The sequence below is a fragment of the Manihot esculenta genome, chromosome 17, assembly GCF_001659605.2.
Source record: "Manihot esculenta cultivar AM560-2 chromosome 17, M.esculenta_v8, whole genome shotgun sequence".
NCBI lineage: Eukaryota > Viridiplantae > Streptophyta > Magnoliopsida > Malpighiales > Euphorbiaceae > Manihot > Manihot esculenta.
In genome coordinates this window covers 28,527,554-28,596,681 of record NC_035177.2, presented here as the reverse complement: position 1 = coordinate 28,596,681, position 69,128 = coordinate 28,527,554, and the positions used below count along the sequence as shown (strand labels likewise).

Sequence of the window (69,128 nt, the reverse complement as noted above, 5' to 3'; positions counted from 1 at the left end):
CATCAAAGGAACCGCTGAAGAATCTTGTATGAAGCAGAAAGTGGTTTCTGAGGAGCATAAAAGACATACTCGTTAACTTCACCGAGGGAAGGCTGCAGCTTAACCAAGTTTGCCATTAGTTCCTTTGCTGCACTTGCATCAACGTTCTTCAAGAAACTTTAGGCAGTTAGATGTTAATCCAAGATTTGCGGCCACTAAAAGTTGGGTCAAAACATATAAAGTAATAATAATAATACCTCATAGTCATATCGAGTATAATAATGGCGGCCATAGGTAGCCCAATGATTGCGAACTATATCTTCAACAGTCACAAGCTTTCCTCCATTGAGATTTTCCTTATTTTTGTATGCCAGTATAGATAGCCAGGCCAGAACTGCCCAAATGCCATCTTTCTCACGTATATGGTCAGACCCTATTAACAAATATTATTACCATAATGAAGTTTTAGAATTTGCGGACAATTCCATGTATATAAAAGAAAATTTTACCATACAAGCATAAATTTAAAACACTAACCCGTTCCAAAACTTTCTTCCCCACAAACTGAACACAATCCTGCATCCATCAAATTGCCAAAAAACTTCCAGCCAGTGGGGACCTGGCGTAGAATGGTAAATAGCCAAATTACATACCTTGAGACTTGAAACTTTGAATGCTATCACCAACAGCGAGCAGAATAATCATAAAAGAATTTTTGAACCAAAATACCTCAAAGAATTTCAAATTCAGATGTTTGGCCACAACATCAAGGGCAGCCGATGTCGGCATACTCCTACAAGTAACAAAGAGAATATCACTCTAAAAGTTCAGAGGGAAACAATGGAGGGCCATTTTATCAGAAAGATGTTCAAAAACATGATGAAAATATTTACAACCTAATTAATTAGAACAGACAACCAGCAAAACAAATCATAACTTGACACAGTCCAATAAATTAAGATGCAAACATGAAGTATCCAGTAAATTTAAGTTGGTTACATATACTGCAGCAAGAACTTGCATAGCACCTGCCACAAGCATACAGAGACTCTCACAACCACAGAAGAAGATAATAATATGTAACTTATACTTGCAGAATATGACTTGCATTATATTGATATACAAGAAAAAAAGAGAACACAGGTGTCTCCAGATAGCTTTTTTTTTCTTCTATAATTGGATAACTAAAACAAGCCTCCCTGTGAAACATTGACCATTGACCTCTCTCTTGCACTAAGAGATGAGCACTCAACTGCTATGGTACTAGGCTACTAGCCAATGGCATCAAGTATTCCCCTTTACTCTCCAATCTCCATCCTGTCTTTTGATATTTTTCTGAAATGCAAGTAGCATGAAAAGGGCCTGATGCTCTGGAAAACTTAAGCCTAGGATTTCAATAACTAACTCTTGTAACAGGAGATAATCACTCATCCACTATTTCAGTAGCGAAATGGCAGTAACTACTCCCTTTACTCTCTATCCTGTTCTTTAATATTTCTGAAACGCAAGTTGCATGAAACAGGCCTTGTTGCTTAGAGAAATTTAAGCTTATCATGTCAATAACTAGATCCAGCTTCCAACGTAGACCAACCTTGGCTTTAATAACAGTAAGAAAACTAGTCTGCCTGAGAATATTATGCTATATATTCTTTTAACCTTACATAAAAGGTTAGCTATTAAAGGGAAAACCACAGGCTAAATCCATTAGGATTTACTGTTCCAACAAGGAGGACGACAAAAGCAGACAGCACAGGGACAAAAGAAGCTAAGCAGCACAATGCAGTACCTGGCAACCCCCTTTAGACCAGCAGAGAAATAAGGTATGGCTTCAACTGCATTGGCAGCAATGATTGCAACAGAATCCGATGGAGTTACAAAGAACCTAAAAAAATCAATATAAGTTACAAACACAAACGTTTATGAGCAATCAATTTTTCTAACATGAAAGCAAGAGGGTGCTACCTTTTACCAAGGATCATGTTACGATCTGCATCACCATCAGCAGCAGCACCAAATTCCGGGGGTTCAACTTGAGAATTTGATTTACTCAATCCCATGCGAGCAACCAACTCTTTTGCATAAGTGAGATTGGGATCTGGATGACCTCCTCCAAAGTCCTCCTACTTGCATCAGTCAAGCAGAAAGAAGAAAAATATATATATACTTGCAAATCAAAGGATATCTCATTAATCCTTAATAATACCAGCCAATTCAAAACTTATCAAGACCTTGGGAACACAGTTCAACAATGAGCTCTCTTGTGCACCGAGCTCCTCCACAAAAATACGTTTTGCATAAGCCCCAGCAACACCATGTAATGCATCATAACTTCAAAATAATAGCAAAAATAGTCATCATCAGAAGAATATAATAGAATATGACAGAAAAATTACACTTGGAAAGAGTTTCCTAGACGAGGCCACCAACATACCAGAATGTGAATTTTGGAGATGAAAGCAGCTTCCTTATAGACTCAAAATCAAAGATAGATCTGGGACATTGTTTAAGAAGTGGTCACTATTTGGAAAGAGCACAATGGAAATTTTGATTGCAAAATTTCAATAAGCTCAAATAATCCTTGAAGAGAACTATCAATTATACAGAATACAATTAAATTTCAGAATATCGCCTGATACTAAAGGGAATATTTAAGATACAGCAGGTCCACAGGATGAGTTTTAGACATCTTAACCTATTGGTGAAATGTTTCTTAACTAAACATAAATGCCAAACACCATATAAATTTTAGCAGCCTGCAGAAAACCTTTAGTTCCCTTCCAAAACAATTTTTTCATAAGAATCTCACTTGTCTTGCTCTTTTTAATTAGTAATTACCTTTTTATGTTCTAGGGGGAACATGGACAATAAAGGCTTCATTTGTACTCAAGAGTTTGAGTAAATAATACAGCAACAAGAGTACAATCCTTGTAAATACTTGCAGATATATCAAAGAAGATATGGTGGGCCTTGAACCTTGTTGAAGAGTAAAAGAACTGATGCGTTCTATTAATTCTATAAAAAAAGGGTTTTGAAGTTATAAAACATGCCTATGCATAATAGCAAATATCATAAAGTTATCGTGGGTGCAACTTAAAGTGTCTTCTTCTATTATAATGTATCAGAGATATGCCAATGCTGATAATCATCATGTTTAAATAATCTCATAAACAAATTAACTCAAGCAAAATTCTATACCATGACGAGAAACCACAACAAGCTCCTAAAGTCTACAAACCTTGCACCCACTATAGTAGAAGTTAGAAAAGAGGATGCCAGAATTGGAAACTATTATTAGTTCTATTTATCTTCCAAAAGCTATATTAGTTCTATTTCTTAACACCTCCAGTTAACTATACTAGCCCTCTCCAATTAAAAGAAAAGGGGAAGGGGAGAAGGCATGATGTTTGTGTGCATGCATGTGTGTGTTTGTGTGTGTGTGTGTGAGAGAGAGAGACAGAGAGAGACAGAGAGAGTGACTATCCTAACATAAATATATCTAGAGATAACATAGAGATTACACGGATGGCAAGCTTACTTCATCAATTTCACATAATCACTTGCTGAATCAAAGACCTCAACATCAAATTGTCCCTCAGGCCCGCCAAAATTAGTCACACCAATTGCTGCAATATCCACCTGGACAGAAACGTAAATAGAATTCTGAATACAAAAAGATGTATGGAACTGACAGTACAATGAAGGTACTAAAGAGCAAATGAAGGTAAAAAAATGAAAAAGGATGCAGGAACTACATCAGGCAGATCAGCAATTAGGTACTCTTTTATTGATGTTGTGTTCTCATAGATCTTATCTGTGATTCCCTCAGGAGCAGGTCCGCCATTTTCCATGTTATATTTAATACCAAAATCCTGCAATTAGATAGGAAAAAACATGAAAAAAAGGAAAGAGAGTATTATACAACCTCCCTACATAATAACTTATTATAATTGATAATGCTTTCAGAATTCAGATGACAAAATCTCTGCCTGCACTATTTTTAATATGGGAAACCAAATAATCATTGATACTGATGCAAATTGAATTTATAATCTTCCTCCATGGGGAAGAATTGTTTCCCCTTTCATATCAACATGAAACAAGAAAGTAAAAATGGAGCACCACTGTCCCAAAAAGTAAAAGAAAAATAAACAGTTACCATGTACCTCATGTGGACCACCTGGATTATGACTTGCTGTCAATATAAATGCTCCTGTTGCTTTTGATCCCTGACGTACAAGTATGAAATCACAGATCATGATATATATCAGTATAGTGATTGTATTTGAAGAATTGTGAGCTAGCTTGCAGATCCAAAACCACTTACATCTATTCCAACCCTTTCACGGATTACAGCTGACACAGCAGGAGTTGAAAGTAATCCATTCTGACCAACCCAAACACGCCTGACCCCATTTGCAGCTGCCATCTTAATAATAATCTGGCAATTCAATGAAACAAATTTGAAGGGCATAAGGTTATATCATTCTTCCAACAAAAAATGAATAAACACAGAGGGGGACATATTAGCAAGCTGCCACAAGCATTGAGGTCATATCAATCCAGCCTCGAACAAAACAATCAACTCACTATTAAGCATTTCGCAGAACATTAGAACACAGCAGAGGAACCATAGCAGTTGAATGTAGGCTCCAAAAAAAATTTACAGATTAAGAGATTGCAAGTTACTTATGGCCTTAGCTAACGAAAAAACATGAAATGAACAAAAAACAGCTTGGAGATAATGCTCAATCAATTAAAAAAAGCAAAAATGCTCATGTTACTTCAATCAACACATTATAAGCCTGCAAAATGCAATACGATTAATGTGCCATAACCCTATAAAAATAACTTATAAGCATGCTAATAAAAGTGCCCAAAAACCCACACAAAGCAGCTTAAAGTCCTTAAGAACCTTTGACTATTCCAGGAAACACAGCTAACAGAAGTAGCCTCAGGACCAGTAAATAAAATATTGACATTCTAAAAGACCATAACATCAGATAGAAATTCTGCATTAAAATCCTTTTATGCCATATGTAGTACCTGAATAGCGGTCTTTGAGTAATAGCGGCCATCACCAGAAACAACAAGTGTAGCGCCTGCTTATAATGAATGACGTCCATAAATAGTTAGTCTAACTGCTCATCACATACTAGGTCAAATAATACCAAAATAATTTGTCAACAAGGCCCACATAAAAATGGAACAGTTTAGATATTTCATGGAAGTCAAAAGCTGTGTGGCAATGGCACAGTACAAGGACAGAACAAGTACAATACTAACTTGAATTGAAGAAAGAATTGGAACACCATAATAAAGTACCAAACATTTACTTTAGCTCCTATTCCAATGCCAGTTACTTTTTCCACCTCACTAATTTTCAATATCCCAAATAGGCCCATCATTGTTTTTTTCTATGATAAGATATCATATGATGAAGTAATTAGATAAAATATCTTTAATTTAATTGAACTAAAAAAATTTACACTCTCTATTCTTTTACAATCATGAGCAAAATGCATATTCCCCCGGGGAAATGAGCCATGGACAAAATGCAACACATTTTCCAAATAAAGACTAAACTCATGCCAAGAGGATGAATCTCTTGCTGCTTAACCCATCGTGCCATTTCCAAGTGTATGCCCTCCCGGTCTATTATTCCAACCACAGAGGATCCAGGTGCACTAGCACAAATTTACACATAAACCATAGCACAAATGATAAAAATCTACCTCTTAATTTGAACCATAAAATGAGTAACAGAATCCTACCTCTAACTTTTTCTGCAGTCAGGGCATTGAATGTTGATTGAACAAAATTTTCCAAGTAATTAGGCTGAATAAAAACTTTCACCTGAAAAGGACCAGCCACCGTATTAAACAAGGTATGGCTATTTAAGCCAGATGCAGCAACCATAAGCAGAAATATTATGAGAAAAATAGATATTCATATTCTAGCATCCATTGTCTGACCTCACAGCGTGTAACTATAAGTGGCAAATTACATCTAAACATTTGGAGAAATGGATATGGTTTGGGTTGACAATTTCCAAATACTTCACCTCACTGCTGCACTCATCTTCAATATATACATTGAAGATTACGATGAAAATTGTAAAAATTTCAAAAACAAATAACAACAGTTTATTAAGAAGGATCTAAGTCTTAATAGTATTAAAATAATATTCAAAGTAATTATAAAGGATTGACAAGTTACATTTAAAATCTTATGGTGCAAATCACTTCCAGATTTAAATTAAATGATACAACAAAATCTCGCCTAGGAATCAACCAGAGAAATATAGAAAGATGCAATGCCACAGGAAAGCAAAACAAAAAGGTAATCATAAAATTCAGCTAATGGATTCATGCACAGATCAGATTCATGCACACTGATCTATTCTCCTCTCAGTAAAATGACAAAGAACTGGCTCAAACGCCATCAACCAAGCACAAAGAAAAAACAATCGAACAAAACGGATCCTATTGAGGACTGATATTAAGGATAATAATCAGTGATTGAATTAAAATAATTATTAAAAAGAAGAAGAAGAAGAAGGAAGAAAGAAACCTTCTTCCGAAGGCCAGAAGTTCCCGGTTTCTGGCCATCGAAAGGCGTAGTCTCCACACGAGAAACCTTGAACACCACCATGTCTTCAGTCCTTATTATCGGTCAGCTGGATACGTGTGCTGCAATGGTTAAAAGAAGCAAAAAGAGTGAGCTAGAAGTTGTACTGGAAGGAAGGGAATGGGATTTGATAATGAGGAGGATCGTTGAGTTCCAGGGTAGGGTGACTTAAAAGCCTCGCCCTCACGTATGGCTTGGACTTTGGAGCTATATGGTTCGTTGGCGGATCCACAGAGTGGGAACGTGAAGGAGAGCGCTTCCCACGGTTTTTCGGTTTTTTTCATTTTCGGCACGTCTTAGAGTCCCACGGTGATCTGTAGCTGTTGCCTGTAGGTCCAGCCCACGGTCTCTTACTCTCTCCACGCTTGAAATTTTGTTTCATTGCCAGGATTTGCTATTTGCCAACTGAAATTATTGTCTAAAGTTAAATTTTATTTATAAAATTTCTTTTTCTTTTTTTTGAAAATTGCTAAGCTTCCATTCCATTGCATGTGGACTGGCACCTCGATGTTGAAGTCAATAATCCTGAACGTATAAACAAAATCATTGGCATTATCGAGAGGGAAACTTTTTTCTTATTTTTAGTGGTGTTAACTTTTAAGACAGGATTATTCAAAAAAAAAAAAAGACAGGATTGGATGAAAGAAAATACAAAATTTTGATTATTACTAGCACTGAACTCTTTCAAATTTTAGCTTAAATTATTTCATAATTTTCGCGTTTGGCATAATTTTTTTTTTTTTAAATATAAGTAAAAAAAACTTTTTTATTTCAAATTAAAATTTTATAAAAAAGTAAATAAATTGAATTAAATTTTTATAAAAACTTTAATTCTAAATAAAGAAAAAATAATTTAAATTTATATGTGATAACATATAATAATAGTCCTCTCCAAGATAATAACATGTGTATCAAAATCCAATGGATATTTTATATGAATTATGTAGTGAATATAATCCCACCGACTTTCTAACTCTCAAGTTATGTAGTGAATATAGTCCCACCGACTTTCTAACTCTCAAGTTATTTCCTAAACTGAATTGAAGCTATTTCATGTGTGACTCATCTAGGGTGGAACCCATTTATTTTTCCTTTTTTTTTTCGTTTGTTTTTTCATAGATATTTGTGGAAAGGAAGATCGAAGATTCTCATATAAATTTTATCCATCCATTTAATGAATAGTAGGTGTAGAACCCATTTCTCATCGATATGAAATATGGCACGAAGAGCAAAGCCAAATGAACAAGGACAATGGTCAAAATCGATACATTCTGCGACAGTTGCACGAATGCGGGAAAATGACCGACTATCTTTCGTCCTCAAGGTTGCAGTCTCTTATGCTGCCCACTCTGCCACCGGTCCTCAAATAGTAGAATTTTCAAAATTAGTAAACACCCGCCCATTTTTTCAATTCTTGGCTCCAACTCCCACTCCTTAAGCCCACCAAATCACCGGGTTTACTAAATTATTCTAAAAAACAAACGAATTTAAGCATGCTATAAAAGAAGTAACATGCTGGGCATATACTGTTATTTCCACCAAAAATATCATTTATTAAAAACAAAAAAGCCTAATATTATGCCCACTTTCACAATTTTTTAACCAACCCACGTTCTGTTTTTATATAAAAAAAAAAAAGATGGATACCCATTTAAAAATTAAAATTGTGAAGGGAAGTGAGTGTGAGAGAGAAGTAACATGGAGATGAGATAAAGCAAAAGCAAAGAGTGGAAAAAAAGTGATCAGAATCAAGTCTCATTTTTTGTTTTTTCTTTTTTTTGTTGGTTCACCCTCTTTTGGATTATCAAGAGAGATAATTAAAAAGAGGGCTAAAAAGCCTACTCAGCCGCTGATCAAATTTACATGCAAATTACAGTTACACTAACCACCCCCAACCCAACATTACAACACTTTCCTCACCACATATTAAACTACCCACATAAAAATTAAGAAAAATTATAAAATAAGACAAAGCTAAGAGCTAAAAGCTAAAACATCAATTAGTAGAGAGAACTAACACACCTAAAAAATTATAAAGAATAATAACAAAAAAAAAAAACCTCTTTTCTCCCCTTCTCTTTCTCTCTCTTCATCTCTCCCTCTTCCCATCTCTTTTCCGTTTTCCTCAACCGGCGACTGGGGCCACAGCCGACTTCACCTTGGGCGGTCTGCCTCTCCCTCTTTTCACGCCTTTTGCCTGAGCTGCCGGAGCTGAAGTCGGGGCAACTTCCGTCTTAGCTTTCTTAGGTGGGCGTCCACGGGGCCTTCCGCTACCACTCGTGCTCTTCTTTGGTGGAGCTACTGGAGCAAACGGATCCTTTGGCTTGGGTGGACGACCACGTGGTCTAGGAGGGGCAATCACGGTTCCAGGTGGAACTGGTACTTTGGGCTTGGGTGGCCGGCCGCGTCCTCTCTTGGGTGGGGCATTTGGGTCCGGCTTCATGTAGTTGTTCTTGACCATAACGAGCTGACCACTTTGCTTCATCTTGTTGAGATGGTGCGCCAGCAGCGTAGTGTGGGCCGCCGGCAGATCAGGGTAAGTAGACTCAATTTGTTTCGAGATCGCTGACTTGTTGGAGCCGTCCTTGTCGTCCAAAGCCTCGATCGCCGCCATAATCATCTGAAAAACAAAGCAAATTGACATTTCATTAAACCCAGAGTAAAATTACCAGAATTAAGCCAGAAAACAGGAAGACATTGTTGTAGCATGTAAGCTAGTACCTCAGGGTACTGAGGAAGAATGGATGAAGACTGTGGCTGATGTAGAGCCTGTGGCTGTTCTTGAAGACCTGCAACTGTAGGGAGTGGCGGGTGAGCGGAATCTTCAGTGGTCGCCATGAAAGCTGAAAATTTTTTCGAGCGAAACTGATAATAGAAAGAGAAAGAGAGAGCGAAGAAGAAAGGAACTGTTTGGTATGGAGGGAGGGGTTGAGGTAAAGGAGAGGATTTAAAAGGGAGGGTTGGAGGATCGGATTGAAGAGCAGGCAAAAGGAGAAGAGGTTGAGAAGTTGAACATGGATCCAACGGTCAGGGGATCGTAATTTTGGGTGAGGATCCAACGGCTTATTATTGATACTAATTTAACCACACGGATTGTTGACGTGGCTAAGGACTTGCCTGGGTTTTTGAGATTTGTGAAATGTTAATTGACGGTACTGTCCCGGTTTTTGAATTCTCGCCTTATCATGAGCGTTCCTAAACATTTTGGATTTTGTTGCTTGTGAAACTCATAGCCCCTGAGTGTGTAAACGTTGCAAATTCTGATTGGGTAGGGAAAAGGTCAATCAAACTAGCTAATAGCAAGATAACACTAAATGGAGTCCATGTGAGATCAAGCCGATCTGATTTTTTGAGAATTTAGGACCGGGATCAGCATCCAAGTGCGGAAAGTGGGGCCCGCTAAAAACCGGGTTCTCTGGAGAGAAATGATTCTCTGTTTAAGCTGTACGTACTTCCTAGGTAGAGAGGGTCGAAGAGTTGGTCAGCTTGTCGCTACTCAGCATTTCTACGTGAATTTTGTTAATACATTTTGGCAAAAAAAATATATATATATATTAATACATTTTGTTATTAACGATAAAATAAGCACAAACAATAATTTAACATTTTAAAATCTACATTTTAATATTAAAAATTGATACAACTGTTTTAATTGTAAATGTTAAAATATATAATTTAAATTTTAAAAGTTCTAATGTAATTATTAATAATGAGAATGTTTGATTTTTTATTCAATTTATTTAAAATTTTATTAATTTTTAAACTAGTAAATCTCTGAATTTTAAAATAAAAAAAAACCAATATATATAAAAATGACGTTTTCTTATTGCTGAAAAGGCAAATAGCGATTTCAGAAGAGAAAAAAAAAAGGGAAATGACAAATAGCTCATCAGAAATTATTAGTAAAATTGGCAGTTGAAGTGAACAATAAGACAATGGAAATTCATGATTAAGTAATAGTATAAAATCTTTTCTAATGGTACATGATTTAGCTGAAAGGGGTGTATAGCTAAAAATATAAATTTAAAATGTGGTAGAGTAAAAACAAGCATACTGGAAAATAATGAAATGATTATGATTTTTCATAAATATCGTAAAAATTTTATTTCATATAAGTTACTTTCTCATTCCATAAAAATGATTTTTTTTATTCCTTTCAAATTATACATCATTGAGTATTTATTTATTAGTTTATTTAATATGTATTTAAAAAATAAAAGTTATTAATTTTAAAAATAATTTAGTAAAATTATTTATGCAATTTTTGGATGAATGGATGTAGGATTTATTGAAACAAATTAAAATAAAAATTATTACTTTTAATTATTAAATACATTTTCTTTATTCATGTGAAAAATAAAATAAACATATATAGAATGAAGAGAATATTTAATTTTAGTAAAGTAAAAAGAGAGAATGGTATATTAGAAATAAAGTAAATAAAGTTCATTACTTTAATTACATTAAATTATATTTTAAAAAATATTTAAAATAAAAAGACAATAATAAATGTTATATATTAAAAAAAGCTTTTATCTCAATTCCTCATAAGTCTTTTTTTTCGATGGAGGCCCACATGGATCAAGTAACAGCAGGTGGTCTAGGTCTCTTCCTTAATCTAAAATAAATAAATAGAAAGACTCTGAACTCCAGACTATTCCTCATAAGCAATTTTGAATTAACATTTACAAACTATAAAAATTTTAGACCTATAATGCAAAGAATATCCAAAATTTTCTATTCACTAATGGGACGTTTTCCGCGAGGATCTAATCTCAAACTGGTCTGAGTTGAGGTCGATGCTGTAGCTGTATTAGTGTTTAAGCTTGAATCAAAGGTTCGGGAATAAGAATCACTTGACGTTCTGGCAGAAGATGATGGCCGGCGAGATCCTCCATATCTGGAACTGATTACTCCAGGCCTGGTTGGTTCTTCTAGATTGCCAGGTTTCTTCGCCAACAATATGACTACGCGTCCCATATTCGGCCGTAACTGTGGATCACCTTGTGTACATAATAGCCCTATATGAATGCACATTTTTACTTGTTCATTGTCTGCTGATGATGTTAATGTTGGATCCATAACCTCCAGACTCTTGCCCTTTTTGTGCAGCTTATATGCCTGCAAGCTTAACCAAGCAAATGTCATTCGATACCTTAACTGCAGCAAAATTCGTCATGATCGTGTAAGAATTCATTCCAATCCTTTTCTTGCAAATATTGTATTCAAAAGAAACTGATATGATGACATACTTGGAATTCGGTGGTTAGTTTCTGTTGTTTAAGCCCGGAAATTTTATTCTCCCTCAATATAAGGACACAGCATAGTAAACAAATAACCGAGAAGGCTTCTAATTCAACAGAGGTAATCAAAGTCTTACCCAATCAAGTAAATTCTGAGCCTCAACTGATTGGTTAAATGTTGAATTTCGCTGACCACTGATAAGCTCCAGAAGCAAAACCCCAAAGCTAAATACATCTGCCTTCACTGATAAATGCCCTCGCATGACGTACTCTGGAGCCATATATGAACTGTTGACGATTAAAAGCACATCAGATCAGCCAGATAAGAACTTGGAGGATATTATATTAGTTTATCGAGTCCCTGGGAGAGGGAGGGGGAAATGGTAGTGTATCGAGTCCCGTTGTTGTAAAACTTACTTTGTACCCACTAGACGGGTATTGACATGTGTTTGGTCTTCAGGGAAGAGGCGAGCCATACCGAAATCAGCAATCTTAGGAACCCATTTATGGTCGAGTAAAATATTGCTAGCCTTAATGTCACGGTGGATGATGCAATTGTGCGAGTCCTCATGAAGGTAAAGCAATCCTCGTGCAACACCAGTTATTATATCATGCCTCTTCTTCCAATCAAGCAGCTCTCTTCTATTGGGTTCTGCAATAAAATCATCATTGTGAGACATAAATTTAGAATGCTATTAATAGTTAACAATAATAATAATAATAACAATAAAAAAAGATATAACAACATAAGTTAAGTCGGGAGCTTCAAGTTCCCAGAAAGTTAACAAATTAAACTTGTTTTGTTTACATTTTGTCTGAACTTCCGAAAAAGTCAAGGAAGTCACTTTCTTCAATTCCAAGGAAGTAACTTGAATATTTCTCAGGAAGTCGTGAGCTTGAACTAAATGAGACAGGTTGAAAACCAGAGGGTTAGGGAGCTTTCGAATCCCATCTTTCCTTCCACTTCCAGTTTCCACAATTTTGTTAGAATTGGTAAAAAGAGGTATACTTCAGATTTCATGGTACTTGGTTTCTTGGGCACACAAATTAAGAAAACGACATTTGGAGAAAGATTAGTCAAGACCTCACTGTCATGAGGTCTTAATTCAGCTAGCAAAGTGCTTTTTTGATACGGAAGGGGGCAAAATTTTTCAGGGACTGAACCAGAACATCAATCATGGAAGCAAACCACCTGTATTTTATTATAAAGTCAGAGATCATGACCCACAGAACTAAAATAAAAGAGAAGCTGGAAGCTACAACTAAATGCCGAAATATCTTGTATTAAACACAGTATCAATGTGCATATCACTAGTTAATAAAGTTTGGAGTATATACGTGTCAAAATTTTATGGCATAGGTCCTTCAGTACAAATGTTTGCCATTGCCTCATCAAAGGCAGCTTCGAGAAACATCATTAAATCTTTTCTTCACCACTTAAAAACTTATTAGCTTTGGATGTCAGAGTTTGAGGTTGAGTATACATTTGTATTACCAAATCAATTCTCCTTTATACGAATCATCTGCAACCGCCTCTAACTCAAACAATAATACGAGTTCAAGTGAACAACCCTGCTTATTGATATAACTTGTCTAGTCATCTACATCAAGCAAAACGGAATACAGTTCACACTCATGGATGTTCTCTTAAAAAGAGGTCGACATCAAAGAAAAAACTTATGCCATTTACATCCAGCCAGGTCCATCAACCAAATTGATAGAGAAATGAATGACTATATTTTGCCGTCCGTAAAATGCACTATATGTAAATAATGATATCCTAAATGTGATCAACCAATCAAAATAACAGAAACATTTCTGAAATTCTATAGCTCTTGAATACCAGACAAAAAAGCATTAAAGAATTCAACAATGATATATTGTGGAAAACTCAGATATTACATGATTATCATTAACATGAACCTATAAAACATTTGAAACCAGAAACTTAATGCAACTAACAGATGAACTTGTTCAATTTCCCAATTTGCAGGCAGACAAAACGAAAGATACCAATCGCCCAATTCCTCCAAAAGGTTCAAAGATTAGCAGAAATATAAACTAGTAGACAGCAACTGAAGAACTGAACAAGGAACTTATGCATGTTGGTGCTTCCATCACTTATTCCCCATTAACAAAACAAGTTATCAAAAAAATAAAACAACAGAAAAAGCCGATGATACTTACTGAAGAGAAACTTGTCAAGACTCTCATTAGCAATATATTCATAAACCAATAGCTTCTCTGTTCCGTGTGCGCAATATCCTAACAAAGATACAACATTCCGGTGCTGGACTCGTGCTAAGAGCTTAGCCTCATTCATGAACTCTTTCTTCCCTTGCTTTGAGCAATGGGACAACTTTTTTACAGCAATCTCTCTTCCATCAGCCAATTTCCCCTAATTAAATCACTTTGCAAGTTAGAGAAAGGCAATTATAGCATTCTTAGGGTGCTAAAATATCTATCAACTATGACCTATTCAAGATTAAGGAATCAAGCTAAGGTGAAATTTGCAGACTTTTATGTTAGAATTTTGTTAAAATTATAGAGATTGTCTGTCTTTCTTACATCGATTATGCAGGACACTAAACTAAGAGGTGGACAGAAATGAACACAGGATACTAAACTCTCTTCCTGAACTCAAAACCCAAACAAGCCATAAAACCTTGTTCAATCTCATTCACTAATTTTCAAAAGTAACCAAACAGAATATGAAATTAGCTCAAATACCCAATTAAAGGGAGATATTTACCCTATAGACAGGTCCGAATCCACCTTCACCAAGTTTGTGAGTTGGGTGAAAATCTTTGGTGGCTGAGACTAAGGTATCAAATGCAAACTGCTTCTGTTCCTGAGCAGCAATCTGGCCCAAGTCCTCTTCACCGTTGCCCTCTAGTTAATCAGAATATAAATCAAGAAAAACATGCATAAAAATCAGCAATTCGACCAATTATGCAGCAAATCAGAACATACTGCTATAGAAGACAAGTGGGTTTTGCTAGTTACTTCTGCGAGAACTCAACTTGAAAACCTTGATCAGTTTCTGAACGAAATTCTTGGACTTTAACATGGTTTTCAAGAACTGATAATAACCATGCCCGCGGGAAAGCGACAGAAAAGCTGATATATAATTTCAGAAGCAAAGGTTGTGATTTTGATTTGTGGGAAACTTTATAAAATTCATGGGGAGTTGATGAGAATTGGGAAGAAGATAGGTTAGCAATGTTTATAAGAAACTGAACTGAAAAAAAAAAAACATACGTGTGATGAATTTGAAGCTGTTTTTTTTTTCCCCAAAGGTAAAATTTTTTCTTCCGTGTACATTATAGATAATAATTTAAATGTGAAGAGAGATATGATTAGGAGGTATCCAAATGAAAATGGTAGTGTTGACCAGCGACTAGACCTCTGATCTATCTGGCATGGTTGGTTTTTGACCAAAAACAGTGATCCCGTTCAGGATGGAAAAACAATTGGAACCGGTTCCAGTTCAAGTAAGGTTTGAGTCCGATGTAAGATTTCTGTTTTTAATTAAAAACCGTTTTTTATTTTTATCATTTGTTTATTAAAAACTGGCTTTTTAAATATGTTTATAAAATTTTATATAATAATAAGTAATAAATTATTTTTTAACAAATATGATATTTAATAAATAAAATAAAAGTACAGATCATTTTTTAAATAATTACATATAAAAATAATATTAAATTATTTTTATAAAAAATTATTTTATGATTTAACATTTTTTAAATAAAATTCTATAATTTAATTTACGTAGAAAAAAAATTTTAATTTCGGACGGTTAATAAAGTGGAGTATTCCTTCTGATACATTGATATACCATTTAAAAATTAATTAAAAATAATTTTTTAATTAAAATAAACTACATTTTAATTTCTAAAATTTAATAAAATATATAATTTAGTTTATATATTTTTAAACTTAATTATAAATGTTTTATTTATTAATAAAATAATAATTTAGTCGTAATTCATTCATATATTTTTATAAATTAATTTTTAAATATTATAATTATTTATAAATAAATATTTATATTTTTTATAAATTAACTTTAATATATTATATTTGGCAATAAAATACTAAAATAAACATTAAAAAAAAGATACTGACACGATGTATACATTCAGATTTAAATCCAAATAATTTTTTGTCTAATTTTTCTTTTATCAGTGATTTTTTTTAATATAAAATTTATGATTTTATTTGATTAAATAGGTTAAATTAGACTTATTTAAACTTTAATTATTAAGAGCATATAATTTTTTAACTTAAACATTGAATTAAATGGAAAATATATTTTTTTTTACATAAGACATATGAACTATAAAAGAATCAATATCCATAATCTGTATTAGGGATGAGCATTCGGTCGGTTCAATTTAAAATCGAATTAAATTGAAATTTTAGTGTTTATAAAAATCGAACCGAATTGATTTTGATCAAAAATCAAATCGAATTAAACCGGACTGATTTGGTTCGATTTGGTTTGATTGGTTTCGATTTTTAATAATTTTTTTTATTTTTTACACTTTATTTTTAATATTTTAAAATTTAATTAAAATATTTTAATTTTAATATAATTTAATTTTTCTATATTATTAAAAAAACATATTATTATCACTAATCGGTTTGGTTTGATTTTTTCGGTTTTTTTATTAAAATCGAACCGAATCGAAATAATTGAAATTTCTGAAATTAAAAACCGAATCAAATCGAAATATATAAAAAAATTAAACTAAATTTTTAAATTAATTCAATTCAATTAATTTTTTTAATTTAAATCAAATACTACCCAACCCTAATTTAGTCTGTATACCTCTGAAAAATCACTTATCTTTATTTTGAGTTAAGCTAGTTCTGGATGTCTCTTCGCTTCTAAAGTCGTCGTTTGTGCTATTACTTTTATTTCATCATTGACGATTTTATGCTTTTGTCCAATCGTATGCTTCAGGCGATAGGTGTTTCTCTGTCTCACACGGCATTTCCCACCATTACTAGAAAGATTAAATCCAGTTAAAAAAAAACACAAATGAGAATAATTAAATAAATAATACGAGTAAATTATTTAAAAAATTTAAAGAATTCTTTAAAACACTTTATTTTGTTATTATTTATCTAATAGATATATATTTTTAATGTTTCTGGATAAATATTTAAAAAATTAAAAGTCCCAAGCAGAGAGATTTTATCTTGTTGGACTTTGTGATGATTGATGTGGCCAGATCCATCATTGTCTGCTTTATAAAATTATTAACAATTATTCAAAAAGTTGATGCCCCTCTTTGCTGTTATTCAATCAGTTAATTCAATTTTAAATTGAACTCTATAAAAAAAATTGAAAATGAAAATCGAATAAATTATAAACTGAGAAAAGAAGGTTAAGAGATCCAGAAAATAAAATTTTTATAATGAATTTATGAATTTAAAAAAAATTTAATAAGAGTATTTTCTTTTTTATATATTTTCTTTTATCTGCTAATAACGTGTAATAGAATGTATGTAATTGGGCCATCTGTCCCTATCACGTTGATACGGACGTACGAAAAAATCAGATCGCTGCTCCATGTGTAACGGCTCCTAATTCTTTCCGGACACGCACGTGGATGATTCCATAAGATAAATGGACTGAACTTCTTTCTGATTCCGAACTGGACCGAAAGATAAGGTTAAGACTAGGTCCAGAAGAATCTGTTCATTGGGCCGAAAGAGCTGGACCGGCCTGATTGAAGAATTTAACTGGAATCCGGTCTTTGAGCTGAGCGGACTGGACCTGACTCTTGGAAGAGACTTAGAAGTCTTCAGATTATGGGCTGTCCTAATGGGTCTGACCTTAGACCGGGGTGAAAAAATCCAAATAAAAACCGAATTGATTTTTGAGAAATTAAATTAACTGATTTGATTTTTCGGTTTAACCTGTGGCATGCTCACTCCAGCCTCCCTTCTCGGACGTTAGCCAGTTGAAAAATCAACAGCTTCCCATAGAAAAGTCAAAAAATTTGACTCTTATCGATTTAAATTTTTTATTTTTTATTAAATATCTATTGAAAGTTAAATAAGTGTTTTCTTAAAATTTTAAAATATATTAAATATGTTATTGAGAAACGGATATATTATTTAAATTTTAAAATAAAAAAATAAATATTTTATCTTTAAAATATAGATAAAACGAGAAATTAGAATATTATTATAATAAGTATTTGACATATATTATAGTAAATTAATAATTTATATTTATTGAGTAATTCAAAGAGTTTGGTGAATTACGTTTCACATAGTCATAGTTATTATTTTGATTATGATATAATAAGACAATTTTAATTATTTTATTAAGAGATGAGATGACAATGTCTCAGATCGTAAGTCTCTTAATTTTATGCAATATTTAATTTTTATAAATATAATTAGTAATTATAAAATTGAAAAATTACCAAATTGTAAGTGTGGAATATCCAAAAAAAGAGTGAAATATAATTTAAAAAAAAATCCGAAATTCAGGATTTATGTGACTACAATTAAACAGAAAACAACCTAACATTTTTTTTAATTTAGAAAATAAAATTACGTAATATTTTTCATATATCATTATTGACTAGTGTAGAGAAAAAGGCATGGATCTCATGTCTTAGTCTTACAATTTCAAAAGCCCATGAAGAAAGCAATCTTCCAGGTTTGAATGGTTGAATTGTGGCAACTCAAGGGTTCAATGGTCCAAACTTTTGAAATTTCAAACCCTAAGCGCAAAAAAAATATTACAATTATGGATAACGGTATAATATCATAAATTATTATTTTGATATAAATTAAATATATATATATATATATATATATATATTTACTTTCTTTTTATTTATAACTCTATTAAAATGGAAAAATATAGCTCAATATCATAAAAAAAAAATAATTCTGTAATTAAAATTGTAGTTTTCATATTAGATGAATGCATTAAATGAATTTTGATGATTTGACATATAGAAAAATAGAATTTTACAGTGATTTAGTGTGCTTGATTTGAGTGGAGAGAGCTCTTCTCCTTATATTCTTTTCTTTTATCGCGAGGTCTAATAGTCCTGCCACTATTGGGTCATCTGTCTCTATCATGCGGATACGTACGTACTGAGATATTAGACGTCTGTTCTATGCTAAACGGTCATTTAATTTCTCCCTAACGCTCGTGTAATAGGTCTGTCTGATGTATGGACCGCCTGCCCCTTATCGCATTAGGTTTTCGAGACGATTCAGGTGTGAAAGGGCTGAGGTCCACGAAAGAGCCGACCTCAAGGTTGGGTGATCCAGGCCGACTCATTGAAGAGGGCTCATGACCTTTGGATCAGGGTCGCTATCATGAAATAGCTCTTATACCGGGGTGATGAAACCCGCGGTCATCAACCCTTAATAAATGTACAAAGGTTAAATAAATAAACTTTAATGAGTATATATTTGCACCATTTGAAAAATTAGTTGAATACCAAATGCACTCCAATAAAAAAATATATATTTATTATTAAAATTGTGGTTTCAAATACTAACGCACCAATATAGTATTTTAAGGAATACTTGCATCTATTAAAAGATATTATTTTAATATATCATCCACTCATATTAATTTATTTAATAAAAAAATTATATTGCTAAATTATTCTAAATATTTAATAATTTTTATTTTTTTAATCCATTAAATAAGGACATATCAATAAAATAAGAAATACTAAATTGTATCTTAAACATATATTTATATATAATTTAGAATGTGATGATGGCCCATACTTTCTCTATTTTGAGCGAGATCGGACTTAAAAAAGTAACGATGATTTAAAATTCATAAAATTTTCTTTAGTTGACCGATCAAATGTCTCGAGTCTTAATTCAAACACGCGAAACAGACTAAATCAACTGCGAGATCAGATCCAATAGAAAGTAGTTCAGTTCGCTGATATGATATAAGGGAGAATAACTGGTCCAATCACTTCGCATTTCTGCTCGCATACATGCACCAGAAAAATTAAATGATTGCTTATTATGGAGAAAGATCTAATATATCTCCGTACGTACAGATCTGATCGATAAAAATATATGGCATTGTAACAAAAAAGCAGTTAAACGTAACTAGTAGATAAAAGAAAAATAAATAGAAGAAAATAACGTTTTAATCTCTATAATCTCTATCTAAATTTACACGAATCTAAATTTTTTTTTATTTTAAAATATCAGAATAAATAAAAAATTATTATTATTTTATTATTTTTTAAAGTGAAAGTACAAGAGAAAGTAGGGTAGACAAGGATGGGGTCATCTTAGCATCAAATTCTTCCATACAAATAATGAAAGCCACTATACCCTCAAATTAATTCACACAAATTGATCTTCTTAAGCACCGCCGAAAGTAGCAATTATAGCAGCCACATACAAGTGATGAGGAAATAATTTTTCTTTATTCTATTATAAATCAGCGTGTGGTTTAATATTTTTTTTAAAATAAATTTAAAATTATAATTTTTATAAATGAAATAAATACTTATTCAATTCATTTTATTCTTTAATAGATTCATAATTTAAATTTAATTTAATGAGTTAGAAATACTTATACTAAAACAAATTATGCCTTCACATGGTTTTACACGTGGAAAAACACATGGAGGATGAATAAACTACTGCTTAATTAAATAGTTTTAGTTAAAAATAAAATATTATTATTTAATTAAATAGTTTTATTAATTAATCTTTTAAATTTTTAATTATAAAAAATCTATTAATTAATCCTTTCTTATTATATATATTTTAAATTTTTTTATAATATTTAAGTTAAAATTAATAGAGAGACTAATTAATAATTTTTTAAAAAATTATAAATATTTAATATATTTTTTAAAATTAAAAGATTAATTGATAAATTTTTTTTTTAAAAAAGGAGGGATAGAGCCCTTTAATTTATTATACGATCATGAAAAATATTTATACAGTCAGCATTCAAGAGGAGCTTAATATTAGATGAAAGCAAATCAATAAGACTCATACCAAAAACTCCACCATGCGCACTATTCACAAGATAATCCGCTACTATATTAGCTTCCCTATATATTTTCACGACCTTAACCTTCCATTCCCGCCGGATAAGAGTTTTGCAATTAATAACTAAAGACTACAGTCTATAAACACCACTGCCTTGACCTTGAAGAAGCTGAACAGCAACTTGAGAATCAGTTTGGATAACAATTTTCCGCCATCCCCTTCTCCAAGCCACATTCAAAGTATGATATATGGCCCATAATTCTGTCTCAACCGCACTACGAACTCCCAACACACAACGAAAACCAAGTAGCCATTTATCATAATTGTCTCGAAAAGAACCCGCACAGGTTGCAGCTCCTAAATTTTAACGCACACTACCATCTGCGTTGATTGTAATCCACCCATAGCTGCCGGTGTCCAAGCCACTCTAATCACTCGATATTGACGTTGAATAGAAGAAGGAAAATAATCATTTCAGACTTGATATATTTCCTTAACCTTGCACAAGATTAATAAAAAATATGCTAATTTTTTTTTTAAATGCTTCTAGATGAAGTTAATTAATTCTTAAGTCAATCCATGACATCCAACTTTTTTTTTTAAAAAAAATATTGGCGATAATTTTTAAAATCATGGAATATATACTCATAAGATAAATACATCATACATGTGATATGTTATACTGTTGTTGCTAAAAAAGAAAAATCTTGGAGACAATTTTTCTTTAAAATCGTGGAATGATACTTATAGGATAAATAATTATTCATGTGATAGGTTAAAGTTTTTGAAACTTTTAAAATATTCTTTTTAGAAAAACTCTATTTTCTACCTGCCAAATTTGTGGGATGAGATTTTTATTTTTAAAATTTTAAAAACCTTTCGTTCCTTTTAAATAATAAAAATTATAAAAATTTAAAAATCATGAAAATTTTATTTTACAAGAGCTTACTTTACTCTATATGTTATACTATAATATATAATATTAATATTAATATTTAGATTCAATTTATTTTTAAAAAATAATTTATATGTGAAAAATTTTTTATATTTTAAAATAATTTAAATAATATTAAAAATAAATGATATTAATAATTTTATATCTATATATATAAATATATATATATATAATTTAGTGCTCTCACAGACTTAATTTGATAGTAAGTACGTTTGAATAAATCTAAGAGATTTCAAATTCTACTCCTCCAATTCTCGATTTTCAGTTCAAAAAATATATATATAATTTAGTAGTGTTAACAAAATTTTTAAGATAAATAATATTATTGATTTTTGAAAAATAATTTAATTTTCTATCTGACTGGAAAAGTATTTATTTTTATTTGTTGGTATAATTAGCAATTTTTTAAAAAAAATTAAAAGAATAATAGTAATTAATAGTAGCTGGTTCATACCTACCCACCAAATAAGAGTTAATTCATGCTTAAAGCAACATAAGAAAAATTGAGAAAGCAATCTTCTTTAAAATAATAAATTTTCCTTCTCATTATAATTCATCTGTTTTCTTTCTTTATTTATTTTTATAATTTCTGTTCATCTGTCTACTCAAGCTATGCCATTGATGACAACACTTAATAACAAAGACAACTCCAAAATCTGAATAAACAAACACTCACCTCTGTTTATGTACTTTACAAATAGATACATGTAGTATACAAGTAACTCCCATATGCTGAAATTTTGATGCAAACATGAGAAAGACAAGGAAGGATTACTTACCCTTTCTTTACTTTCTCATAAGTTTGTTTTGAAAAAAATAAAGGACAAAAACAGTATACTAAATCCTAACTGTCTAAATAAACTAATGCTCTGCTATTCTATGTACCTGGCACTGGAATCTTCACTGGCTATCTCCAGCTTTGCAAGCCAGGCCTTTCCTCACAATACAAATAATACCTTGGCTGATGGCAATCAGACTCAACTGAACCCACCAAAAATTTGAGCCTACTTGGAGACATATATATATAAAAATCACAAAAAGTTCAAAAGAAAACAGAAGTTGAAAATAGGGAGATTTTCATGTCTTGCAGACCAGCAGAAGCCTCCCCCTCCATCAAGGGACTTCCCATGTGAAATATTTTGCTGAAAATGCTGGCATTGCATTTGGTCTTGTATCATTTCAACAACAAACTCAGTTCTCTTCTTTTGTTTTAATCAGAATCTGCTGCATTAACCAAACACAAATTGAATCCAATAATGCATTTTAAGAGTTTATGCTCTAGAATAGAAAATGGAGGCACAAGAAATTACCTGATATCTTGTTTGAGATCGTTGAGCACAATGTCATTATAGAACACCATCCCCCATGTTCCTTACGCGGTGTTCGACACTTCTTAGGTCGCGAAGATGATGTAAAATCTCTTGCAGAAGCTCTATCCCTTTATCTCCTTTCTTCAAGGAGGTGATGCAATGCTTGAGAAACTCTCTGTCTGCTTCCAGTGCTTGTAGCCTTTCATAGACATGATCTACCTCCTCTTCAATTGCAAGCTTCTTGCTTTCTACTCCAAATTTGTTGATTGATTTCAGCAATGCAACAGAATCAAGTCCTTCTGCATGCCCATTTTGTATTCCATCTTCAGTTTCTGCATCAATTGCATCAAAAAGTGGAAGAAGTCTCTTTGCCTTCGCACCAAAGTTTTTTCTTTCTTGATGATGGTTTCCATTCATTTCCTTGTAATGACCATTTGCAACTCCATTTGCTTCACTGCTGTGATCCAAATTCTCGTTGTAGCAACTTCCATTCTCTTCGTATAAATGTTCGATTGGTTTTATGTCTTCCAAATGTTGTTCCTCTTCGTCGCTCAGTGTAAAAAGCTTCTCCTCCAAAACCTTGAGTTGATCCAGAATAGATAGCCTCTCCTCCTCAAAAGTAGCCAGTGACTCCTCCAAATATAGAACTGCATCAACCGGGGTGTTCTGGTTACCGGTATCTTGATGGTTTTCGAAACCATTTTCTTCTTTCGCTTCATGATTCAAATCAACAGATACTCCATCACTATCCTCAGCATTGCTACAAGAAGCCGATGAAGTTCCACTTCGTGTGCTACTCTCTTTCCTTCTTTTCAAAATCATCAATTTCTCTTTCGTCTCGTAATCTTGTACCTTCTTTCTGTATACTTCAAGCTCCTTTTCTAGCTCGGCCTTCTCTTTCTCCCTCTTTACCATAAGTTCATTCAAAAGCTGCAAAGCTTCCTGGTCGTACTCTGATTGCTCTTCCATCATTCTCTGATACTGTAAAGCTTCCATCTGCATTGCAGCCTTTTCTTCTTGAAGCCTATTTATCATTGCCATTGTCTGGTTGGCAGCCACTGCGGAAGCGCTTCTCTCTTCTTCTAATTCAGCATATAAAGCATTTAAAGCCTTCCTTTCAGCTCTCAAAGCTGATTTCAGCTTCTCAGCAGTCAAAACTCCGTCACCTGCTTCGTTTTCACTAATGACACTTCCATCCAAAGACTCTTCTATACCGGATTCTCTTCTTTCTACAAATAGCAGTTTCTTGTGTAAATGATGGATACTATCTACTGAAGTTGGTGTATCAGGAATCTTATCTTCCTCAGTATCATTGCTCTCTGAATTCAATGGTAAATGATTGTTTGTCACTGGTTCACTTGTCTCAACTGTTATGGTCCTAACATGTACTAAATCTTCTTCATCTTGCTTAGAACCTAAAGCCATGAATGATTGAGCTTATGAATTCTATTTCTACATTATTTGAAGCCAGTAAAATATGGTAACACAAGGAATTCAGGCTTACCATGATAATCACGGGCATTTATATGAACTTCTTGACTTTGAAAATCTTCTACTGGTTCATGATCAGGATTCTCTGTCCCTATTGATATGTCTGCTTCAATCTCATTGCTATGCGTTTGATGAATTTCTTCAGACACTGCAAAAAAACCCACAAATTCATTAAGATTAAAGATCCAAATTCAAGATGGAAAACTGGGGAAAAGTTAGATTTAATTAAATCAAACAAGTACCTTGATTTTTATCTGATTCCATTTCCTCTCCTTCTATCTCTGATCCTTCTTGAATAACAGCATCGCCATTGCTAGTTGGAGTTTGCGTTGGTTGAGCAATGGCGACCTCTTCCAAGTCCACCTTCAGTTCATAATCAGCAAGAAGCTCTGAGGAACTCTCATTCTCATTAAATTCACTTGATTCCATCTCTGCAACCATGGCTTCCTCCTCACTCTCTAGGATGGGAAGCAGCGGGATTTTATCGTCTAAATTGAACCTGTCCTCAACCAATTCATATAGTGTTCCAACATTCTTATCAAACTCGAAAACAAAATCTTCATTACCGCGATTTTCCTTCTCTCTCTTCTGATTCCTGTCTGATATTTGCTTACTGGAAACCATCAGTTCAATTGGAATCAAGTGGCAATCATCTTGATCAATGTAGAATTCTATATGCTGCTGTTGAATTTCACTGGAAATATCTTTCTTGCAACCAGCTTCTTCAATCGTCCCTGATTGATCACAAGAAGGATCATCTACTGACACGTTCAATTCATCCTTCTCGACAGATTCGAGCTCTTTTTCCATTAATGTTTCCGCTTTAAAACTTTCATCAGCAACCATCTCCTTGCAATCGAAGCTAGAAACAGAGCATGAGAGAATCTCCTCTGTTTTCTCCTCACAGTTTCTTTCCTCCACCCCCCAGTTTTTATCAACCCCTTGTTCTTCCCCACAGCGATCACAGACAAAACCTGATGTTTTTTTATCAGAACGATCTTCTCCTTCATCAATATTATAATCAGAATCTGCTTCCAAAACAAAATTTCCTTTGTGGATATCATCTGAATCCCCCCAAGAAGGCTTCATCAGATAATTACCCGGACAACATAATTTTTTCTCCAAGCTAACACCACAACAACCACACTTGGAAATCACCTCAAAACTTTCACTAATCTTATCGCTACCACACTCTTGAACCACTCCCAGTTTCTTCATCCATGGGAAAAAAGCGAACTTATTAGAGAATTCAGCTTGCGGAGAGGACGAGCAATCCTCACACATGTCTTGCGATTCAGCTAGTTTTCGATGATTTAAGCAATAACCCAGTTTGGAAATCTCCATGGCATGAGCTTCACACACTAGAGATCTATAAGAATTCTGAAACTTAGCAGGCTCAAAGAGATGATCAAGCCTAGAACACCAAAGGCAAGGCCTTTTAAGACCAAAGTAGTCAGCAAACTTGATAATCAAATAAGAAAACAGCGAATTTAGAAGAAGGAGAACAATCAAAACCCATTCAAGCATTGCATAAACTAAAATCAGGGTAATCTTGTTGGTGTTTCTATGCACCATGGTTGCAAACTTATTAGCAGCCATGGATGATTGCTCTGTTTCTTGATCCTTGCTATGTACAAAGAAAGAGAAAATTAAAGCTTTCAGAAAATCAAAACACAAGAAGATATTAACTGTAATCAATCACACACACACAGAGAGAGAGAGAGAGAGAGTGAAGAACATCAGAAGAGTGTTATCAGATGAGAAATGGAGAAAAGGAGCGTGTATAAGAATACAAGAAGTAGATGGAGGAAGTGAATTTATCTATCGGATTTGAAAAGGGAGCTTGAATAGGATTCACAGCCAAACGAGACTTTATATGGTGGAGAAGGTAAAAACCAAAGCTTGTCTGTGATGGAGTCGCACAAAATTAAAGAATGTTTTATGGAATAAAAATATGCATTCTCATGTATTTTGCTTTTCTTTTAATCAAGTAATCTATTTAGTTTTAGAATTCAACTTACAAGAAATATCTTTACTTTTCGTTCTAATCAAGTCTTCTGTTTTTTTTCAATTACAAAAAATCTCTATCTAGATAAAAAAAATTTAAATAAAAAAATAATTTAATTTGATTTAAAAACTAAATTTTGAATTTACGACATTAATATAATTTTTTTAGCTTTTCATGTAAAAGAAAACTGAAAATCATGTTTGAACCACAGTAAGGATAGCAGTTAGTTAAGTTTCCAAACACACTTTAGATTGCAGAGCCATGGGTAGGAATGGCTAGGCTACCCCTCCAGTCTGGTTTTCTCTATGGGCAGCAAAAATGGAGTGGCCCACCAACCATACCAATTTAGTTGGGGGACCACTCTCAAAGAAATATGTAGGTCCCAATTAAGATGCCAGATGCTCCAGTTCATCATTCATGTCCATTTCCTGAACTTGAGGCTTTTTCTTGTAAAATTTCTGTAATTTGCTTTTATTTATTACATGAAATAATTGATTTTATTATTTATATTAACATATTTTATTTACCAAGCAAAAGTAAAAAAGTTTCCTTTTAATTATAATTGTATAACTATCATATTTGTTTAGGAGAGAGAAAAAAACAAGACTAGCTAAAATATTAAAAAAAAAATTATACTGCAAATTAAAATATTTAATTAAATAATTTTGTTTTTTTTTTGAAATAGGGGTTGGAGTAGAGGACCTTAGACCCCTCAAATCTACTAGGATACACTTTTCACCAGACTAAACTTTTATTTTTATATAAACATCTAATAATTTTTATTAATTTATTTTCATTTAGGAAGGTAAATGAATAGCATAGTTGTATTCAAATCTGACCTTAATTCATTTAATTTTAGTTAATAATTTATATAAAAATATATTCTTTGTTGATAATTTTTATTTAAAAAAATTAATATTTATAAAATATTAAATTCTAACTTTTAAATGAAAAATATATAAAATTTTATAAATATAATTAAATTAAATACTAAAAAATATCCAAACATTGCCATTTCTTAGTATTATTGGGTTAGGGATGGGCAGAAGCCGTAGGCTGCACCGTCCACTCATCGACCCCATATCCCCCATAGCTCAACTTTCCTTTGAAGTTTTCTAAATTTTCATAATTTTTATGCTTTTATTAATTATTAAATATAATAAAATATACATATATTTACTTAGTTTATATATATTAATAAACTTTATTGTAACATTATATTTATTTTTATAGAAAAAAAAATAATTATTTAAGAGGAATCTAACTTTTATGCTTTGCTCTTCCCCTTCCAAAATCACACTTTTGCTTTAATAATCAAATTTAAATTAGCATTGGAGGTTTCAATTTTGCTTTTTTTAGCTTTGCAAATCCCAATATTAAGTTAAATCAATTAACAGTTAAAGATGATATAATCATTATGTTTCCTCTTCCTCTCACTTCTGTAGTTGGTTTTTCAAATTAAACAGATTTTTGAAAAAAAAAATATGAATATTTAAATTATTTTTAAAAAAATTAAATTTCATTATTATTTAATAGAAAGATTTCAAATTTAAATCAATTACATTAAAAAAATAAAAAAATAAAAAATATAAATATTTAAATTATTTTTAAAAAAGTTAAATTTTATTATTATTTAATAGAATGATTTCAAATTTAAATAAATTACATTAAATAATGAAGAGAGATTTATAATTTAATCATTAAATATTATTATTATTAATGAGTTATTTTTTTTATTTTTTATTTTTTATTTAAAAAATAAGAGATTATTTCGTTGAAAAAAAATAATAAAAATATTTTAATAAATTTGAAAAATATAAGAATGTTTTAATAAATTTTTAAAAATATAAGAATTGACTTGTTAATAATAATAATAATATTTAAATATTAAATAAAAAATTTTATTTGAGAGTAAAATTAAATTTTAAAATTTTTTTTATCTTTTATTTATTTTTAATGAAATAATTAAAAATATAAAAATTGAATCGTTAATAATAGTAATATTTAAAATTTTCAATAATTAATAATAAATAAATAAATAAATAAAGGATGCATGACCCATTCACTGGGTTGGCTTGGTTACAAAGATACAATGCTGAATGTTGTAGTGTAATTATAGAAAGGGACCCTATATTTCTTCATCTCCAATGATAACTCATTCACCTCAGTTTCAATCGTCCATTATAATTTAAATTCATAATGTTATAATTTTAATATAATTGAATTAATATTTTTAAGTATAATTAATATTAATATTAGCCCAAATTGCCCCTTTGCGAAATTTCTTTTGAATAATTATCTGAACATAAAATCATATTTAAATAAATAAAAAGAATCGTAACTCTAATATCTATTGCAGATAAACATGAGTGATCGTTGAAGTGTCCTAATCTATGTGAGGCTGACCCCTTAAAATACCAATTTCAAGGGATGCAAAACCCTTCAAAGAAACATATTGGAGTGAGTAATCGCTGGATTTGGTTTAAAATGTAATAGAATGAATTTTTAATTGAAATTTTAATATTTATGAAAATTAAATCAAATTGATTTTGATTAGAAATTGAATTGAATTAAAACGGTCTGATTCAATTCGGTTTGATCAATTTTGAATTTTAATAATTTTTTTATTTTTACACTTTATTTTTAATATTTTAAAATTTAATTAGAATATTTTAATCTTAATATAATCTAACCTCTCTATATTATTAAAAATAATATATTATTATTAGTAATCGATTCGATTAGATTTTTTTAATTTTTTCTAATCAAAATTAAATGGAATAGAAATAATTAAAATTTTTAAAATTAAAAATTAAATCGAAGCGAATTAATTAAAAAATCGAATTAAAATTTTAAATTAATTCAGTTCGATTAATTTTTTATTTTTTCGGTTTGAACTGAATACTGCTCACTCGTTAATATTCGCAGCACAGAAATCAACCTTTTGAAAGCGGCTTATGATCTTTATGTAGCTCTGGTCAAGGATCAGAACCAGCAATTCGATTTAGTTTATAAATTGAATTTTAAAAATTGAAATTCTAAACCATAAATGTGGTTTCGGTTAATTATATTCTAATAAATAAAAATTAAATTATAAATTTTAATAAAATACAGAAGCTTAATAGTAATTCATCCAGTTTTCTATTAACATTCTTATTCTTTCTTCTAGCAGACTAGCTTCAATTATTTGAAATTTAACTCCATCTTTTTTTAGCCTTTATAAAAAGTAATTTTTATTAACATACGAATTCCGAGATTAAACAATTAAGAATATATTCTATCTTTTTCTTTTTAATTTTTTTTATTTTCTTTTCAAATTTCAATTTATTTTTACAAAGAGATAAAGCTATTAAGCTTAAAATTTTATTTTTCATACGATTTAAATGTTTATTAATTAAGAATCTAAGCTAATAATTTCATGCACCCCATGGAAAAAGAGCAAGAATGCTACTGCTTGCATTTTTTTTTCCTAAATCAATCAATATGCGAATGTTACTTAATTAATTCAAATTTGTATCGAATAGATTTATTAAAGAAATAAAAAAATATTCTTTTTTAATTTTTAAAAATATTTTGTAATTAAAATTTTAATTTGAGAGTGTTGATTAAAAAAAAGAAATTTATATAAGATCATTTCATCTTTTTAAAGGTAGGATGCTACGTCGTATAAACAAAGCAAATTTTAGTTTCTTACACCAAAGAAAAGCATAGGTTTTTGCAAGATCCGAAACTTTTAATGCAATTATCACTCTTTCAACAACAAAAGACACCACAGCAACATGTATCTTTATTTTCTAAAACCAAGGATCCTATGATTTACAATGCAAGAAGAAAAGAGGAGAGAGAGAGAGAGAGAGAGAGAGAGAGAGAGAGAGAGAGAGAGAATGTATTTAAGAAAACCAGCTGTGAATCTATGAGAAATAATGGGATGCCACTAAGAAGTTGAAGAAATTAAAGAAATGAGAAAGGAGGGAAAAGAAAGAGAATTAACTCAAATTTGTGGAGAGGTTGTCATTGTAATGATGATGATTTGAGAGCATTTGAAGATGTGGGTCTTTGCCTTTGCCTTTGCCCTATTTCTTTTGCTTTATTGCCTCTTATTTACTCTTCTTCCCTTCTTCTCCTTTTGCTTTTTTGCTCTCCCTCCCATGCCTTTGAAAATCTCCCATTTTTTCCCCTTATAAGAGAGGGGACAATGTCATTTCTTTTACTTAGAGTGAAGTCTGAGAGTTTGATTTTCGTAGATGGATCATACAGAAGCACTTCATTTATATTAATGGATCAAATTGGTGTAAACAGAATTTAATCTTAATTAAATGGATTAAAAATATATCTGATTATAAAAAATTAGGCATATGCATATTTTGAACTATTATTTTAGCATGCAATGATGAAAATGCTTTGTAATAACTCTCTAGGGGCAAAGCTTTTCACACCATGAGTAGACAGATTTGAGCTTTCTCCCTCCATTGGTAGATCAAATAGATTAACAAAACTACTTTTCATTTTCTATAGGCATAATCAAGAGTTGCTTGATATAGCCCTAATCTTTTAACCACATAATGATGCAACAACATGCAATGAAGGCTCTTGGGAGATTTTGCAATGTAGATGCACGTGTTGTGATACTATCATAGGAGCATGTCTAAATGGACTGAGAGGACAATTCATTGAGCATAGCTGCCTCAAAAGATGGAGAAGACCAACCCTTTCTTGTAAACTTAAAGGCAAGCAATTTTGCTTTGTAGAATACATGTCTAGTAAAGTAATAATTGCAGTAGCTATGCCTACTTCTTACAGAGCTTTGCTCAAAAGAAAAAAGAAATGGGCAGAGTTGATCTGATGGTTAAAAGATTTCAATGCATTGCAAGCAAATTGGACATGGAAGAAGTTGGTAGTAGGACCAGATAATGATGAACCTAAACCAATTCACATTAAGCACATGCCCCATTTTATCCCTTGAAGCTTCTTGTTTTAAATTTGTCAACACCGCCATACCAAACAATGAACCCACAAAATTTTGCATAATTCAATGGAAAATTAGGTATCCAAACCAAACAGGAAAAAGGGAAAACAAGAATCAGCTTTTGGACAAATAGCTGCAATTGCTTTAGTCATTTAGGCCAAAAAGGACATTGTATACAGAGTGCTCAAAGAGACATAGGAAGTTCCTTCACAATATCAAGATTCCTGTTGTAAAACTTTGCTTTAAACAATCAGATTCTTCTTTTACTGACAATCCATCTATCCCTTTCACAAGGAGTTTTGGTTTCTTATGGTGCAGTTACCAAGGGAATCAAAGCACTAAGAGGCTAACAAAGACAAAAGCTTACACAGTCTGGTGCCAACAAATGAGACATCATAAATGAGAAGACAACATCTTGGTTTCATATTTTACTGAGACATCACAAATGCATATGGGCGAGTGGGGCAGAGGGAAAGATTTTTCAAAAATCACTTACAATTGTTATCAACCGGTTATGCATAATACACTATTCACTTGCCAACTTTTACAACCCAAACAAACACGATTCATGCCGCAAGCCATCAATCTTGTGGGTCTACAATCTTTCCTCATTTTCAATGCACAAAAACCAACTGCATCACCTATGTCCATATATGTGTGATTATAAAAGGCCTGTGCTTCCGAATGGATTGTTAGGATGAGGATGAGCGACAGGATTCACAGGAAATGTACCCAACCCTGTATCACCAAAAGGATTTGTAGCGCCCATTATCAAATTTTGCTGCTGCATTGTCTGTGGATAGGTAGGTTGGTAAGGACCAAAGGGATTGGGAGGCTGTTGACCCATTGCTGCCATCTGAACTGAGGATGGAGCAGCAATGCCGTTTGACATTGTGAATGGATCTTGTACCTCAAATGGATTCAGAGCTGGTGAACCATAAACAGGCTGCTGGGCGGCTCGATATGCTGCTTCATCATACAAACTGTTCAAAGTGAGCGAGTCCAATCCACCAGCCTAAAATTTAATAGCAACAAATGAGATTAGATGATTAGCATTTAATCTCAGTATGAAACCAATTGCAACCAATTGTATTTCTAAGGGGCATATTAACATGTCAGAATGGCACTGGAACTACAATGATTGTGGCACGTCTTCTGCATATTAGGAAGAAACTAGAATGATATCAAATTAAGTAGATTTAGAAACTGATCTTTTTTTAATTATCTGCTCAAATAAAACTTCTCCCCTTGTTCTAATAAGTTGTAAGTATTCCTTGTTGGTTGATGCCACCAACACAATGCAAGCACTTAGGCAGATATCAAGTTATGGTACCAACACATTTCCCATGACAATGTGGGTTGCTTGCACAATAACCATTTGCTAAAGAAGGCGATAGAAGGATATAAAAAGTCATAAGCAGGCCTACCAATTGCCTCTCATTAACTGAAGAGATATTACTGCTCGGAGTGGTAACCAGTGCAAGCTCCCATCCAGTAGGATCAAAATCTTTTGCTTGACCGGCACCAGAATTGAATGTTGGAGCAGTATCTGCAAAACAAGATGTCACATCCACAAGGTAAAAATTCAAGAAAAATGATTATCCATGAATGTAGCAGAAATGACAGGAGGTCAGCTAATGAAAAAGAAAAAAGCAAGGTTACCCTGTGGCACTATGGCCAGAGCCAAAGCATTTCTTTCTTCAATGGCTGATGCATCAGGTGCGCCATAACTCAATCCCTGAAATCATTAAGGTGCAGGCGAGAGGAAAGAGAAGAAAAATGGAAAAGGTAAGTTCACAGGATCCATCAATCAATGTAGACAAACTCACAACTCATAACTGCAAGATTACCAGTAAATCTACAGTGTCCATGTTGCTTTGAGGTGTAATAGGAGTGGGAGGTGCTATCTCAACATTGGAGACAGCAACATCATCTGAAGGAACTGGCTCAGGTTCATCACTGGGTACTATGGTCTCTTCAGGTTCATCAGGACCCTCATCCGGTCTGTATGTTAATTGGAGCTGTTTAGAATGACCACATATTAGTCCCAAGGTACCTGTCCTTTAATAGTGATATTTCTTCACAAGGAAAAATAATCAAGTGCTGCTAATGAGAAGGACATGAGATCCGAGCAAAAGCAATGTATAAGACATGTATCCTTTTCTGCCAAATAGATCTGTCAAAGAGGCTTATACAATGAGATCAAGGGTAAAACGCCATTAGCTGACCACACTGTCTCATTTTCATTTTCTCCCCGTCCCAATTTGCGCTTATATCACTCAATATGGTCAACAAAATTGGTTTCATGTCAGAAACCTAAACCGTCATATGCAAAATTCCTTCAACTTAGGTTTTTGGAGGTTTTCCCTTATGGAGGCTCAATCAGTCCCGACTTTTTTACCACCAGACCTGCTCTTCTTTTGAGAATGTTGCTCTTTAACAGCCAAGAACTTCAATCCAATTATGTGTAGCTGGCCTAAAATTTATTCTAACAAAATAAATGCTGCATTAATTGATTTTCTTGATCCCATTAGCCATTACGTTCTTGAAGCAACTAACTATTTAGCTTTAAGCTCTGAGCAAAGAAGTCTTGAATATCTCACTCCTTGTTTGTAATTAAATCCTTCCAATACTGCTGTTTGAATTATTGAAACCAAATTTCTCACTAGAATACATGGAATGATGGGATGGAATCTAACTTAGATCCAAATATCCATGCAGTTGCAAGGATCCAACTGCTCCTTTCTAGTCAAGAATCCATATACATAAAGGAGCACACAACAATACATCTTTACAAGGCAAGAACTACATGATTTTGAATTTGGGTGCAGTAGTCTGTAAAAATCATGCTTTGACATTTCTTTTCACTAATTTCTCTATTTCTAGATTGGCTAAAATTGATAAAGACCATCTTTAACTGTTTTCCTCAACTAGAAAAGTTGCAGTTTAACATTGAAGAATCCTGTGATTCCAAAGCTTGATTAAATTGATTAAACTAGTAAGCAGTGTTGTGCAGACGTTGAATAAAATATGAATTGGAAAACCTGCCCATTGCAACAAATATGTTGACCCAGACACGAGTAACTGTACTGACCAGTGGCTCGCTTGGAATAGAAACTATTCTGGGTGCCTCTCTTATATACTCTTCCATGGTTGTAAGAAAGGATTGTGGAGGCTGCAAATAGAAAAGAACTTACAAAATTAAACCGACTGCCAGAATAAGGAAATGCTAAATCAACGAAAACATTAAACCCATGACACAGCAGCAAATACTTCTCTCAAAACAGGAAACTGGAAGTTCCTAGCAAGTTCCAATCCTTTGCAAATTTCATAGAAATCGGAAAGGCTACCAGCCTGCAGGAAGAAACAAAGCCCCCTCAATACAAACCCCAATAGGTAATTTAACTGCTGAGAACACAGTTTCATCATCTTCGCTAAAACATAAAGAACATGCTAACTGACAATAAAAGTTGAGCAAGAACATTTAAATAGAAACTGATGTAAGAAAAATTGATTCACAACATGACCTGCTGGCCGGCACGTTTGTAGACGTCAAGGGCAGTGACAGCTTCATGCCTAGGCATCTCGAAAAACTGAAACATATTAAAGGTTTAATGCCAAGACAAAACAAGCAAAGAAGGCAACTCTTGCACAATGATCTAAAAAGATAAAACCAAATTACCTTATCCACAAGATTGATAATTCCATCATTAATGGCACAATATATCTTAAAGCTCTCTTTCAACACCTGAAAATTGCATATCATTTCATCCAATTAATTAAAATATATACACAGAAATCATAAACTCCAGCCCCACTCATCTTCTTCAATTTAAATAAGCAAATTAGTTCCATTACCCTTCCACCCTGAACTTATTTTTTTATAAATCAGGTGGAAAATAAAAGGTCTAAGGTAAAATGTCGAGATAATATAGCCAAGCATAACCAATAATTGATATTTCAAAATATTGAGTGGGATTCAAACACCTCAAACACTGATTTATAAAAAAAATATATTTTCTTTAAAAAAAACTTGGAAAGGTCAATAGTAGTAGCTGCAAGAAAGGAATTACATCAGATGAAGAAACATACCAGCGCTAGAGCATATTGTATAACATAATTGCTAACAGCTGCACCTTCAGGCTGTAAAAGAAATTAAACACCAATTTGTTTTCGTGATACCAAAGCACTAAGAACAAACAATATAGAGAAAGAGGAGGACAAAGCTCACAAGTTTCACAACAACATACCCGACAACCAACAAGGCGATACAGCAGCTGCTGCAATGCAGGCAACTGTTCCAACAATTCTTCACTATCCAAATCCCTGGTTCTGCTGTAGCCCTGATTAAAGAGAATAATGATACCTTATGGAAAATCCAGACAGATAAAGTCATTTACAACCTAACATATCAAAGTTGCCAGTAGCCAATCATAAAGATACAAAGTCATATTGCAATGCAGTACAAGAATGAACAGCCTATTTCTAGCATCCTGGAAATTCAAACACGTATTCCTCAAACTAGACTGTCTCCACATCACACAAATGGCTACAAAATAATAGATATTCAAGAGTTATTTTAACCAAAAATTAAACAAAATTCATGTTCCAGGCTCCTAAGATTTACAAAAAAGTGGAGGATGTAGTAGCAGAAAGTAATGAACCTTCCTCCAATTTCCAAATCATTGAATAAATTATTTCTTTTAAATTTTCAAAAATTAGCCTTACAAGGAACATATACAATGATATAGCCTCTCCTTTTTTTCTAATGTTTTGTTATATTAAATAAATACAATTATTTGCATATAAGCAGTCTTAGTATCTCTCAAACAGCTCAACTAAAACACCAACACTGAATCACAATAAGTCCAAAAGCTCAAAAAGGTTTGAATGAGAGAGTAGACATGCACTTTCAATGAACAGAGGAGGCAGTGTGGTTCTTCCAACACATGCTCTCCCTGCCTATAAAGATGGTAAAGCTGTTGGGTTAACCTATGTCACAGTGATTCAAGTTCCATGATTATTTTTCTAATCCCGCGTTGAGCTTTCAAGTACCTTAGAAAAAGAACCTTAATTCCTGAATTTTGAAACATCATGTAGAAGAACCATCTGAAGAATTGGTAAGACTCATTAAATTAGTGAAATCTGGCATTAACTATCTTGCACTGCTCATATCAATCCTTTTTGAAACTCAGGAGAGCATGGGTATGAATACACCTTGTGTTGATTTTTGAAGGGATAAAATTATGAACTAAGGAAGTACCTTATCTTGACCTTCAGCAGGTCTTGGAAGACGCTCAGCTTCAATGTCATACTTCAGAATTCTAAAGCATTCAAGCCGCTCCTCCAAAAATAAAGCATATGTACGTACCCAAGCAGAGCAATCCCAAGCTAAAAGAAAAGGGAGGGAAAAGATGTAACAATTGCAAAAGTATTGAACTTCTTTCAACCATTTATTTTGGAAAAAAAAAAAACTAATATGGTCATGTTCAACTAAAGAAGCCAGATGCCAATAAAGAAGTTTAAAAAGGAAGACATGAAGCATAAAAGTACCAATAGGACTTGAATCATCCTTGAAGTTAGAAAGTTGGAGAATGCGTCCTCTCTGTGAGAAATTAAGTAGTTCTTCTCTGAAAGTATGATCACCCTCTCTTAATAATCTATGGATGACAATCAATGTTTTCAACGCTACCTGTTAAAAAAAAAGCAGGTATATATGTATCACAAGCTTGTATATATATATGGTTTCAAGATTAAGCTTTTATGTATTATCAATATCTCAGCAGTCTATACTTTTTTTGCTCCAAAAGAATTATATAATCATGTGGGCTAGAACAGTTAGAGCAGCCACAAAGGCTTGTATACAAAGCAAGAATTAATCCCAATGATAGAAATCCCAGTTCTAATGGGGCTCTCTAAAATGACAGCATCCAATGTATCAATTCATAAGAAGACAAGAGAAATGTGTAAAACTAGTTTAATTACTTAAATGTGCGGCTCCAGTTACTATTGCTATAAAAGCTCATAATACGCAAACTGAAGCTTGTGAATCATAAAGAAAACATTCAAATGTCACAGTGCAGACTTCACTTACAACTTACAAGTCTCCATGGTCTTAACTTTCATAACTACTTCCTAATATAAATCAACAAGAAACCATATATATATATATATATATATATATATATATATATATATAAGCAGCAGAATTCAATTAAATACAGATCCAATTAAATAAAGAAGTATCAAATGCCACTAAAACTATACAAATTCAACATTGAAACAAGTACCGTCCAATTATGGGTTTTGGCCAATCGGCGGGAAAGAGCATGAATACAATAAGCAACATCAGCACGAGGACGAATCGCTGACGTGGCAACCAAGATTTCTGCAACAAGCAATCAGAATTCTCTAAGAACACTAACAAATAAATCCATCCCTTAATAAAAACAGAAAAAATGGATCTGCCCATCAAATTTAAGGAAAAAAAATATAAAAACTGACTTCTAAGATGCCTCTCTTTGGGTGGACACTCGACGTGATTGGTTGCTTTGACAATAGCGACATCCAATTCCTAAAAAAAAGAACCCAAAAATCTAAATCCATGAAAAGGGGAAGAGATATTTATGAATGTCTAAAAATGGTGGGAAATTAAAAGAAAATAAAATCAGATACCGCATAATCGCTATTGACATGAGCGAGACCGACTTTGGTGGAGTCTTTGAGAGCGCCATAGGCTTTTCTCCAAGTCTGAAGCGTCCCCATTTCTTTATAGTAAATTGGTCGAGTGAATGTCAATTATAATAAGAGAGCGTCAGATCGGCTTCTCTTGCTGAGGCTAAAAAAAGGATTATCGAGATTCTCTCTCACTGTGATGATGATAAGAGCTCTTTTTCTCTCTGCCTCTCGGCGGCCGTCGTCTCTGAATGTGTTTCTTGGGAGGAGAGAGAGTTGATCGACGCAGGACTAGTCGTCCAGACTCGGAACTCGGGAGTCTGCGGATGCGTTCTTTGGTTGGCTTTTTTTATTAAATAATAATAATAATAAATTAAATTAATTATTTAAGAAAATTTGGTTACAAGCACAACTAATATGCTTTGCTTTCCTAGAGGTTTTCCCACCTTGTTTTGGCTTTCAGTAGCCCCACCATCTTGGTGCGTCATCATTTTTCTTAATTTTTTTAGTCTAATCTTTTTCATTATTGTTAATAAATATATATATATATATAGTCTTTTTTATTTTTTTTAAATATTTATTAATTTTATTATATTAAAAAATATTTTAAATTTTAAAAATTGGAGGATGTAACCTCTTCACTCACTTGAATTAATCTTTTATTGTTACAGAGAACACTTAATAAGTACTAATTATTTTATATTTTTTTAACTTAACTACTGTAGGTTTTTTTAAAAAAATATTTAAATTCGAGTTTCATTAAATTATTTAAAAATAATAATAAACATAAATGTACACGTAATTATAGTTCTCCAGCTAAGCACTCTGTTATGTGCCAGCCTATCTCTCTCTCTCTCTTTTCATTTTCTAACTTTTCGTGATATATTAAAAAAAACTGAGAAAAAAAAAACACAACTATAATAGCCGACCATCACGGAATTCTCTCTCCCTCTATTTATTTACTCTTTTTTATTATTTTTAATAGGTGTGGATTTCTAAATATTTATATTATTTTTTAAAATTAATAAAGAGAAAATACAATTTTATCCCCACAATAGAAAACTAAAATAATAAAAAGAAAGAAACTATCACTATCGAAATCTCTATTACATTGTTTTTGCTGTTTTTATTATTTAATCCAATTGCCTTCAATGTCAAAAGAAAATCATGTAGGCAAAGTTCTCAGCAAATGCAGCGCTCGCTTCCACTGCGGCCTTTGTGACAAAATAATCTTCCTCAGAGCTGACACTGCTCCGGCACCCATAATTGCTGAATGATTTTCATTATCCATGCTCAGATTATAAAGGATTGAAATTGCAGCTTCAACAGCCCTCTCACTTCCTCCTCCTATAAGCTCCACCAATGGAAATATTCCCCCTGCAGACGAAACGGCTCGAGTAGCATCTACCACGCCCTCCGAAATTATTCTGTTGAGTTCTACTACGGCAGCTTCCTGCACATCTGGGGAGAAACTGGATTTTATCTGCTCTATTAATCTCGGGATGGTCTCGTAAAGAGTTACTTCCATGTTGATTGGATTATCTAATTCTAGGCTCGGAGTAGGACCGTGTGTCGAACTGAGCTTCACTAGACAAGCAGCAACCCAGTCCTTGTAATGAAGAGGGATGTTCGACTTCAAGATTCTTCGTAGCAATCTGGTGAAATGGGGGGAATTGATAGTGCGACAAAACTGATCCGAATCAAGAAGCTTTGTGAGTAACCGAGATGCTGCAGATATTGCAAGACCAGCTTCTTCAAGTTGAAGGGCATACACTTCTGGCTGCTGATTTTCTACATCAGAATCTATTTCTGCCGAACATTAAAATAATCGATATATAATACTTCCAACTTAATACATGATAGATATAGTAATGTAATGAAGGAAATAATGAAGCAAGGTGCAAGCAAAGAAAAAGCCATTAATATACTTCTCCTCTCTTCTGCAGCAGTTACAAAGTAATTTAGTAGTGTTGAAAACTGAACCACTGGTTGAAGCCAGTATATAACCAATCCACAGTATCCTAGGCTCGGATTCAGTCATGAGCAGCATCTAAGATAATAATATGTGCAATTTTTTTCATCTCCAATTCCAATTTCAACTGCAGCCTTTATAGTTTAATATATTCAACAATACAATATTTATGAAATTTAGCTCTTACGAGAGTCAGGTGACATACCGCTCAATATTTTTCGTTGGAAAACAGCATCCAGACCAGATTCAATATTTGCTGAGATGATCATGTCCACACTTCCTTCAATACTTGTCAAAAAATCAAGGATTGAAGCCGCTTTTCTTTGTAAATTCGAGGATGAGTGCCTCAGCATCTCAACGAGGCGAACCACAATGGCTTCATCCAGCACATCTTGTCTGCAATAGTTGCAAGTTGCGCCGAAGGTCAAAGCAAATTTCAGTTCAGATTGCTGACATATATAATCCAACACAGAACTTGGCTCCAACATAAGAAAAAACTGTAAATTATTCATAGAAATAAACATCCTGCAATGATTTGGCATACGGCTGATATGTATCTAATGTTGTAGTGCGCTATATATTATTTTTGCAAAATTTAATTATGAACCCCCCAACAGATGAGTATTGGTTATGTTCCTTTACACAAGCCCCACTAAAGTACCAACAAATGGCCATTATTCTCCTTTTACATGGAAAGGTAAAATAGAAAAAAACAAATAATTACAGCTGCCAACTAGTAACAAAAAGCATCAAGGAATTAATTCCATGACGATCACAACACCAATTATCCTAGACAACTTCTTACCATGTAAAATATTTAAGGAGCATGGAAGAAGCCTTTTAAAGCATTTCTGTTATAACTACCAAGGAAAATGTTATGGACAAACTGCCATAGCCGACAAAGGAGGGAAAAAAAGGTACTGTAATTCTGAATTTTTCCTTTTCTAATCATAAAACATTTGGCAAGCAAGACAAGTATTCGAGAGAATTCTACAATTGAAGTTAGCCAAGAATTTTTAACATGCAATGAATCAGTCAACAATAAGTAATGGGACATTGCCCATCTATAAATATTTGCATCATCTAATATACCTACAAGATAACATAACAGCATTTGCAAAGAGTAGACAGAAAACAATAAATCTGTCCCTCAAATTATACATACATAAAAGAAGATTACCTGGTATTTATCAATGACATTGGATTTTCATCACTTTTCGTAGTTAATCCAGTGGAAGTATCCAAGCCTCTTGCTGAATCTAACTCTCTTTTAGATCCATTTACTGGTCCATTATAAAACTGGAATGCATCAGAATACCTGGTAAGCTTTTGCATATGTAAACCGCATGATTATGCTGAAAAAACCACAGATTTACCATTGATTTCATTTGTTTGCTAGGGTCTAAGATTCGATATAGTAAATTCAAGGCCTGCATTGCAGCATTTTCTATAATCAAATACCAAATCAGAATCATCATTTATAAAATTTAAGTTGAAAAGCAAACCAAAAACAAAAAAAAAATAATAATAAAACCTTCTCCATTATAATTTCAGATGTCTCTGAGTCCTTTAAGATGTTAATCAATGGATACATAACACCTTCAGCTTCAATTGTTTGACAGACACCATTACTGCATTAAAAAATTTATAACCAAAATATTTTAGTATCACATCAAGAATGCAACAGCTAAGATGTAATATTAACTTGACAAATTAACTGCCCCTAGCATCAAAAGCGATACAACATAAAGGTCCCTGTGACAACTGAAAAACAAATGCACCCTCCAGCACTGTTTTCCTTGGCTCTGCTATCTTTTAGTCAGAAACTTATAGCAAAAGTGTCGACTAATAACTTTTATAATAAATATATATTTATACACAATTGAACTAGCAATTACTCAGTGACCATGACCTTGTAATTTGAACAAACTGACAATAATGCTAGAAAACTAAAAAGGCATTTCCCAATAGAACTCCAGATCCAAAGAGATTTGAAACAAGGGAACTACCAACAGTACCTGATAGACAATCTTTCCAAAGCGCCAATAACAGCAAGTCTGATAGCATTATTCTTATGATTTAGCAGCCGAATTAAATGTTTGATTGCTCCAGCTTCCTTGAATGAATTTCGTATATGTTCATTAATAGATGCATCAGCAATCGAATTTGCAGCTCTAGATATGGCCAACTCATCTTCCAATTCAAGTATGAGAACTAATCTAGCCACACCATCCATCCAAGTCAAAAGTGTAAATTGATGATTAGTAGATATTTCAGTTTCAGATGATTTTGCATCTTCCAATTCTATAGCCCCAGAACGGGCAAGAAATTGTTGCTTAGACCGACCAATTATTGCTTCCATCTTTGCTTGCTCTATATTTGCATCCTTGTCATCAATATTTAATCCAAGAAGCAACTCAGAAGCACCAAACCGAGAAGGGCCCCGATAGGTACGTTCAATCTTTGTACCATCAGGTAAACTAGGCCACGAATGCAATGCTGGAGTAAATGACCTATAAGCATCAGCACCAATCAGTGGGACAGGAACCAGACCTTCCTCTATGACCAGGATTCTATAGTATTCATTCTTAGCAAGTTCCACAAGGGCATTCCTTGCTTCCTTCCTAATGACCTTGTACTCATCTTCAATATCAGCTTTTAAGAACTCTGCCTGCAGCAGTGTAAAAGGAGATTAGGCTTAACAGTATACAGTGTGCAAGCATCAAATAAAGGCTACATTCAGATGTCCTGTTAAAAATAATATGATCCATATAATTTTGTTTGACCTGATTTCTTCACAAACTCATTATGAATTGAAGAAACAAAAGAAATATAGAATCTTGATTCTAGTTACCCACATAAACTTCAAGGTGCATATAATATATCTTGTTTGATGATGCAATTCTTAATAAACAGCATTACGAGGAAACAGTTATTCAGAACTTTTGGAAAATAAGGCATGATCAAACCAAAATGAATTTTATCAGAAAAATTGTCTCAAGGAACTCCTAATAAAAGAACCATCATGATGCAATGTTGTATCATTCTGTTACTCATAGGGAACACGCAAAACCAGTTCAAGTTAGAACAAAATTAAACTGGTCAAAGGAGATATGAAACATGCGCAATCTATAACAACTTCCATGCATTCTGATTTTGCCAACTAACTGAGCAACACTTATTTTCCTTAAGCCTGCGTTAAAGAAATACTCATAAACCGGAAAATATTGGTCAAAAAAGTTCAGCCCACATGTACAGTTAATTTGGTGGTAAGAGGTTCAGGCTTATATGTAATTGGAGAGTAAATCATGTACTTTTCTTTCCTAGGATGAAGTGTCAAACAGGTTGCAACAAAGAAACTTCAAAAGAAAAAATAGATCAAATTCTTTTAAATCCTTCCACAGTCCAAGAAACAAGAATAAGTTCATCCACAGCCACTTGAGAGCCTTGTCCGCTTCCTTAGATATTTTATCTCAACTAGAAGCTTTTGTTAATGTGTTAAACCCAAATTTTAAATAATCCTGTCTGATTAAAAATATGAAGGAATTCTCACCAACTTGGGAATAACACCTGCTTCAACCATAATGCTATGGTTAGAGCTGGTCAATGCCAAATTTGCCAGAACACCTCCTGCAGCTTCCTTCACTTTTATGTCTTCATCCTCCAGGGACTTGATGAGCAATGGCACGATATCATTGTTTGCAATTTTCACTCGGAGCTTCTCATCTACAGACAAGTTCCACAAAGTACATATGCTTTGTTCCTTTACCTACGAAAACAAATTTATATCCACCTCAATTTTCCAACACCAAAAATCATGTGGAGAAAATTTCAAATGTAACTTCCAATACCTCAGATGTCAAGCCAGGTTGACTAAGCAAACCAGTTATCTCTTCTATTGCTCCAGATTCGGCTACCACATCTCTGTATGAATTAATCGAAGATACTGATCGTAGAAGGCCAGCAGCTGCTTCACATGTAGAACTGGTCTCTGAACTGAGAAGATTTATGGTGAGATTGATGCATCCCTGAAACTGCATGATGTTATCTATGCACTTCTTTCCTCCCAGTGAATATTTCCATAGCGCCACTATTGCTTGTTTTCTATCAAGTGGATCATTGTCTAGCCCAAGCATCCGAATAAACAAGGCAACATAACCGTCCCCAAAACTAGATGAAGATGAGTTGTGGTTTCTTTCCTCAATTTTCTGAAATTACAGACAACAAAGAGTAATTGTGTATCTTAAGTAGTTTAAAATTTGTTGGCCTCGAAATATAACCAACTAAAAGAGTATTGGCATTGCATCAAGAACACAAATGTAAACAAAGAAATATGCTAGAAAAGTTGCTGCCTAAGACGATACATGGTCGGTTTCTGCAAAGGTTTGTAAAAGAGGTAGCTGACAGACAACAGATTTATGTTCCATACACAGATACCTATACACACGAATTCCACAAAATGAATCACCCATTGACACAGCACATAATTAAGATATATGCCTTCCATTATCATAAGCGAGTAAACTCAACAAGTAAATCCATCAATATATTAACTCTACAAAAAATGTAATTAACCCATTAATCAGAAAACAATTTCGTTGCAGGTAGCAATAGGTAAAAGCAAATATCCAAATTCAGGAAACAGACAAATTGGGGATTTACTCTATCTTGTTGTGGAGTGGCACCACCATCACTACAGACCCTTGTAGGTACTCTACTGAAAGAACAAGATTTGAGCTTGAAATTAGTATGGTTGCCAGTGATATGAAAATGGGTAGCAACACACCAAGAGGCTGAATGTTTTCTTCTTGTACGTCTAACTGTCGCAGTGACTTCTATGCGTGTGCCTAAGGGAGGGTGTCGGAGATAAGAGGGCTTAAGACTGAAGTGAGTTGGGATTGTTGTGGCAATCATTTCTTGGCTAAAACGCTGAAAATATGACAACTCAATTCATAAAGGGTTTCCGATGAGCTGCAAATAGGGGTTTGGGGAATCTCTTCCCTTCCGAGGAGCCAATACTTGCTAGCAGAAAATGATGCAAATCTTTTTCAAGCTTTTTCCTTTAAAAAAAAAATGTTTTTCTTGGAAAGATATTTTGCTATTCACAGGAGGGATTATGACCTGTTTGGAAAATACTATTAATATTAATATGTCAACCAAGCCGCCATTGGACAAGGGGACCAAAAGAACTATGTGGAAGAGTTTAGAACTTTCATCTATTTTTCCATAAAAATGTTATTTTTAAAATACATTTATTATATTATATACAATTACTTAACAAATTATAATCTATATTTTTTCATTAGTTTTACAATTTTATATCAAACCATTTTTCTTCTTAATTATTGAATAAAACTCTTATTTTCATATATTAAAATTTAATATATTCTATGTGTTGAGACAGTTTAAAATGAAAATAATTTATAAAATAATTATGGGCAAATCCTAAAAGGGTGGGAAAAAATTAAAAGAAAATTTTGTCTTCTAGTCACGAAGGATTATCCGATTATAGGCACAAAGACCTTCCACGATATTATTAAAAGAACTAGGATTATTAATGATGAACGGTCAAATTTTTTATTGTCCGAAATGAGACCATGAAAATATATAAACTTAAAATTCACAAAAACATTTATAAAGCAAGTCGGTCCAATATCATATGTTTCAACGTGGTGCGAATTTCTTAAGAAATGAGTTAGTTCAATAATATAATAAAAAGTAAGAGAGTAAATTCAATCATTTTGTATTTTTATCAACATGCACGTCGAGAGAATTAAATACGTTGATATATTTGTATGTACGAATCTGAGAAATAAATATAAATAGCATTATAGCAGAATAATATTTATGTGTCACTAAAAAAAAGGGAGAGAGGTGATATTACCTAACTAAATATTACCTAATTAAATTTACTCTCGTACGATAATTTTATTTTCTGTATCTCAAAATATCAATTAATATATAATAATATATAAAATATCTGTTACTTTTCTTTTTGAAAAAAATTTATTATATAATTATTATATATACGAAAATTATACTATGCTCTATAATTAATAATCAACATCTAATAATAATTGTACATGTAATTGTTGGACATAATGAGCTGCTCTTTCAGCTTCCAAATGCCCAAGACTTTGCCTTCTCCCTTAAATCATTTCAACACATCCCCTCTCTGCATTACATCTAAATACAAACCAGCCCACTCTGTCAAGCTTGATAAGGTAGAGTATTTCTTCTCGGCTTCTCCTTTCCTTTGTTTGCAATAACTATAAATTGCATTAGTAGTTTTGAGCAATTGCACAACTCTTTCTTGGTCACAGCAGAAAGTTACAAGCATAAGCAGAAATCCTGAGTGAGCAATACAAAGATGTGAAGCAGTAGTTCAACTTGGCAATCCCACTTGGTCTACCCCTGGAAATCCTTCCCAAGCCAAAAATGCATTTAGCAAGTACCCTTATGCTACGTCTAAGACTATTTCTGAATATAGACCTTGTAATGCAAACTTATCACAGTTTATAACTTTGTTCATATAGACCTTGTAATGTAATTTTCGGTTGCAATTCCAAAAAGAAAAGCAACATTTTTTAAATAATTAAAATATGATGGTAAATAAATTACGTATTTGAAAAATTAAATTATTTATAAATGAAAAATAATTTTAATTTTTATTATTCAATATAATAACAGATGCTTATATATTAATTATTTTTTATCTTTTTATTAAACTCTTACTAAAGTATTATTATAACACTATTAATCTTTTTAATCCTTTAAATATTACTTTTTTTAAAGTTGCGAAGTAGCATTTAATCGTCGATTTTTAACTTTGTACCGAATGCTTCATAAGAATCGAATAAAACTCTCCAGCTCGCATTTGTGTTGGTCTTTGATATTTTCGACAACCACGCGAGCCCACAAAGGTCAAGGGTCGCCTTCGCCATGGTTGCTTTTGACGCCTGAGACCAGTCAGACAACAATCAAAGGAAGACACTCAAGGTGAAGAGACTTAGGAAATTTTGATTTTTATTTTTAATTTTTTTTTTAAAAAAAGTGAATTTTTAATTTAAGTGAGCCTGCATTTGCAAAATCTTACAAATGTATTTTTTTGCATGTACTGCGTCACAAAATAAAATCAGATATACTAAATTACAATAGAACAATACTTGTATACTGAATGTTAAAAGTGATAAATCATATCAATAATTAAACTTTTCTCAATTTCAACTAAACTATCTGATTAGTGTCGAAACCTAAATTATATTTTTTTTCCTTGGACACTGCAAGAATTTCTCAAAGAATTTAACTGCCTATGTCTATCGTACAGTATGTGAATCACCAAATTAGACCCTAAATATAAAGCTGAAAAACTTTTCCCTCTTAGGATCAGAAGTACAAAATTGAAGAAAAAAACTAGTATCCTAAAAACAACTAGATGCTTTGCATCAATGGTCGATGATATCACTAGGAACATCCAACTCAGGAAGAGAATTGGGAGTTGACAACAACAACTAATTTTTTCCAATCCAAGGACTCCATATCTGGGGAAAGGAAAGCAGCCCCAACAGCTACTGCAATGACAGCAAAAGCCATACTTTTTGTGCAATAATGGCCTCGGGATAACTTTCCCAATATCAACTTGCAGTATTTGTCAGCATCCCTATAGAATGACTGGCGAGCAGCATCTTCTCCGTTTGCCAGTGCTTTCTCATTCTATTGGCAAAAATAAACAGAGGATTAGAAACTTTATCATGCCAATGTAAATGTGATTGATCTTTTGCATAGGAAAGCTATTGCAGCGATCAAATTGTATGAGAGCTACTAAAAAGTTTAAGTGACTTAACCTTCTGCCTGAAATTCTTGACAGTTACGCTCAGAGTGTCAAGAGGAGCCAGTTTGACAGAGACCTCCTTCCACTCCTCGGACATTTTTTTAAGAATAGCAATGCTAGCTTCAAGATTCTCTTGGTAAACCTTGTCCTGGTGCCCCAGTTCACAACAAGAGTGAATATGATGAGATTATGGTGATATTAAAAAAAATAAACAGATAAAAATTCAACCATCTTCTATGAACAAAAAGCTCATAATGAGAAGTGGAATAGCTAACCCAAAGCTTGTAGCATTCATTATTCTGGGTCAAACACCAGATACAAATGCCAGCTGCTTCCTTTGATAACTCAGGATTGCCTGTTAAAAACAGTTGATAAAAAACACTCAGTCTTAAGCCTCGTAGCTCCAGGAAAAGAGCACACAAGTGAAAAGACAATCAAATGAAGTCCCATACTTTCTCCTGCTGCTTTAATAGCGAAACTTAGTAACTGCAATGCTACTTGTTTCATTGCTTTGCTCCCTGTGGAACCAGCCAGAGCCACCTCTCTTAGGGTGGGATAGACTGCTAGAATCCTCTCAGTAGCCTGCATAAAACACCATATGCATAGAAAGTAAGATTAATGAATATACAGTTTCTCCAGGTACAGATACTGTAAATCCCAAATATCCACCTTTACAGTAGCTGAAGGCAGAGGGAAGGTTACTCGCAATAGCATCTCAAGTGCAAAAGGTGGCACCAAGCGCTCCCCCTTCCTAACAGCACCACTCACTAAAATCGTACGAGCCTTTGGGTAAGACAAAATTCTGCAAACCAAATACACAATTCACAGATTGAAGAACTAACAAGCAAGGAAAAGAGGAAAAAGTGTAAAACTTGCATACTTTTCTGCTAGCTGCAAAATTATATCCCTGGACTGGGGATTAGAACTTTTGCCGCTCACTATTGGCAAGAGATTATGTGCCCATGAGTATAACCCTACAGTCAAATCTCCTTGAGAGACCTACAAACAACAATTTCATACCTAGGAAAATTTTAAATAAGAAGTGGATAGAACATACAAGATCTGATCCTGCAAGGTGCTAATTTTATGTTGCCATTCAATTACCTGAGCTATCATCCATGCGACAACAGGAAGCTTGTCTTGTCCTTTATACTTTGAACTTTCCCTCAATGTTGGCAATACATTAAGTAAAGCATCAGGCTTTCGTCGCAAAACCATCGCTAGGACCACAAAGATAGCAACCTGCCATTTCACTAATGCGTCAACAATAGACCATGTAAATAGTCTCATATTAATGAATCTACTATCCATACAAAGGGAAAACACATTTAAAGTAAAAATACAACCATAAGCTTGGAAAAATATCCTGAATTCAGTGACAAAAAAACAAGTATCTAGTTCAGAGCAAATCAATTGCTCTATCAAAGAGATGATATTACAAGTCTTGACAATGAATTCTGAATCCAATCATAAAATTTCATTTACTAAGAAATGCTCAACAATACCACAACTAGTTAGTTCTCTTTTTTGTCAATAAATGACCATTAATAACATTGTCTCCTAAATTGATCAAGCTGTATATTTGTATGCAAGTAGTATCATCACAATACTCAAATCAAATGCTTAAAAACAATTTCAACATAAGGTATAATGTTTAGCAAATATCTCAATTATAGATGGAATTTGCAACTTGGAATATCCAAGAAAATCAGAAATGCAAGTAGGTCGACCTCAAACCATCAAACCCACTGAGAAAGGGGGAAAAACAATGCTAAACAGTAAAAGGGGGCAAAAAGAAAGGCAGTAGGAGAAGGAAACCTTCTCCAGTAGCCACTGTTTAACTAAACTTCATAATTGCAAAAGAAAATGAAAACTTATTTTTGTCAAAAATCAAGTTAGTAGTTAGTAGTTAGTAGCATCAAAGAAGTACAGCCCTAGTTTTACATTTTTAAATTAATTTTTATTTAGAAGTTCATTCTCCAAAAATCCAAACCTCCACCAGACTCTTGGAGATAGAAGAATTCCAACTCCAATACATACAGTAAAAATCAAATAAATCTAAATGTTCAAACCCTACGGATCACAGTCAGCAATTGCAGAACATGCACCAAAAAGAAAGAAAGAAAGAGATCATGTTACTCTAATCTAAACTTTAATGATGCTAAATTAGATTTTTTCCCCCTTAATGAGAAGAAAATAGCCATATATTCTCTACACAAAGTTACCTGCGATTTTGACGATACATGTTGCACACCCTTCTTAGCAGCCTTTGTACCAACTTGCTGGCTTGCTAAGTCTGCAAGAATGCTGTCCAAAGACCACAATACAAAGGAACCAAGTGCCTCAATAGAACGTTGGTTAATCCAGTCTACTGATGTTTTATAAACCGCATCAGAAATGTGAGACAAGGGGATCTGTTGGAAAATAAACTAGCGAGTTAGTTAAATGAAATTGCAAAAGCAAAACCTAAAAAGTTCAACAAGTCCACGTGCCAAGAAAAACCTTTTGATTTTCTATATATATATAAACAATCACATACAGCAAGATATTAAAAGAATAAAATTAACACACAATAACATGTAACCAAATCTCAGAATTCAGAACTGTAACTTTCCATATGAACACAAGGTAATAAAATTTATAATTAGTTATTATCACCTTGACACCTTCTCACAAATCAATTAACTATCAGCACAAGTGGAAATAAGCATGTTAACAGACCAACTGAGCACGAAGAAGCACAGTGAGAAAAATAAATTTTGATTAAAGATGGTTAAATTATTAAGTCATGCATAAAAGTTGAACTAGATAAGCATCCAAGAATGGATTCATTAGTTAGAAGTTCCCACAGCAGGATATGCACGGAACTAGAAACCCAAACAATACAATGGTCATAGATACAATAATAAAAGCAAATGCCAGCAGACAAACGATATAATTGTTTTGCTCCCAAAATTCCAAAAGCTAAACAAAACAAATTCCATTAACAGAATCACAAGCTCAGTTTTGAGGATTAAAAAAAAATCAACCTCTTTGCTAGAAGTTAGAATAAAGATAATGTAGATAGACAATAAAAGCTCACAAGTCCATTGCAATCAAACAAAAGCTTTCAAAATTTTCTCGCAGCTGTATTGCAATCTCACAGAATTCTCATCTCATTTCTTCGAGTTTAAAAGAAGAAATAGGCATAAAATCAGAAGAAAACTATCGATAACTTACATCGATCATTTTCGACACAGTATTCTCCCGGAACAACTTCACCCAAGGAAACTGAGCAGAACTCACTGCGGAAAACGCTCTACCGAAGTAATCCGCAAACCTCATGAGCAGTATGTCCTGCTGCCCCTCATACGATGCCTAAACGAATCACAAACCATCAAAACCTCAACTTGTCAATTGTCGCTCCTCTCAAATCCACCACATCAAACACAAAATTGAATCATAGTACTGACCGATATATCAGCTAGAAAAGCGGCGAGATCCGCCGAATCAATCTTTGCGGCTGCTTCTGCCAGAGTCACCTGAGGTTTCTTCGGCTTCTTCTGCTTCACCTTCTTCTCTTCCACCTTCTCATTTCCTTTGGGAAGTGCAGCATCGTCGCTGTCTTCCTCATCTTCGTCCTCATCATCGGATCGATGCTTCGACCTTACCGGAGCTTCAACAGCGGCAATTGCAGCTCTCTGAGACTCGATGATTCGGCGGCGGCGCTCTTCAGATTGCTGCTCCAAGGAGCGGAAGACGTTAGACTTATCCTTGGGGACGACGGTTCCATTGACGTTAACGGCATTTGCGGCGGAGGAAGCAGAGTCCACCTGCTTCTGCTTCCTCTGGCGCTTGGCGTAGGTGACCTTTTGCCAGCCGTGATCTGCGTTATTGGTGATGTGAGGATTGTCGATTTGGTGAGCATCTTTGATCAAGTTGGATTCAAACGACTCCATTTTTGTTCTTATTTTGGAATTAAAAAAAAAAATTTCCCTCTCTTTTACTCTCTTTCGATGACAGGTGCACAGGGAGAGACAGAGATGGAAGGATGGAAAGAGCATATGAGCCTGGAGAAGAAAGTTTATGGAGTTGACTTGGTTTTGACATCAAATTGAGCGCGAAATTACGAGATTACCATAAGTTTGTTGACGCTTGACGTTCGTATTCATTTTGAAATGGGAACATTACTGTGAGATATGTGTATTTTAGAAAATTCATTTAACTCATTTTTATTTTAAAATAATTCAATTAAAATTTTTTATATTTTATAAAATAAACAATTTAATTCTTCTATTCAAAAACTGTTAATTAATTTATTTTAATTTTAATTAAAAAAATAACTAATATAAATATTTAAAATTATAAAAATTAAATAATATATATAAATAAATTATATATATTAAATAATATAAATAATTTAAAACAATTAATATTTTTTTAATAAAAAAATTAAATAATTAAATTTTATAAAAATATAAAAAATTATAATTGAATGATATTAAAATAGAAATAAACTATTTAATTTTATAAAAATTCAGAAATTTAACTTTTTAATTTTAGGAAGAACGTTTTTGTTTTCAAAGATATTTACTGCGTATATGGAATTAAAAATTTTATAAAAATTTAATTTAATTATTTTTTTAATAAAAATTCAATTATTTTTAATTTAAAAATAATTTAAGATAAATTAAAAATTTATATAATTTATAAAAATCCATTTGTGTTCTTCTCTTCCAAAATAAAATCTTGAAACTTCAAAATAACATAAAATGTCTAGCAAATTGAACACTCTAGGCAGAAATATAAAATTTTCATTACTCAAAAATATTAATTTAATTTAATATTTTTTATTTTAATTTGTTAAAAAATATAATTACATCAAAATTAGTTTAATTCAAATAAAATAAAATTAATCAATTAATATAATTCAATTAAGTTTGTAAAAGTATAAATTATTTATTTTTTATTTATTAATATTTATTACTTGTAATTTTTGGAATTAATTCTTTTATTTTGAACTCGTTGGTTGGGTTAATTAGGCCTTCCATCTAAAAATTCACAAACTGTTGTTACTACTAAATACAATTGAAAACCTTTTGAACAAGAATTTCCTCACAAAATACTTTTAGGAAAAGAATATTTTTCAAAATTATATCTCAAAATTTTTATTTTGAAAAATTTATTGAAAACCTCTGTTAAAAAATAAGTTTTTTGGCAACTCTTTTTGTTAGAAATTTTATTCCATTTAATTTTGTAAAACCCTTATTGAGAAAAGTATTAATTTTATATGAATATTTATTAGTAGAGTTTATTTATAAATTTCCTCTCAAACTTGAAAAATAATTATAGGGGATTAAAAATATTAATAAAATTAATATTAAAATTTAATTAATTTAACTTTAAAAATATTGGAACTGGCCATTAATTTTGTCAAGCCTGTGTGTGAATCCACGTGTAGCTGGTTTTGATTGGGGTGCTCTATTGGAAGCCTGTAAACGTAATCCATACATAAGAATGGGCTCTTCTTTCATGATATGGAAGCCCAATGGAGAAACTACGGAGGAGAACCTCTGATAAACCCTAAATGCACTTACTGATCTGATTCCTCGCACCTGCTCCAGTTCATCTTCCTTAGTCGATTGCTATTGTCTATTCGCGGTATTTAATTACTTTTTTCTCCTGTTGCTTGATTCCATCTTTTATTTAATTTTATTTTCCGGCATTTGCAACTATATTTGAACTGACAATTTTGTGAATTCTATAATTTATTTTTTTGTGTTGTAGTCTTGATTGAAGGTAAAAATCTGGAGTTGTTTTGATTACCAAATGGTGACACGGAGAAGAACAAGGCACAGCCGATCAACAATTGTTCGGCCTGTGACTTTCTCCTCATTTGCTCGATCAGTTGCTCATCTCGCCACAGCTTACACAAGCAAGCGTCAAAAGCTTGAAATGAAACTACAAAGATACCTATCCAGTGCACCAGGTATGATTATCTACTGTTTTGTTTTTCTCATTACTATGGGTTGTGTTTTTTGCTTCTTATAGCTTGTTGTCATGTCTAGGAGATGGATTTGTTAAGCAGTCACTGGAAGAAAAGAGTGAAGAATCCGAGTCCTCTGAGGAAGAAGAGTTACAAGTAAGGAAATATTTTTGTCAAAGGTAGTAGTGCAATTTATACACTTTTTTTTTAGTAGGTTTTTTATGGGATTTTATGTTCATCTTTTGAAGGGAGTTATCCAAGCGGATTTTGAGTTCTTTGATCCTAAGCCTGATGATTTTCATGGAGTGAAGGTCTTGCTGCAAAATTACCTTGATAATGAGCAGTGGGATTTGAGTGCTTTTGTAGACCTTATACTGGGCCAGACAACAGTAGGAACCGTTGTTAAAATAGAAGATGATGGACTGTTTGCTGTTGTTACTGCCCTTAACTTGGGAAGATATAAGGCAAGTGATTTATTTCTGATTTTCTTTCTTTCTTTCTTTCTCTTACCCTCCCCATCCCCCCCACCCCCCTTTTATGTGGTCAGTGTTCTTTTATGGTTCCAAACTAATTTATATGTAAGTTTATTGGTCTATTTCTTTTTTTTTTTTTTATCTGTGGGTGGAAATAGTGCAGCTACTAAGCTACCTTAATTTTGTCTGAAGACAAACTTTTCTACCCCAAGGATCTGGTTCTTTGTATTTCTAAGATTAAAAAAAACAAGGGCTGTGCCACCCTGATTTTTTTACACCGGCTGAATATTTAATTCTTAAACTTTTGTCAAGAAGTCTAGCTTTAAGGTGCCTGGTCATGCCAGTTTGCATACCGATTGAATCAAAATGTACTAATTGATAAAAAAGAACTTTGTATATGCAAAATTTGCATGGACGAAGCTATCTGTGAAAGATCCCCAAGCTGAAATCTACTTTGACCAAGACTTTCTGATGACTATGACTATCTCATTTTGTACCTGTCTTATAAGGACATGTTCAGGGTCTTTTCCTATCAAACCTCTGTTGTGAATGCTATGTGATGAGAGTTGTGATTTTAATTTACTGGTAACTAGTGGTTTTACTGAGCAGTTCTTTTATGTTGGCTAATGAATTGCGGGTCGGTTACTAATAGGATCATAAATGTATGATGGAGATCAAGGAGTTCCTTATCAAAGTTTGTCAGGACAAAGATGTAATGGATGATTTGAGATTACTTTGGGATGAGCAAGCACATGGTGTAGGTCTCTTGGTCTCCCAGCGTGTTGCCAATCTTCCTCCCCAACTTTTACCGCCTCTTTATAATGCCCTCTTTGATGAAGTCTTATGGGCTACAGAAGATGAGGTTAGATGAGAATGTTGTGAGGAATGGGTGAGCGTAATAAATGTATGCCTTTCTTCAGCTTGCAAGATTAACTCATCTGGTTATTAAATATTTTTTCATGTTCCATTTTTGTTGAAGCCAACAGAGGAGCTTAGGAAGGCTTTCTGCTTCAAATCCTATTTGATATTTAGTAAAATTTACAAGGTATACCCATTCTAAAATCTACTGCTACATGCTGCGCTCTTACAATTTATTCCTTCAGCATCTATCATTTAAATTAACGATCCCTGTTTCTCTCTCTTGTTTGGAAACTATAGCACAAGAATGCAGACCACAAAAAAGGGAAGAACAGTCATAATGAGGAAGTAATAATATATATTAAGCCTGAAGATGAAATTTTTCACAAGGTACATATTCTTTGATACATCTGCATAATGCATTACGTTTATGCTGTGGCTGCTGCTTAATCAATTTACTGATTTTTCCAAGTACATCTCAGCTTTGCCTGTGGTCCTTCTGTTTTCCTTTGCACTCGGAGCATGTGACAACTCATGAGGCAAGTTAACAATTATGTTATCTTAATGAAGCTGTGTTGGTGATTTACAAAATAATTTCAAACTGAATGCCTGTGATCAGATTAAGTTACTGTTGAAATCAATGCGACTTCTACTTATAAACACTATTGTCTAATTTAACTTCATGTTTCTGGTAAAACCCAATGTCCATGAACTCAGAGTACATAGATATAAGCACCATGTTGCTATATTATTTCACTTGTTTTGCAGATCAAGAATTATGTCGCCATCCTCTCCTATTGACTTATTGCAGCCAAAATCTATTTTATAGATGAAAACTTTATGCTTTTATTCATGCTTTTAAAATGAACAACAGAACTGTTGCTGATTCATATGGTTTGCCGGGGTCCTTATGCCACATCTGGTTTCTGTAGTAGGATGTTAAATCTTTTTGGTTTTGATTGCTATGTTGCAGCTAAGAAATTACAGGTTAATGGGGTTAGTCATGGTTGTTGAGGCAGACAAAGTTGCTAATTTCCGTGAGGAGTTGCACTCTTTGATTGATGAACCCTGATTTCCTGCTAAAGGTGCTTCAACTTCCAAGTTAATGGCCTTCTATTTTTTCTTCTTTGACATGTATGCTATGATTTGTGCAATTCTGTAATGCTAACTTTATCCGTGTTCATAGGTTTTCTAGCGTGTTGAAGTTTTGATTTCTTCCTCTGCTAGGAGCGAAAAACCGGGTTGAGGAGGGGTTTTTTTTTTTGGGGGGTGGGGGGTGGGGGGCATTTATGACAAATATTCAATCTTTAAGAGACAAATTTATTGAAAACTTCAACTTGTTAGATAGGTATGCTAATATTTATTTCTTGGGATTCTTATATGATTTGAATTATTTTTCTTTCCCTTTAATCTAGCTTTTTATTTTCTTGTATTGCATCCATCATGTGTTCACTTTGATTTTATTGCAAAGTCAATGATTGCTAGCAAAAAATCTTTAGTGCAGTTGGCTGATACCCTAAGCATCTAGCTCCTTACATTTTTCTTCGGTCGAGAAGAAAAATAAAATTATCATCTCAGATTTTTCACTTTTCAGTTTAGATGGATACCTATTTTTTAGTTGGGTTGGTCGAATTTTTTACTGAGTGAATTGAGATTAAACGAGTTAAGACCGTCACTGGACCACTAGTGTGGTCCTTCCAAGCTGATGCCACTGCCACCAGTGTGGTCTGTCTCAATGACTTTAGTGGTTGATAGTTCTACGCAGTTCAGCCTTAATTACTTTACAGATCAAAACATGTCTCTTCAATTGAAACTAGGGCTCTTTTTAACCTATTTTTATCCAAGAAAGATCCAGAACTTTTGGGTCATCATGTGAGTGCCTGCTGTAGTTTCTGAACTCTTGAATTCAGGATACCAAATGTCCAAATACCAGCACTTTAACTGAAACAATGGCATTGGTTTATGTTATGTCGCTAGCAAGTGTTCAGTTGTGTGGATTGGAGTTTTCAAGGATAATTCTGCTTATACACACTAGACTTCCAAGTTTAATAGACTCGGTAGAAACGAGTACGAAGACAATAGTTAAAGATTCTCATAGCCCTTTTACATGTTGATGGAAGAACAATAAGACTCCTGATAACCATGGCACTAGTAGAGCAAGGTACGATCTACAAAGAAGTGAACACTTGGTGAATAACGTGGTTTTTAGAGAACCAAGGGGAGTGCAGGCTCTCAGAGTCCAATGTTAAAGAGATGAAACAAGGGGTAGATACTTTCACATTACCACATTAGGAAGGTGAGAATTACCAAAAATTTCTTTTAAAAGTTTTTTGTTAGATGTGGTAATAAGTTTACGAGCGTATTCTTTGTTTGGGTTGCACGAATCTCTAACAGTAAATCCAGTCAAAGAAGTGCAGCTTATTGAGTCATAAATACATTAGATTCAATCACTTTCTTATAGCTTTCAACCCTTCTTCCTCCCACTTCAAAGAGATGAAAAACCATTTCTTACAAAATCATTCAGTAGCCTTTTAGGCATTGAAATAAAGTACTCCCTTCAATGATCACTATTATTTTGACCACAAAAAAGTAGAGCAGATGGGGGGTCCAAACTCACATGCATAGACATGTGGGTGATGTTTCTACAAGATTAGCAAATTTTACAGCCCAAAATCAGATTCTCTTGAGGGCAAAACAATCCCTGCTTCAAGGGATCCTTTGCTTATCTCTGATGAGATTGGGAATTAATGCATGGGGCCCTAACCCTAAAAACCTTTTTTATCTTGCATTCGAGTAAATGGGTATTAATGAGGTGGGTCAAAATGGCGTCTGAAACTATAAGAGTGTAGGCAAAATGCAAAGGAGGGGACATCATGCACATGCTCGGAATTCAGTACATCACTGTTTATTGTCTCAAGTTGATCCATGAAATACAAAGTTGGATATGTGCGAGGATTATGATATAAAAACGGTGATTTTATATAAAATGAATTATATATAAAAAAGAAAAAGTTAGTATAAAATGAATAATGAATTTTTTTTTTAAAAAAAATTCTTTTATTAAAGTGTTGGGAGTACGAATTTGTCATTGAATATTTGTACGGTAATGTAGAAGATTAAAAATAACCATTTAAATACATTTTTTATTTTAAAATTAAAAATAATAATAACCAGACCCTAAAAAATAAACTTAATTAAGAACTATTTGCATGCTTCATGGTCATTATTCAAAAATTAAAAAAGAAAGATAATCACTTGAAGGTTTCGAGCTAAACTCTTTTGTAAAAACAAAAAAATCTTTATATATATATATTGTAAAAATTAAAGTGTTTATAATCAAGATATATTAAATTTAATTATAAATCAACATTTCCCCCTTTTTTTTTGTAGAAGTGGGTTCATTGCTTCTAATTTTAGTCCATTCGACTGTTCTATTAATTTCCAATAATAGAGACATCAATGTGTAGTGATTTTTCTAATAAAAAAAAAAGAGAATTTCGAACGTGACTTTTTAATTAAATTATATATTTATATTATATAATAACAAATTTAAAATATTTAAAATTATAAGAAAAATAGGAGAAGGGTTCACTTGCATATGGTCAAAAGTGCTGAACCATAGGATAAGGAAGAATTATTGCTCATTTGACATCATTACATAGTAGATGTGAAGGTCCATTCACATCATCATTACAAGTGATTTTATTTTTAATAGCTGTTGCTACAGACATTGGCCCCGACAATTATGAACTATAGTTTGGTCTTTGTCCAAAAAAATAAGTGAAATTAATTAAATAATTCGTCTTTATTTTTAAATTAATAAGATTTTAAAAAATATAACTGAAAAAAATAGTTAATTAAAAATTAAAAATAAAAATGTAGAATTTTCTTTTTTTTTTTTTTGGGGAAAATAGACCTTTTTATTTGCTTTCATGAAGCATAATGGGAAACTTAAAGTGCCTTTTGGTTAGTGTTGTCCAATCACATTGCTTTGCCTTTTGGAAATGCTTACCCTCACAACCCCACACTCAGCCATCACCAAAACACTTGATTCATATATTCCTAAATAATTTTATTTAATTATCATACTAATTTATTACTTAATTTTATTTTGAAAAATTACTTTATCAATTTTTATAGTTTAATTATTTATTAAAATTTAAAAATTACTTTCTTAAATAAGTTTGTATAGTATTTTTATTATAATATAAAATGTGAATAAATTAATTTAAATATTTTAAAGGTACCATAAAGTTGACATTATTAATTGGGGGGGTCCTGCTACGTACCTGGATGACTCATTGTGTTAGCAGCTCTATCATTCGCCACGTGGTTTGCTTCTTTTATTGCCTGCCCAAAAATCATTAATTAAAGCTAAATTTAGGAAAATGATAAATTGGGATAATAATAAAATAATAGCGCGTGAATTGCAATCCCTAGCAATTTGGTACTATTGCAGTTATTGGGACGGGGTCTTCCATCAATGATTTGGAAACACTGCTTTACAGCTGGGCTGTTTCGCCGTTCGTCTAAAAACTAGTATACTATACCCTCGTCATAGCGCGTGAAAACACGCATTTTTAGGTATTTTTAAGAAAGAGATAGATTCTTATCCCTTTTATTTTTTCATATATTTTTTTTAAAAATATTTTTTATTAACTTTTAATTATATTTATATTAAACGCATTAAATTTTATTTAAATTTTAAAATATATTTAAAATTTCAATTAAAAAAATAAATATTAATATAATATTACTTTAAAATAATAAAAAATTAAATAATACTATAATAATTAATAATTTAGAGACGGTCAAATATAAACTATAATTTAATTATTATAGGATAATAAAATATATAATTTAATTTTATATTTTTTAAATTTAATAATCAAGCCTTAACATTTTAAAAAGTATATAAATTTGATTCCCTGTAGGTTATCAATTTCCTTTATTGCCGGCGTAGGTCTTCATATAACTGCAGATAAATTTGTTAAATGAGAAAGTCTTTTTCATGGAATTATTTATTATTTATTATTTATTATTAAATCATTCTGGGTGCACCGAGATCGGCAATTTAATTTTAAATATTGGCAATTTGATGACAGTCCGTTAAACTGTATTAATTTTGTAGGATATTCATACAATTCGATGGCTACTTAATTATTAATTATTCGCATTTCCTCTTAATTTATTCTATTCTAGATTTGCATTATTGCAACAGTAATAGATTGGAATCAAAAGAATGTTTTTATAGTAATAATTAAGATTATAAATGTTGATTTCTACTATACCATAATCTCAAACGGGGCCGTTTAATGCGAATCACCACCGAAGGTAAAAGTAAAACCGGGGAAACTGGAAGGAACCGGTGGAACGGCCTCCGCACTCTTCCGGTCCAGTCAAAGGCAGGGTGTGGGGCCGTAGGTGTAGGGGGTGGGGAAGTTGTGGGCCCGGAAATGAACTGGAATAGAAAAAACATGGTATAAATCAATGGGATGTGGAACCCTCGCGTCTTACAGCCGTACCTAGGCTCGTTACCGAGTCAGATCATGTGGCACCGTGAAGCTGGTTTGGGACCTTCGTGAACGTTTGCTGTCACGTGGAGCCTTCGTGCCAGTGGCTTTTTTTCTTCTTAATCTTTTTTTTTTTTTTAAGTAATTGGAGATTCTATAGCTTCAACCGCTCACGTGACGACTCTGATTTTTTCAATTAAACAAACAAATCACCACGCTAATAATCATAAAAACACTAATAAATATTATTTACTAACGAAAATACTTGAGGAAAATAATAAAGAATAAATCAAAGACATGTAATCAAACTTGCTTCCTCCATCTTAAAATTTTTATCCATTTTATCTTTTCAAATTAAATATATATTTTTTATTAACTTTTTAATATATTCTATTTAAAAGATTTATATTCTATTAATATTAAAAAATATTTAAAAAAATTTATTAAAAATAAAATAAAATAAAATAAATTATAATAGTTAATATTATAGAAGATTCGCTCAAAGTAAAGAGTTATTGTCATAAAACTAAACTATATGGTAAGATTTGATGACAATTTAAAAAAAAAAGTTCAAACAATTATAATGTTAAAATCTAAAGAGAGAAATTTTAAAACATGTCTCTTTTAAGTCAGATAAGACCTAAATTTTTTATTATTAATGGTTAAAATCTAACATATTTTTTTATAAAATTTTTAATCATTTTATCGATAAAAATTATTTATCAATAAACTGATTACATTATCATTAAATTATTAAAAATATTATATTTATATTTATATTTTTATTATATAAAAGGAGAATAATAATATAAATAAAAAATATGTTATTTTTTCATATAAATACTCTCAAATTCTTCGTTCATTATTTTTTATAATTTATTAATTTAAATGTCGAACAAGCTATTTTTGGCACTCAACAACTCATTTTTTATTTATTATTTTTTTTAATTTATTGATTTAAATGTCAGAATAGTTGCAGTTGGCATTTATCAATTCACTTTTTCTATCTTGCAGGATTAGTATAATTTTATTTCAGTCACGTCATCATTTTATTTTCAACAATATCACTAATAAATTTATATATTAATACAATATAAAAAGCAAAATAAACAATACTTTTAAAACAGCTACAAAATAAATAAAAATTATAAAACAGAGAGTGTAGTATTTTTTATTTTATAATTTATTAGTATTATTTTATTTTTAACAATATCACTAGTAAATTTATATATTAATATAATATAAAAAAATAAATAATAATTTTAAAATAGCTAAAAACTAAATAAAAATTATAAGACAGATAGTATAGTATTTTTTATTTTATAATTTATTAGTATATAAAATTAAGATGAAGGTATATATATATTATTGAATTTCTTTTAATATTAGATTTTAAAAAAAAATCAAAACTTCTGAATTTTTAGTTTCAGTTAAGCCTGTTACATATTTTTATGAATTTGATAATATATATTTGTTTTATAAATTTTAACAAAAATGCAGTTAAAAATTAACTCATCAATTGACAAAAAAAAAAAACTTTTTCCTATGATTGTTAATTATAGTAAACCTTTTTAACTTTATTAATTTGTTTAAGATTAACAAATTTATATTTGAAAAAAAATATATATATATCAGAATTGAATGCTGTAATTAAAAGTATTATTTTAATTTTTTTTCTCCCCTTATTTTAATTTTTCTTCTCTTTCTTTCAATTTATATTTAATTCATATTTTTTCAGTTTATCTCAAAGTCTAATAAATGGAAAATAAAATCAAATATTTAAATATAAAACATAAAATAATAAATATAATTGAAATAAGTCGTGAATATGAATTAAAATAATTTTTTGATTTTTAAATAAAAGAATAGCTAATATCATCCAGTTAAATTAATTACTAAAGATTAAAATTAATATGAAAGTTGAAGTATTAAATTGATAAAATTAAAAAATTTAGTAAAATTAGAAAAAAAATATATTATTAATTATTCCACTTTTTTATTACATAATTTTGAAAAGAACAATACAATTTACAGATCAAAATGCGGTTATTATTAAATTACTAATATTTTTAAGGTTTATATATATATATATATACTTATTTTTCTAAATATTAAATAAATTCAATTTTAAAAATATATTAAATTATTTTTGAAATTTTAAGAAATTTATAAATAAATTTTTTATATTGAAGTATTTTAGATTTTTTATAATATTTAATATTTAAATTAAATTAATTAATAATTTTTTAAAATTTTAAAAATACTTTAACATTATATTTTTTTTAAATTGATGGGAATTAACAATTTTTTATAACGGAATTTTTCTAAAATGAACAATTTACAAAGAGGAAAACGTTGGACATTGACGGCGGGGCCGCTGCAGTCATGTGGTCTCCCTCATGTAGGGACATGCCTGACATTTTATATTTTTAAATCAAATATAATTCCACGCGCTGAGCCTCTACCGTCGTTTTCAGTTTTTACTGGTTAAGCAAACGGGATTCGCCAGTTTTTTTTTTTACGATGGTCAACATCTTAAGGTAGATATTTTTCCTTCAATTTATTATTTTAATTTACATTTGCTAATAATATTGTTTTAATTTTAAAAAAATAAGTAATATTTTCTTCGCTTTATAAAATTCAATTACTTTTATTTTTAAATAAAATAATAAATATTATTTAATTTTCACTCTTAAGAATTAGTTTTATATTAAATAAATGTCTATATTTGTATAAAAAGATATATTAAATTAGGCAAAAATCCAAATTTAATGAAGTGGAGACAGAATGAACTTTGTTGACTAAACAGGGCAGCAACTATAAATTGCAGAGTGATTTTACGCTTTTGTGCATGTCAACCCTTTTTTTAAATTTTTACCTTCCCATCTTATAGCGCAGTAATCAGTTTAGTCAAAATCCCATTACAAGCATTAAGGCCATGTTTGCCTTTTTGGCTTTAAAAATACTCTAACTTATATATTGCTAATTATATATTTTTTTTAAAAAAGAATAAATATAATTTTTTTTTTCATCTTATTATTTAATTTATTTTATCGGGGCTGAGCCGCGGTTGATTTTGGGAGTCTGATGGTTGGTTGGAGCTTGAGCCCCATCACGAGCCTTTTCTCTCTGTTTTTTTTTTTGTTTTTTGATTTACTGAAATGGTTATTCATTGTTAAGTGGGAAATTATATATATTTTTTATCTGGTAGGAAATGCGAGTCCCAATCCCCAATGTGCAGATTCCTCACTCTCCCTCACCTATTTGCAGAAGAAGCCCCCTTTGGTTTTTGAGCACCACCACTCACCACTCTCGATCTCAGAAACCCATATCCTCAAGCAAAACAGAGGAGATCGAGATCCAAATCATGAAAAGGGAACACCCAAATCTCTATCCTAGATTAGACCCAGCTTCTGCTGGCAGTTCTTCTTCTAGCTATTCGGCCATCCCACCTGCTAATCCCAATACCAGTACTGATACTTCTCGCAAAGCCGAGATGTGGGAAGACGAAGCTCAAGTTGATGGCGGAATGGATGAGCTTTTGGCTGTTTTAGGTTACAAGGTAAGGTCGTCGGACATGGCAGAAGTCGCCCAAAAGCTTGAACAGCTAGAAGAAGTTATGGGTCTTGTACAAGAAGATGGACTTTCTCATCTTGCTTCTGAAACTGTCCATTTTAATCCTTCTGATCTATCCACTTGGCTGGAAAGTATGCTTTCTGAGTTCAACCCAAACCCCAATTTTGATTCTGTTGTGGCTGCACAGCCTTCTTCTTTAGATGATTCATTTTTCGCTCCTCCTGAGTCTTCCACCATCACCTCTATCGATTTCGCCGACCATGTCAATCAACAACAACGGCAAGAGTATCAAAATACCAACAAGCACAACGGTCGTGGAGTGGTGTTTCATGAATCTTCATCTTCTGATTACGATCTCAAAGCTATTCCTGGTAAGGCTGTGTTTGCCCAAAATCCTCAAATTGATTCCTCCTCTTTCTCATCTCGAGATCCCAAGCGCTTAAAACCCACAACCACGACCACAGACCACCTGTACCCAGCAACGGCAGCATCATCATCGTCTTCAACCATTGTTGGTGGTGGGGGTGGTGGTTCTTTAGGTGTTTCGACTGAGTCAACTCGTCCTGTTGTCCTGGTTGACTCACAAGAGAACGGAATCCGACTCGTTCATCTCCTAATGGCCTGCGCCGAAGCCGTACAAGAAAATAATATACCTATTGCGGAGGCCCTCGTCAAGCAAATCGGTTTCTTGGCCTTTTCTCAAGCCGGAGCGATGCGTAAAGTCGCTGCCTACTTCGCCGAAGCCTTAGCTCGCAGAATCTACAGACTCTATCCTCAAAGCCCTATGGACCATTCGCTCACCGATATCCTTCAGATGCACTTCTACGAAACCGGCCCTTATCTCAAATTCGCTCACTTCACCGCTAATCAAGCAATTCTCGAGGCTTTTGAAGGGAAAAAACGAGTGCACGTTATTGACTTCTCCATGAACCAAGGGATGCAGTGGCCTGCGTTGTTGCAAGCTCTCGCGCTCAGACCTGGTGGTCCGCCGGCGTTTCGTTTAACCGGGATTGGACCGCCGTCTCATGATAACTCGGACCATCTTCAAGAAGTGGGTTTAAAATTGGCTCAGTTGGCAGAGACAATCCATGTTGAGTTTGAGTATCGAGGATTTGTAGCTAATAGTCTAGCTGATCTCGATGCGTCTATGCTCGAACTCAGACCCAGTGAGTTCGAGTCCGTTGCTGTTAACTCAGTTTTCGAGTTGCATGAGTTGTTAGCGAGACCAGGCGCCATTGAAAAGGTCCTTTCGGTGGTGAAGCAGATGAAACCGGAGATTGTTACCATTGTTGAGCAAGAAGCGAACCATAATGGTCCAGTTTTCCTGGACCGGTTCACTGAGTCATTGCATTATTACTCGACCATGTTCGACTCGTTGGAGGGATCAGTGAGCAGCCAAGATAAGGTGATGTCAGAGGTGTATTTAGGGAAACAAATTTGCAATGTGGTGGCATGTGAAGGGGCAGACCGAGTTGAGAGACACGAAACCCTCAATCAGTGGCGAACTCGTCTGGGTTCTTCCGGGTTTGTGCCGGTTCACCTCGGGTCCAACGCATTCAAACAAGCAAGCATGTTACTGGCCCTATTTGCGGGCGGAGATGGGTATAGAGTGGAAGAGAATAATGGGTGTTTGATGTTGGGATGGCATACACGGCCGCTGATTGCAACCTCAGCGTGGCGGCCGGCCAGCAAATAAGCAGTAGGTGACCGAGTCAGTAAAACTCACCGAGTCAAGTCAGGCGAGTGATGTTGAGAACAATTCAAGTTCACCAAACCCTAGTGGGGCTGTGTGTGTAGTCATGTGAATGCTGAGCTGGTAAATGGGTAAAAAAACCTGAGACCCACCACTCTCTGTAGTGTCTCAGTCTCTTCAGTGTATTTTTTTTTCAAATCATTTTCACTTGCCTTTTGTTTAGGTAAATTTTTTTTCTTTTTTTATTTTGGGCTTTTAGGTGAAAAATCTGTTTGTTATTTTTAAGGAATGTGTATTTATATATGAATATATAAATTTGTTGGTAATAACTAATACAAGATAAAAAGGAAAAATAAAACCTCCTTTTTCCTTTTATTTATCTTGTTTTAATTAAGGTTATTAATATTAATTTATTTAAAAATATTGTGAACTTTAATAAAATATTATTTAAATAAATAAAGGCTTGAGAATTTTAGTAATTTTACAAAATATTAATAAAATAATATAAGGGATATAGTATTTTATTTTTATAATAAAAGTAATAATTAATAGTAACTAATTTTATTGATAAATATAATATAATATTTATTAATTTAATTATAAAAAATAAAAGAAAGGGGAAAATAGAAATAATTTTATTTAATATGAAAATCTGCTATTGGAGGTTGTGGTAGTGGAATTTGTTATGGAGGGAAAATTAAAATGGAGGATCCACTAATATAAAATTATTGTGTTATATAATTTAATTATAGCTAATGATTTGAATTTTTTTTATAATAAATAAAGTGTAATTAAAATTAAAATTTTATTAAATATAAAATAATTTTTTATTAAAATATATTATTATATATAAAAATCATTTTTAAAATAATATTGTAATTACTATTAAAATATTACTGTTATTTAACTTTAAAATGTAATAGTAAATATTTTAATAATAAAATAAAATTGAAAAGCGAATATAAAATTAAGAGACCGATGATATAAATTCCAAATACCTAAGTGGAATTATTTAGCAAGAAGTTGAAATCCTTCCTTTCCTGCCAACTTTGCATATAAAGAGAGGCATGTGAGAATGTGGTCTTACTTAGGACATGACATATGAGAAAAGGGCAATGATGATAATAAATAGGTTTACATTATTAATTCAGCCCTATAACTAACTACTACTACTCCTACTTCTACCAAAATTCCACAAAACTACAATGGCTGCAGCTCCCTCTTTTTATTATGCCAGTAAACCAAAACCACATTCATCAAAATGTTACAAACATCTCTTTTCTTAACTTGTATTCCATTGCCAAAGTCCTTTCCTTTTTTATGCTTCTTACTATTCTCCCCCAATGTATTCCACTTTTCTTTCTTATATCATCGCATCACTCATCATTTCTTCTCAATTATTTTTTACCGAAAACAAGGATATTTCATTAAAACCAAGATAAAAGTGCAAGACTTAAAAAAATATAAGAACAATAGTAAGTTCTATATCAAAAACAAATCCTAAATTAGTGAGTCTCTAAGACTCAAAATAAAATAAGTCTAGTAGGAATAAACTCTACATACCCGATAGTCCTATCTCTCATACCCAATTTAAAGAAGTTAAAAACACCGCTTGAAAAGTTAGAAGGAACCGACCATCGAAAAAATGGCTACTAGGGCTGTAGAAGCAAAGCCCCATAATAATAGCCAAAATCTTGGTCTTTAAAAGCATATATTGACTATCGAAAGAGGAGATATAGCCAACATCCAAGACTTCTATAGAAGAGAAATCGGCACCTAAACTAAAACACTACATGCAACTAGATCTGGTGAAAGATGAAGAAGACGCTAGTGACAGGAAATCACTTCTTTACAACTTGCTCATCTTCTTACACACCCCAAGTTACTTTCTTTCTTTTTTATTTTTTTTGATACGTAGAAATATATTATAAGATTGTAACAAGCAGCAAAACTAAGCTAAAGATAACCAGATAGGATCCTGGGGAAAACATAAAAAGGATACTTGATGCCAAAGACCCCATTTTGATAACCTATCGGCCATAACATTAGCCGACAAGGAATCTGACTGAAAGAAAGATAGTGAAAGTACGATAGTGAAAGTACGACGATATAGTTGAGATAGTATAAATTGAAGCCGTAATACCCGGCTCGGTCAGGCATCGGAATTCCTACCGTCCGGTGGAATCTCGGATGTCGGATTCGTTTTGAGGGGTATTGCAAGGGAAACTAAAGTTTTCTACAAGGTTTTCTAACATGGTTTTAAGTGTTTTATGGTTTTGAAAGGAAAGGAAATGAGTTTTGAAGAGAAAAGGTCAAGGAGGGAAAAACAGAGGTTCGGCCGCCGAAGGTATGTTCGGCCGCCGAAGGTGGTAGAGTTTGTGCCCCCGAAAGCTAGGTTCGGCCGCCGAAGTTGGCTGAGTTGCGGGCGCAAGTTTGGCTGCCGAAGATAGTTGACCAAGCCACCTATAAAAGCCCCTTAGGTCGGTTCAAGAGGTAAGGTTTCTTCCTCTTCCCACCCAAGGTGAGCTCATGTCCTCCTTGAGATAAATTCATGGTTTTTGCAAGTTCTTGCATGGTTTTTAATGAGTTTTATCCTTGTTTTGAAGAGTTGTGCGCTTTGAGCAAGGTTTTGGAGTTTGAAGCTCTTGAAGCTTGGTTTCTCCATGTTTTGAAGTTAGGATCACCCCAACTCTAGTTCTTGAAGAGGTATGTGTTGATCCTTATGTTTTATGGTGTTTTAAGCAAGTTTATGGAGGGTTAAAGGGTAGGTTTGCATAGTTTGCATGAGTTGTGCATGAAGGGGTTTATGCATCCTTTATGCCTTTGTTTGCTATATGTGGTTATGTGATGTTGTGTGTGGGAGTTTAAGGGTGTTTAAGCTCCTATATGTGTGTTTAAGGGTTTGTGCATGGTTTTAAGAGGTTATATGCATGTTAAGAGGGTTAGGAAGGTTTAGGGAGGTTTGT

At 32.7% G+C, this 69,128-nt stretch overlaps 9 protein-coding genes across 15 annotated transcripts in view; 2 read left to right on the top strand and 7 right to left on the bottom strand.

The window, feature by feature from the left end:
• The window catches only part of LOC110605118 (phosphoglucomutase, cytoplasmic), an 8,318-nt gene extending 1,430 nt beyond the window's left edge, over positions 1-6,888 (bottom strand). Inside the window, exons 1-15 of the mRNA XM_021743444.2 lie at positions 6,550-6,888; positions 5,751-5,832; positions 5,023-5,078; positions 4,304-4,417; positions 4,143-4,205; positions 3,732-3,848; positions 3,515-3,615; positions 2,411-2,470; positions 2,208-2,307; positions 1,942-2,099; positions 1,766-1,861; positions 709-772; positions 517-598; positions 237-412; positions 70-146 (exon numbers count right to left, since the gene is read on the bottom strand). Of these exons, the coding sequence (XP_021599136.1) occupies positions 70-146; positions 237-412; positions 517-598; positions 709-772; positions 1,766-1,861; positions 1,942-2,099; positions 2,208-2,307; positions 2,411-2,470; positions 3,515-3,615; positions 3,732-3,848; positions 4,143-4,205; positions 4,304-4,417; positions 5,023-5,078; positions 5,751-5,832; positions 6,550-6,630 (1,427 nt within the window). The 5' untranslated portion in view covers positions 6,631-6,888. The remainder of the gene's footprint in view (positions 1-69; positions 147-236; positions 413-516; positions 599-708; positions 773-1,765; positions 1,862-1,941; positions 2,100-2,207; positions 2,308-2,410; positions 2,471-3,514; positions 3,616-3,731; positions 3,849-4,142; positions 4,206-4,303; positions 4,418-5,022; positions 5,079-5,750; positions 5,833-6,549) is intronic.
• Positions 6,889-8,334: 1,446 nt separating this feature from the next.
• LOC110605120 (HMG-Y-related protein B) lies at positions 8,335-9,535 on the bottom strand. Its single transcript, XM_021743447.2, has 2 exons — positions 9,328-9,535; positions 8,335-9,226 (listed from the first exon to the last, which is right to left on the bottom strand). The coding sequence occupies exons 1-2, from the start codon at positions 9,442-9,444 to the stop codon at positions 8,732-8,734; spliced, it is 612 nt and encodes a 203-aa protein (XP_021599139.1). The 5' UTR covers positions 9,445-9,535; the 3' UTR covers positions 8,335-8,731.
• A 1,565-nt stretch (positions 9,536-11,100) lies between these two features.
• Positions 11,101-15,169, bottom strand: LOC110605119 (cysteine-rich receptor-like protein kinase 10). 2 transcript variants are annotated; one of them, XM_021743445.2, is made up of 6 exons: positions 14,856-15,169; positions 14,602-14,741; positions 14,037-14,247; positions 12,267-12,501; positions 11,987-12,137; positions 11,101-11,766 (listed from the first exon to the last, which is right to left on the bottom strand). In XM_021743445.2, exons 1-6 carry the CDS (start codon positions 14,917-14,919, stop codon positions 11,344-11,346), a joined length of 1,224 nt encoding a protein of 407 aa, XP_021599137.1. In that variant the 5' UTR covers positions 14,920-15,169; the 3' UTR covers positions 11,101-11,343. The 2 variants fall into 2 exon arrangements, with proteins under 2 accessions (XP_021599137.1, XP_021599138.1); XM_021743446.2 differs by having other exon boundaries at positions 11,101-11,727; positions 14,856-15,157.
• Positions 15,170-22,488: 7,319 nt separating this feature from the next.
• LOC110605331 (myosin-binding protein 2) lies at positions 22,489-26,562 on the bottom strand. Of its 2 annotated transcripts, none has more exons than XM_021743827.2 (4): positions 24,875-26,562; positions 24,646-24,780; positions 23,142-24,556; positions 22,489-23,055 (listed from the first exon to the last, which is right to left on the bottom strand). In XM_021743827.2, the coding sequence occupies exons 1-3, from the start codon at positions 26,229-26,231 to the stop codon at positions 23,178-23,180; spliced, it is 2,871 nt and encodes a 956-aa protein (XP_021599519.1). In that variant the 5' UTR covers positions 26,232-26,562; the 3' UTR covers positions 22,489-23,055; positions 23,142-23,177. The 2 variants fall into 2 exon arrangements, with proteins under 2 accessions (XP_021599519.1, XP_021599521.1); XM_021743829.2 differs by having other exon boundaries at positions 22,489-23,052.
• Positions 26,563-32,006: 5,444 nt separating this feature from the next.
• Positions 32,007-38,628, bottom strand: LOC110605166 (putative clathrin assembly protein At2g01600). The gene is made up of 15 exons (XM_021743522.2): positions 38,282-38,628; positions 38,111-38,180; positions 37,897-37,994; positions 37,160-37,298; positions 36,870-36,997; positions 35,857-35,949; positions 35,699-35,749; positions 35,289-35,354; positions 35,134-35,199; positions 34,880-34,960; positions 34,701-34,781; positions 33,457-33,627; positions 33,269-33,344; positions 33,034-33,155; positions 32,007-32,621 (listed from the first exon to the last, which is right to left on the bottom strand). The coding sequence occupies exons 1-15, from the start codon at positions 38,369-38,371 to the stop codon at positions 32,268-32,270; spliced, it is 1,686 nt and encodes a 561-aa protein (XP_021599214.1). The 5' UTR covers positions 38,372-38,628; the 3' UTR covers positions 32,007-32,267.
• A 721-nt stretch (positions 38,629-39,349) lies between these two features.
• On the bottom strand, positions 39,350-45,374 carry LOC110605189. Of its 2 annotated transcripts, none has more exons than XM_043952608.1 (9): positions 44,916-45,374; positions 44,105-44,461; positions 43,807-44,022; positions 42,272-42,924; positions 41,788-41,884; positions 41,630-41,683; positions 41,434-41,552; positions 40,459-40,649; positions 39,350-40,084 (listed from the first exon to the last, which is right to left on the bottom strand). In XM_043952608.1, the coding sequence occupies exons 1-9, from the start codon at positions 45,165-45,167 to the stop codon at positions 39,447-39,449; spliced, it is 2,577 nt and encodes an 858-aa protein (XP_043808543.1). In that variant the 5' UTR covers positions 45,168-45,374; the 3' UTR covers positions 39,350-39,446. The 2 variants fall into 2 exon arrangements, with proteins under 2 accessions (XP_043808543.1, XP_021599258.1); XM_021743566.2 differs by having other exon boundaries at positions 39,350-40,090; positions 44,916-45,372.
• A 2,024-nt stretch (positions 45,375-47,398) lies between these two features.
• On the bottom strand, positions 47,399-52,101 carry LOC110604664. Of its 2 annotated transcripts, XM_021742923.2 has the most exons (10): positions 51,537-52,101; positions 51,304-51,441; positions 50,310-50,498; positions 49,189-49,326; positions 48,965-49,083; positions 48,754-48,886; positions 48,537-48,666; positions 48,360-48,439; positions 48,098-48,232; positions 47,399-47,966 (listed from the first exon to the last, which is right to left on the bottom strand). In XM_021742923.2, the coding sequence occupies exons 1-10, from the start codon at positions 52,020-52,022 to the stop codon at positions 47,733-47,735; spliced, it is 1,782 nt and encodes a 593-aa protein (XP_021598615.1). In that variant the 5' UTR covers positions 52,023-52,101; the 3' UTR covers positions 47,399-47,732. The 2 variants fall into 2 exon arrangements, with proteins under 2 accessions (XP_021598615.1, XP_021598616.1); XM_021742924.2 differs by lacking the exon at positions 50,310-50,498.
• Positions 52,102-53,581: 1,480 nt separating this feature from the next.
• LOC110604556 (protein BCCIP homolog) lies at positions 53,582-56,784 on the top strand. Of its 3 annotated transcripts, none has more exons than XM_021742783.2 (10): positions 53,582-53,724; positions 53,851-54,052; positions 54,132-54,205; positions 54,298-54,513; positions 55,175-55,384; positions 55,502-55,567; positions 55,681-55,770; positions 55,863-55,919; positions 56,354-56,465; positions 56,567-56,784. In XM_021742783.2, the coding sequence occupies exons 2-9, from the start codon at positions 53,893-53,895 to the stop codon at positions 56,450-56,452; spliced, it is 972 nt and encodes a 323-aa protein (XP_021598475.1). In that variant the 5' UTR covers positions 53,582-53,724; positions 53,851-53,892; the 3' UTR covers positions 56,453-56,465; positions 56,567-56,784. The 3 variants fall into 3 exon arrangements, with proteins under 3 accessions (XP_021598475.1, XP_021598476.1, XP_021598474.1); XM_021742784.2 differs by having other exon boundaries at positions 56,354-56,481; XM_021742782.2 differs by having other exon boundaries at positions 56,354-56,784.
• A 7,307-nt stretch (positions 56,785-64,091) lies between these two features.
• On the top strand, positions 64,092-66,363 carry LOC110605206 (DELLA protein GAIP-B). The gene has a single exon (XM_021743601.2). It carries the CDS (start codon positions 64,108-64,110, stop codon positions 66,163-66,165), a length of 2,058 nt encoding a protein of 685 aa, XP_021599293.1. The 5' UTR covers positions 64,092-64,107; the 3' UTR covers positions 66,166-66,363.
• Positions 66,364-69,128: the final 2,765 nt, after the last annotated feature.

Excerpts from the sequence above, each read along its gene's own strand:
- LOC110605120 (XM_021743447.2), bottom strand. The coding sequence starts at position 9,444 with ATGGCGACCACTGAAGATTCCGCTCACCCGCCACTCCCTACAGTTGCA. Across the intron at positions 9,227-9,327 it reads TTCTTCCTCAGTACCCTGAG|ATGATTATGGCGGCGATCGA; the intron begins GTACTAGCTTAC and ends TTTGTTTTTCAG.
- LOC110605119 (XM_021743445.2), bottom strand. The coding sequence starts at position 14,919 with ATGTTAAAGTCCAAGAATTTCGTTCAGAAACTGATCAAGGTTTTCAAG. Across the intron at positions 14,742-14,855 it reads CAAGTTGAGTTCTCGCAGAA|AGGGCAACGGTGAAGAGGAC; the intron begins GTAACTAGCAAA and ends CTGATTAACTAG. Across the intron at positions 12,502-14,036 it reads TCTTGACAAGTTTCTCTTCA|AACCCAATAGAAGAGAGCTG; the intron begins GTAAGTATCATC and ends ATTTTATTGCAG.
- LOC110605331 (XM_021743827.2), bottom strand. The coding sequence starts at position 26,231 with ATGGCTGCTAATAAGTTTGCAACCATGGTGCATAGAAACACCAACAAG. Across the intron at positions 24,781-24,874 it reads GGAATCAGATAAAAATCAAG|TGTCTGAAGAAATTCATCAA; the intron begins GTACTTGTTTGA and ends GTTTTTTTGCAG. Across the intron at positions 24,557-24,645 it reads AAATGCCCGTGATTATCATG|GTTCTAAGCAAGATGAAGAA; the intron begins GTAAGCCTGAAT and ends TCATGGCTTTAG.
- LOC110605166 (XM_021743522.2), bottom strand. The coding sequence starts at position 38,371 with ATGGGGACGCTTCAGACTTGGAGAAAAGCCTATGGCGCTCTCAAAGAC. Across the intron at positions 34,961-35,133 it reads ACAAACGTGCCGGCCAGCAG|GCTGGTAGCCTTTCCGATTT; the intron begins GTCATGTTGTGA and ends TTCTTCCTGCAG. Across the intron at positions 33,345-33,456 it reads TGGACACTGTAGATTTACTG|GGATTGAGTTATGGCGCACC; the intron begins GTAATCTTGCAG and ends TAATGATTTCAG.
- LOC110605189 (XM_021743566.2), bottom strand. The coding sequence starts at position 45,167 with ATGATTGCCACAACAATCCCAACTCACTTCAGTCTTAAGCCCTCTTAT. Across the intron at positions 44,462-44,915 it reads CCACTCCACAACAAGATAGA|AAAATTGAGGAAAGAAACCA; the intron begins GTAAATCCCCAA and ends CTGTAATTTCAG. Across the intron at positions 40,650-41,433 it reads ATGTCATTGATAAATACCAG|ACAAGATGTGCTGGATGAAG; the intron begins GTAATCTTCTTT and ends CAACTATTGCAG.
- LOC110604664 (XM_021742923.2), bottom strand. The coding sequence starts at position 52,022 with ATGGAGTCGTTTGAATCCAACTTGATCAAAGATGCTCACCAAATCGAC. Across the intron at positions 51,442-51,536 it reads CTTTTCTAGCTGATATATCG|GCATCGTATGAGGGGCAGCA; the intron begins GTCAGTACTATG and ends TGATTCGTTTAG. Across the intron at positions 48,887-48,964 it reads ATTTTGCAGCTAGCAGAAAA|AATTTTGTCTTACCCAAAGG; the intron begins GTATGCAAGTTT and ends TTTGGTTTGCAG.
- LOC110604556 (XM_021742783.2), top strand. The coding sequence starts at position 53,893 with ATGGTGACACGGAGAAGAACAAGGCACAGCCGATCAACAATTGTTCGG. Across the intron at positions 55,771-55,862 it reads AAGATGAAATTTTTCACAAG|CTTTGCCTGTGGTCCTTCTG; the intron begins GTACATATTCTT and ends AGTACATCTCAG. Across the intron at positions 55,920-56,353 it reads AGCATGTGACAACTCATGAG|CTAAGAAATTACAGGTTAAT; the intron begins GCAAGTTAACAA and ends GCTATGTTGCAG.
- LOC110605206 (XM_021743601.2), top strand. The coding sequence starts at position 64,108 with ATGCGAGTCCCAATCCCCAATGTGCAGATTCCTCACTCTCCCTCACCT.